Source organism: Heterodontus francisci, chromosome 17 (assembly GCF_036365525.1).
Source record: "Heterodontus francisci isolate sHetFra1 chromosome 17, sHetFra1.hap1, whole genome shotgun sequence".
Lineage (NCBI taxonomy): Eukaryota > Metazoa > Chordata > Chondrichthyes > Heterodontiformes > Heterodontidae > Heterodontus > Heterodontus francisci.
Window position 1 is genome coordinate 75063583 of NC_090387.1, and position 60948 is coordinate 75124530.

Sequence of the window (60948 nt, forward strand, 5' to 3'; positions counted from 1 at the left end):
AAAGAACCACTAACTAAAGTTATTGTAAAAGTATGAGTGCAATTAGATTCTCCTTATCCAGAACTCTATTTTAACTTTCAGTATAAACTTCCAAATTGTCACGTAGTTGGAGTAAGAGAAATAAATAAAATGTGGCAAACTGCAATGTGTACTTGATCGGCCTAAAATATCGAGCTCAGAACTGTACCACACTTCAGCCCTCAATCATCAGTAGTGGCTTTAAGTGTTATCTTTTGAGTGCATGTTTAAGTACTATTGCATTTAATGTATGCTTAATAAATCTATGAACACTTGGCCTCAATGTTTCAAGAACTTTATGGATTTTAAGCATGGATTTGAATCATAAATAAAAACCATCCCCGAATACCCTTAGCAACCCTGCCAGCGTGTGAAGGTTCTGTATCATAGCATAGCATAATTACAGCACAGAAAAAGGCCATTGTGTCCGTGCCGGCCAAAAAAACTAGCCACCCAATCTAATCCCACCTTCCAGCACTTGATCCATAGCTTTGCCGGTTATAGCACTTCAGATGCATGTCCAGGTTCCTTTTAAAAGAAATTAGGGATTTTTGCCTCCACCACCATTCCTGGCTATGAATTCCTGACACCCACCGCCTCTGGCTGAAAAGGTTTTTCCTCATGTTCCCTCTAATCCTTCTACCAATCACCTTAAATCTGTGCCCCCTGGTAACTGACCTCTCCGCTAGGGGAAACAGGTCTTTCCTGTCTATTCTATCTAGGCCCCTCATAATTTTGTACACCTCTGTTAAGTCACCCCTCAGCCTCCTCTGTTCTAAGGAAAACAACTTTAGCCTATCTAAATATTCCTCATAGCTACTTTCAAGCCCTGGCAACATTCTTGTAAATCTCCTCTGTACTCTCTCCAGACCAACTGTGTCCTTTCTGTAATGTTGTGACCAGAACTGTACGCAATACTCCAGGTGTGGCCTAACCAGCATTTTATACAGTTCCAGCATTGCATCCCTGCTTTTGTATTCTATACCTCGGCCAATAAAGGAAAGCATTCCATATGCCTTCTTCACTACTCTATCTACACATCCTGCCACCTTCAGGGACCTATGGACATGCACTCCAAAGTGTCTCACTTCTTCCAGCCCTCTCAATATTCTCCCATTTATTTGCCCTCCCCAAATGCATTACCTCACATTTTTCTGGACTGAATTCCATTTGCCACTTTTCCGCTCACTCAACCAAACCATTGATATCATTCTGGAGTCTACAGCTATCCTCTTCACTATCAACTACATGGACAATTTTTGTGTCATCAGCAAATTTCCCAATCAAGCCTCCCGCATTTAAGTCCAATTCATTAATATATACCGCAAACAGCAAGGGATCCAACACTGAGCCCTATGGAACGCTACTGGAAACCGCTTTCCATTCACAAAAACATCCATCGACTACTACCCTTTGTTTCCTGTCATTGAGCCAATTCTGTTGTTACATAATTGCTATTCCTTCAAGTGAAACCTTTAATTCTAAGTATGACTTTGATTATGCACCGTTCAGCATCAACTAATGTCCCATTCTACTGTTATCTTAATTAAAAAAATATTTGCCTAGGTGTTTTCCTTTTGGAGGATTAACCTTTGACTTGTACCCTCTTTCAGAGGTTACAGCTCCATGAAACTTAGGAACCAGTGTGCAATAACACGTCTTTAAGTTCCTTCGTTAAGCATGTTGCAATCTGACACCTCCCTTCCATATGGAAAATAATGAAAAAAACCTGGGTCCGTAACTTGCTTGATTCATCTGTATACAGCAGAGGGGTTGATCTGGCAGGTGTCCCCTGCAATAGCTGGGAAGGATTCAGTGATGTAAAAACCTTCATATGTACAAGAAGAGCCATCCCTGTTCAAGATGCTGTCTGCTGAGTCCATGGTAGGTGTTACAGCTGTTGTGAAGCAATGGTGGTGAAGACCGGTCTTCCTTAATATATGCAGGTAGCACCTTGAGGAGTACTTAGTGTTTCTTCAAACTTCTAACATCCTTTGCATGAAGAAGTGTTTCCTAACTTCACTCCTGAAAGGTCTGGCTCTAATTTTTGGACAATATCTAATAGTCCTAGACTCTCCAGCTGGAGAAATGGCTTCTCCCAATCTAGCCTATTTGTTCCCCTTAATATCTTGTTATGAACACTGAACTTTGTAACATGATTATGCTTTAAAAAACTGTATTTTTTGTGTTTTTTAAAAGTTTAAGATGAAGTCAGTCAGGTGACCTTACATCACTCTGCTTAAAGACAAGACAGAAATCTTGCAAGGACAACAGAGAACACAGATCAAAGACTTTTTTGGGGAGAAACAGAGACTGCAGGGGTATAACACCCTGAAGAACGATGGGCTTCACCCTCTCAGACTTTTGGATCGTAAACAAGGAGTCAGTGATTCTGAGGATGTGCATGACAGCTGCTAACACTTGGAATGAATGGAAGGCCCAGTTGACTCTGCTGAAGCTAGACATCTGGACTTTGCATATAGGAAAAGGACAATGGGCTATTGACTTTTGATTCCAGATAAATTTAACAGATTTTCTGAAGGCAGATATGCTGTAAGATAGGAAACCAGCATTTGCAGCCTCAGAGCAGGCTGTAAGAAAGGAAGACAACCAGTGCTGGCAGTCTCAATGAAGGGAGAGGGAATGCCTGCTCTCAGGAAAAAATTGATACAGCGAAAATGTGCAAAGACTTGAACCTGTTTTGAGAGTTGAAGTTCGCAGAGAAGTGAAAAAACCAACAGGATCACAGGAATAGCCTTATTCACAGACGTATAGGTTGAGAGTGCTTGGAGAAGTGAGCGAAAAGGACATTGCCTTTGAGAAAGATCTGGGAGAAGCAACCCATTGTAATCGGAGGAGTTTGGGACTTTTAACCACGAAGGATTTGCCATCAAAGAGGACTGTGTAAGGTATAAGTGTGGTGTGAGGTTTTCAAGTGTTTTAATAAATAAAGAAAATATCTTTCTTTGTAATTTGGGGTATCAGCTATTTACAACGTACTATTTCATTAATGAGGATTTCTTTTAGTTTAGTTGTTATAATGAAAGTCTTAAAACCTAAAAACATGTCATGTAATGCTTTAAATTGGTCTGGGCGTTCATATCTCGTATTTTAACATTAACGGTCTCACTGAGGTCACAACAATCTTGAAAACTTCAATCAAATCATCCCTTAACCTTCTCAATTCCAGGGAATACAATCCTTGTAGCTTAACCCTTGGGGTCAAGGTATCATTCTAGTAAATCTATGCTGCACTCACTCCAAGGCCAATATATCATTCCAGAACTGCTCACAGTAGTCCAGGTGCAGTCTAACTAGGACTTGTATACCTGAAGCATGATTTCTTCCACCTTTATTCCACTCCGCTAGATATAAAGGCCAGCATTCCATTAGCCTTTTCGATTATTTTCTGTACCTGATCATGATATCCTAATCATTTGGGACCTCTCTTTGGGCCTCCATTGTTTCTAACTTTTCACCATTTAGAAAGTACTCTGTTCTATCTTTTTTAGGTCCAAAGTGGAAGACCTCACATTGAAATCCAATTGCCACAGTTTTACCCATTCATTTAATCAATCAATATCTCTTTGTAATTTTACGCTTCCATTTACACTGCTTACAATACCACTTATCTTTGTGTCATTGGCAATTTTGGATATGTGACTTTCTAGCCCATCATCTAACTTGTTAATAAATACAGTGAATAGTTGAGGTCCCAACTCAAATGTGGAATACCACTAGTCACATCCTGGCATTTAGAATACCTGCCCATTATCCCTAATCTCTGTCTCCTTCCATTTAGCCAATTTCCAAGGCAGATCAATAATTTGCCAACAAGTCCACGAACTTCAATTTTAGTTAACAGTCTCTTATGAGAGACTTGATCAAATGCCTTCTGGAAGGAACGTTGTTCCCATCTGGGTATTGTCTGTGTGGAGTTTGCAAGTTCTCCCTGTGACCTGCGTGGGTTTCCTCCGGGTGCTCTGGTTTCCTCCCACATGCCAAAGACTTGCGGGTTGATAGGTAAATTGGCCATTGTAAATTGCCCCGAGTGTAGGTAGGTGGTAGGAGAATTGAGGGAAGGTAGGGATGTGAGAGGGAAACGGGATTAATGTCGGATTAGTATAAATGGGTGGTTGATGGTCGGCACAGACTCGGTGGGCCGAAGGGCCTGTTTCAGTGCTGTATCTCTCTATGACTCTATAAGTCCACATAAATAACATCCATAGACATTCCCCTGTCCACTAACTTAGTCACCTCTTCAAAGAATTCAATCAGATTTGTCAGGCATGACCAACTCTTTACAAATCCATGCTGGATCTCTCTGATCAGCTGGAAAGTTTCGAGGTGTTCAGTCACCCTAGCCTAAATTGTAGTAATTTCCCAACAACTGATGTTAGGCTAACTGGTCTATAATTCCCTGGTTTCCCTCTGTCATTTTTCTTCCTCCTGTAGTTAGAAACAATAAAATCAGAGCAAATATATTTCCTCTGTAGCCTGTCAGCCTGTCAAACACAGCTGGAATATTGCTCCACACATGAACGATCCATAATTCATGACGAAGACACCACATATACAACTGGTATGCATATTGGAAATGTTGCTGGTGCACTAAGGGGTACCCTTTTGAGATTGAGAATTAAGAGCTGTTGCTGGGGAAAAGTATAAACCTGCACTGTACCTGACCTGCTAGATGGGACAATGCAGAAGGTAAAATACTTGCATCTCCATCTGATCCATTCTACTGCTGATCTGGTAATATTCTGGGAAATGGCTTTGTACCAGTTAGTTGTCACATAATTACTTCAGTTCAGATGAAATACCAGAGGTCTAGTAGTTCCTGCCAAAACTCCAAAAATACACAGTATGAATCCCTTAACAGTGGCCACACGTGCCACAGTAAGAGGAAGTGTAGCTAAAAATATTTTACACAGTCTGCATTGAGGTTACTTGTTTTCATTGACAATTCAGCAAATGCTACAAAAACTGCTGACTTTCAAACTTGTCTTCCGAATTGGTTTACTTGTTATAACCTCCTATTCGGCAATAATTTGTTCCTATGTTTTACATACTAGTCAGCTTTAATGCTGGTCTCCCAATATTAGCATCTTAATCATAATGTCCTTAATTGCATTGTTTAATTAAGTGGCCTGTTATAGAAACTCACAATGGAGCAAAGTAAAAAACTCGTCCCTAATATTTCAATAGTGAAGTTTGAGACCTGTAGAAAGTTCATTTAGGGGCGTACAATAGTGAAAGTGAATTTATACACATTTGGGTATTGTGCAAAGTCAAAGCAACTAATGTTAAAGAAAATATTAACTGCTTTTGAAGAATATAGGACTTGGAAATACACTGTTAATGTTGTACTATATTTATCCAGTGAAACTACCCAGGCAAATAGGGAAAGCTGAGCTTGTAAGGTGCACGGGTCAGAGCTTGGGCCACCAGACTGCAATCCCTATTCTCCAACCAACACCGCTGTAAAGGTACTCCACAAGGGTTTAAGGCAAGGTAATGGTACATAACATCATGTTGAGATATGATAGTGAACAGGGAAGATAAGGTAATCCCATCAATCCTGTATTAACCAATAACTAAGTGAACTTGTGTTAATTGCACATAGGCCCTCATAACGGTCGAGATATGAAGTGTGAAGTTCTGAAAAGGAATAGTTTTGAGATTGGCACAGCTTTAGTCAAGTGAAGAATAGAACATTACTTGTGTCCAATGGGTTTGGGTGGGGGGGGGGGGGTGCAGTACAGGGTAGATGGGGCACTTTAGCCTTGGTTTCAGCCTGGGAGTACTAGGAGAAGGTACTCCAAAGATAAAAATGGTGAGGAAAGCAAATGAAACCATCTTAGTTATTCTTTCCTAGTATCAGGAATCTTATGGGCATTGAGTGACTGCTTCCCACACAGTGTGGGCTTCTGAACCCTGTGGTCAGGTTGAAATGTGGGCCAGAAGCCCACACTGTATAGGAAGCAGTCACTCAATGTGATTTTGCCCAGGGTGGCCGAGGACAGGCTCGCTGTCTAATCAAAGATGGTAAGCAGGGTCTCGAAGCTGGAGGGCTAATCAGAGGGCTTCCAGCTTGAAAGGAGCAGCAGGCTGCATTGGAGGGTAAGTGAGGGAGCAGGCGCTTCAAAATGGAGGCGCCTTCTCTCCATCATTAAAACTTAAATTTGCAGCCAGCCTACCACTTTGGGGGTTGGAGGGGAGGTGGGGGGAGCCCCTCATCGGGTGGCCTGTGACTGCTGCAACACCCAGGCAGGCAGAGAGAGCCCTTCAGCCTCCATAGAGTGCTGGCACCCTTCCCCCCAAGTCTGCCACCAGGAGGCCGCCTCCAAGCAGTTAAACTGGTCCCTGTCACCCGCGGGGACCTGGAGGCTGACTGGGAAAACTCAATCCTTTAATTGGTCTTAATAGGCTCTTAATGACCTTAATCAGCTACCCATTGTGTATGGGCGGGTAGACCTGCTGCCCCCCCCACCCCTCCATCCCGCCTCTGCAAAAATGGCCTCGGGGCGGGATGAGCTGGGGAACCGACATGCAGGCCGGCAGCACTATTTTTAAGCACCCGCTGCCTTTGATCCGGGCCCCGGTGGGGCCTAAAAATCAAGCCCCTTCTGTGTGAGACCTGAGCGAGGATCTGCTCAAGGGCAGAACACATTTGGACATACCAAGTATAAACTAACAGCTGTAGACTTACGGGGAAAGAGGAAATAAGAAAAAATAATGAAGAATATAGTGATATATAGCAAGAGAGGAGAAACCATGGCGACAAAATGCAGCCCTAGTGCAGAGGCACTGGGAGCACTGCTCCTTAAGCGCTGTGCCTGTGTTGCCCAGTAAGATGGCCTTGCACTTTAATGTCAGCTCACTCAAATAAATTTATGGCAATCTTAGCACACAATGTGTCATGCAGAGGGAGCATCTGACAGTTAAGGGGTGTGATCTCCAGGACCAACTACGTTTAAAGGCTCTTAGCATGAAAGAAAATGGGAGAAAATTAGTGGTGGAAAAACTGAACCACAAAAAACCCTGGTAAACTCAGAGATAATCAGTTAAAATATTATTTTGAGCATGATTAAAATTCACGAAAATGAGCAAGTACTTTTAAAAAAAGATAGTCAAGAAAACATTCACTCCCTCCACCACAAGCACACAGTGGCAGCAGTGTGTACCATCTACAAGATGCACAGCAGCAACTTGCCAAGACTCCTTCCAACCTGCGAACTCCACTGCCTAGAAGAACAAGAGCAGCAGACACATGGGAACACCATCACCTGGAAGTTCCCCTCCAAGTCGCACACCATCCCAACTTGGAACTGTATCGCTGTTCCTTCACTGTCACTGGGTCAGAATCCTGGAACTTCCTCCTGTGGGTATTGTGCTTGTGACTGCGGATTGCAGCGGTTCAAGAAGGCAGCTCACCATCACCTTCTCAAGGGCAATTAGGGATGGGCAATAAATGCTGGCCTTGCCAGCGATGCCCACATCCCACGAATGAATGAATAAATAAATGAGAACTCATAATTATTTACATAGTTTATAGACATGCTCAAAATAATTTGTTAACTGATTATCTCTGCGTTTACCAGGGTTTTTTGTGGTTCAGTATATACACAGTTCACCATCAGTCTCAGTTAACCCCTGGATAGTTTTTGTTTATAAAGTTCAAATGAAGAAGAAATAATTATTGTTACAGCTCCAGTCACTTGCCTGCCATTATAATGATGGCATAATAAAAATTGTTGGAGATTAGGAGCAAAGGAACAGTTGTGATCTTACTCTTAGTAATGCAGGCAATCTGAGCCAGTCTTTGATTGATGACGTAAATACTCCTAACACTCAACTAGTAAGAAGAACAGCTAAAGAAAATGGAGGCTGTTATTAGAGTAGCTAAAAGAATAATGGAAAAGATTGTAGACAATTCAGGAAATAATGGGAAAAGTGTTTTCAGTTATGTGAAGAGTGAAAGAATTTTCAAAGGCTGTATTGGGCTATTGAAGGATCCTCAAGGGCAAGATACAACAGACTCACTGGGTATGGCATAGCTATCAAATGATTACTTTGCATTTGTCTTCACTCTTGAAGATGATACTTGATTCCTGGAATTTAATGAGGATGTAAATCAAACTAATAATATTAACATATTGTTTAAGAACCTGAGAATGGATAGAGCAGTCGAGCTGGACGGTATCATCACTGGCAAGGCCAGCATTTGTTGCCCATCCCTAATTGCACTTGAAAAGCTGGTGGTGAGCTACCTTCTTGAACCGCTGCAGTCCGTGTAGTGCAGGTACATCCATAGTGCTGTTAGGGAGTTCCAGGATTTTGACCCGGTGACAGTGAAGGAACGGCGATATAGTTCCAAGAATATTGGTCTTCAGGACAATGGAAGATGTGCTGTGTAAGCTGCTTGCCCATATTTTTAATAGTTCACTGCACTCTGAGACAGTTTCCACAGAGTGAAAGAAGACTATGGTACTCCCCATCTTTAAAAAAGGAGATAAGATGGACCCAAGTAACTATAGGCGCATTAGTTTGATATCAGTAATAGGAAAGACACTTAAGGCAATCATTAGGGATGAAAGATATAATTACTAGGATAAGAGAGGGATGCATTAGGGAGTCCCAGTATGGCTCCAAAAAAAGTTATGTCATACAAAAAAAAGACATATTCATATAGCACCTTTCATGACCTCAGGGCATCCCATCAGACTCCAGTGCCAAAGGAGTACTTTTGAAGTGTGATCACTGTTGTAGTGTAAGAAACAGAGCAGCGGCATGGCAGGTAGCCAATAATTCCAATTAGGAGACTAAAGTGAGTGACATGGAGCACTTTACCTGGATCTTCCTCACGTCGGAGCAGCCTCCCAATGAGTACCGAGCCCGGCAATTCCATAGAGGCAGTCTCCTGGTGATAGGCTGGCAGGCTGTTGGAGCCAGAGGAACCTCATTTGGGGTTACAGGCAGGAAAGGCCCAAATAAATCCTCCGGAGGGGTTTCCCCTCCACTCTGAGGACCATTCGAAATTTATGGACACTTCCAAGGGCCCCTCCATTTTGGGGTGCTCTCATGCTCTCCTTGCTCCCTGAGCAGCGCCCACCTCTACTGGTGGGGGCTGCTGGTCTTCCAAAGTTGTGGGCTCTCTGATTGGGCCAGCAGCTTCAGGAACCCATCCACCTTCCTTAATTGGATGGGGCTCCCGGAGACAGCCTCTCAATTGGCCTCATTCAGGAAGATCATGCAGACAGGCAGGACTCACATACCATCGGGGACGGAATCTGCTCTTGTCCCCGATGGAAGAATATTTTCAAAGGCAGTGAGGATCTGCCCAATACTGACCAGGACACCAGGGAGAACTCACCTGATCTTCTATGAATAGTGCTATGGGATCTTTAACATCCACCTTAGAGAGCAGACGGGGTCTTGCTTTAATGTTTCATCCCAAAGTTGGCACCTCTGGCAGTGCAGAACCTCCTCAGTACTGCACTGAACTGTCTGTCTAGATGTTGTACTGAAATCTCTGGAGTGGGGCTTGAAGCCACAACCTGACTCAGAGGCAAGAATGCTACCACTAAGCCACACCTAACAGAAAACAATATTGTATATGGTGGGAGAAATTGGGAGGCGGCGGGGGGGGCTATCATTTTTTACAGATTGACCACCCAAAAAAAAGGAATTTAATAATAATATAAATCTGTAAAAAAAAATTATTTTAAAGGCCCCTACTAATCCAGCCAGTGTGGCCGGCTGGTCATGGTGCCAAATTTGGTGTGGAGAGATGTGCATATACTCTAATCAGACTCTAATCATAAAACAGGCCAGGATCGGAGCAGACAGACATAAAACAGGCTGGATCGGACAGGAGAAACATAAAGCAGGCCAGGAGTGGAGCAGAGCAGCATAAGAGGAGCAAAACGGAATGTAGCAAGCCAGGAGCATAAGGAGGCTGGAAGCAGATTGGGCTGTGAGCTGTGAGTCTGAAACAAATGGGAGGGACGTCATAGGACAAGGAGTTATGTGGGGTGAGTACACTGGCAAGCTTTTAATTTCATCTAAATTAATCAACTATAAAGTAAGACTTGATTAATTAATTAGTATTAAAACTAAAAACTAAAGACAATTTGATAATTTATCACATAATTAAAATCAGCGCTGAATTATTCAGATCTAGGAGATAAAGTTAAAATTAAATAATAGGCGATAGTAACATCAAAGAAGTCTGAATTCTTCAGTAAATTAAAATCTAAGATTTATAAATCAGAAGAGTTAAGTAAAAATGTCAGTTAACCTTCCTATTCAATAAAGTGATGTCAGCACAGGAGAAGCAGCTGATTGGTGAGTGGCTGGCAAGTCTTTTAGTTAAGTAGTACGTTTAATAGTCTAATAAATAGAGGCATGGCAGGGCATCTCAAACCCTGTGGAGTGCAAATCCTGTTCCATGTGGGAACATGGGGAAGTGAAAAACCAAATCAGAGAAGCAAAGAGAGAGTATGAGAAGAGACTGGCAGCTAACACAAAAGGGAATCCAAAAGTCTTCTATAGACATATTAATCATAAAACAGTGGTTAAAGGAATGGAGCCAATTAGGGACCTAAAAGGGGATTTATGCATGGAGGCAGTGGGCATGACTGAGGTACTAAATGTATACTTTGCATCTGTCTTTACCAAGGAAGTAGATGCTGCCCAAGTCATAGTGAAAGAGGATGTAGTTGAGACGCTAGATGAGCTAAATAGAAAAGAGGAGCTATTAGAAAGGCTAGGTGTACTTGAAGTTGATAAGTCACCAGGACCAGATGAGATGCATCCAAGGACACTGAGGAAAGTGAGGATGGAAATTGCTGAGGCACTGGCCATAATCTTCCAGTCCTCCTTAGATACAGGTGTGGTGCCAGATGACTGGAACATTGCAAATGTTAAACCCTTGTTCAAAAAAGGGTGTAAAGATGAGCCCAGCAACTACAGGCTAGTCAGTTTAACCTCAGTGGTGGGAAAGCTTTTAGAAACAATAGTTTGGCACAAAATTGACACTAATCTAGACAAATATTGATTAATTAAGGAAAGTCAGCACAGATTTGTTAAGGGCAAATCATGCTTAACTAACTTGCATGAGTTTTTTTGATGAGGTAACGGAGAGGATTGATAAGGGTTTTGTGGTTGATACGGTGTAAATGGACTTCCAGAAGGCATTTGATAAAGTGCCACATAACAGGCTTGTCAGCAAATTTAGAGCCCATGGAATAAAAGGGACAGTGTCAGCATGACTAAAATGTTGACTGAGTGACAGGAAACAGACAGCAGTGGTGAATGATTGTTTTTGGACTAGAGGAAGGTATAAGTGGGGTCCCCAGGGGTCAGTATTAAGACCACTTCTTTTCTTGAGATACATTAATTGGGTGCACAGGGCACAATTTGCAGATGACACAAAACCTGGAAGTATTGTGAACTGTGAGGAGGATAGTGATAAACTTCAAGAGGATAGAAACAGGTTGGTGGAATGGGTGGACAAGTGGCAGATTAAATTTAACACAGAGAAATGTGAAGTGATTCATTTTGGTAGGAAGAATGAGGAGAGGCAATATAAAATAAAGGGCACAATTCTAAAGGGGGTGCAAGAGCAAAGCGACCGGGGGTATATTTGCACAAATCATTGAAGGTGGCAGGGCAGGTTGAGAAAGTGGTTAATAAAGGAATTGGGATCCTGGGTTTTATAAATAGGGCCTAGAGTATAAAAGCAAGGCGGTTATGATGAATTTTTTTTTATCAAACTGGAGTATTGTGTCCAATTCTGGGCATCACACCTTAAGAAAAATGTTAAGACATTAGAGAGAGTCTTGTCTTGCAGACAAGACTTACAAGAATGGTACCAGGGATGACGAACTTCAGTTACATAAATAAATTGGAGAAGCTGGGTCTCTTCTCCTTAAAGAGAAGATTAAGAGATTTGATAGAGGTGTTCAAAAATCATGAGGGGTCTGGACAGTGTAGATAGAGAGAAACTGTTCCTGTTGGCAAAAGGGTCGAGAACCAGAGGACACCAATTTAAGGTGATTGGCAAAAGAACCAAAGGTGACATGAGGAAAAGCCTTTTTACATAGCATGTGGTTAGGATCTGGAATGCACTGCCTGAGAGTGTGGTGGAGGTAGATTCAATCAAGGCCTTCAAAAGAGAACTGGATAATTAACTGGAGAAAAAAATTTGCAGGGCTTCGGGAAAGATGGAGGAGTGAACTAGGTGAGACGCTCCTGCAGAGAGTCAGCAGGGACACGATGGCCCAAATGGCCTCCTTCTATGCTGTAACCATCCTATGATTCTATGACTTAGAAGCCTGGATTCCCATGAAACAAATCAGAGTTAATTTCACAAGGAACAGAAAGTAGTGGGGTTCAAGTGACATAAAGCCCAGAGGAAGCCTGCAAACCTTCTGACCAGGTACACTTGTGTGAGTCAGGGTGTGTGTGGAAGGTCACTAAGCTAGCTTCCTTCCCCAGTTGACTTCTTTGCAAACCAACGGTCTGAGGAAGCTGTGTGCTTTGGAAGTGCGGAGGTTGGGCACTGCTGAACTTCAGGCTGAACCAATTCTGAATGGGTGAATTTTTTTGTCCTCGATCACCACTGAAGAGGAACTCATCCAGTGACGGCAGTGTTACTGTTAGGGGAGGTATCCCGGGTCAATCGCACCTCCCCTGGTCCCCGCCCCTCCTCTTTACAGAAATACTGTTGTCTCCAGGATCAGTCACTGAAGTTCCGCAGTTATATCTGGGTCGGAGTTATGGCTCTGCTCACTCTCATGGGGATATTAGGCTTATCTTTATTCCAGAGCCTTGATCCTGTAAGTAGAGTGCGTCCGATCACACATTACCAAATCCAGTAATTATCATCGGGAATATTACTGGGCCAAATTCTCTGGAATGAGGGGCGGGAAAGGACTTACTCCTGATCCCAGTTTGATGCTATGGCTTGACTCACTTGTTGAGATTTGTATTGAATTCTCTTTTGTAATCATTCATTAGGCGGATGCTGATGTGCTGGGAGAGGCTCGGGTCGCGAAGAGATGCTACTGCGATCTTCAGGTGTCCGATGATCCGTTCCCTCACCGACAATTGGAGCAACTGTATTTGACCTCTGAGAACTGCAGCCACAGGCTGAATGTCCAACAGGTGAGTGTGAGGCGACAACCAACTCCGACGGTCCGAGAACTTCAGCCACAAGGCTGTAGCGCCCAGCCCCACTGCGACAAACCCCGTACCCAGTACTGTGTCCCAACTCTTCAGTATCTACTTGGAAACTGTGTAATTCAATATTGTGCAGCGATGGAAGGACCATTCAAAGCCTTTAGCTCACCGCAGCTACTGCCAAGTTATGGGATGCAAACTGGAGACTTCACTGCTTTCTCTCCACACACACACACGAGGAAGGCGATGTCAGGGGACTTTTTTCCTTTAGAAAGAAAGCGCCTTTCATGACCTCAGGACACCCCGAAACGCTTTACAGCTAATGAAGTACTTTTTGAAGTGTAGTCGCTGTTATAATGTAGGAAATTGTGCACAAAAAGGTCCCTCAAACAACAATGAATAAATGACCAGATCATCGGTTTTAGATGTTAGTTAAGGGATAAATGATGGCAGGAGCACCAGGAGAACCATTCCTGTAAATCTTTTCTGCACCCTCTCGAATGCCTTAACATGCTTCCTGAAGTGTGGTGCCCAGAATTGCACACAATACTCCAACTGAAGCTGAACTAGTGTTTTATAAAGGTTCATCTTCTTCCAATTGTAGCATGAATCTTTGTCATTCACCTTAGATTGCAGACGAGCTCCAGTTTCAGGTCTCACCTGAAAGATAGCACTTCGGGCAGTGTTGCACTCCCTCAGTACTGCACTGGAGTGTCAGCCTAGATAATGCTCAAGTATGAGGTTGTTGACTCGATGGACGAACAAACCTTTATGCAATTCCTTTAACCCTATTTTGTACATTGACATGTTGATACCTTGCCTCAATCTCTTTAACAGAGAAACATACTTTCTATTCAATTGACAGTTCAAGGAACCTGTTAAAATTATTGCCAATATGGAGCAGCAACTGAAGAACCTTGTGCAGCGCATTAATGAATTTGAAGAAGAATATGATGGAGAACTATATAGTATCATTTCATTTCGGATAATAGAGATCGAAATCGCCGAACTGAATGATGTGCTTAGCCAACTTCAAGAAGCGTGCTCTAAGAACCAAGATGAGTTAACTGATCTGGTTATGCAGGTAACCAGATTGGGTGTTGGTTGACATAGTTTTGTGTGTATATGTGTGTGTGGTGGTGGGGTGGGGATATACATTGTATTTTGTTTTCACGAGCCAATTGATATAATCACTGTTTAAAAAATTATATTCTGAGTATATAGAGCCATACTCTTAACTCACCCATTAGAATGGCATTCTGGTGACCCCCCGCTTATTGAGATTGTTATTAGCATATTTGGACCATACATCATACATGTTCCAGGCATCTCTCTCTTTTGGGTAAGTGAGCATTATACTGGTTTAAATTCTTACAGAAAATAATTTATATCAGTATCTTTATCCTTCCTTCATCTCCCACTGTAAATCTGATTCAGCTATCTTCTGACAATCTAACCATTTTTTTGTTTACCACCCCTTGCTTGGGTCTGGTTTTATCCTCGCCCTTGAGGACATCAACTATGACTGTCAGAGTGAGTGTTGGTGGAAGATTACTTCACTGCAGGTCAACCAATCGATCTTGACCTCCCCACCTTAGGACGTACTTTCAGCAAGGGACAACAATTATGACTGGGAACACTAGCCTGTTTTTACTTCCCTGAGTGGGGTTGCATGAAGTCACTTGAAACTTCCCTGTCTGAATTTAATTTGACCCAAATTGGGACCTTTCTGGTCTGTGTAGGAAAATTAATCACTGGAGAAACTCAGTGAGGCATCAGGAAATCTGACTACATCATTTATCCAACCAACACCACGAAAACAGATTATCTGGTCACTGACACATTGCTTTTTGTGGGTGTTTACTGTGCCCTGGCTGCCATGTTTCCCATATTCCAACAGTGACTACATTTCAAAAGTGCCTGCAAAGCATCTGGGGACATCCTGAGTTGGTCTAAGGTACTTTATAAATGCAAGTTGTTTCTTTTATATTTTCTTTATCCAACAGGTGCAAAATATTACCAGCAAAGTAGATGAATTAGAGCAATACGACCGACTTAAAGTGGTTCAAGAGCACAGAAGAAATGTCATCCTGAAAAGGAGTCTGACTTCTTGCCAGAATGCACTATTAGTAACTCCAACCCCATATGTCACTCCACAGTCAGGTGAGTTTTTTTATTCTTTCATGGGATGTGGGCGTCGCTGGCGAGGTCAACATTTAATGCCATCCCTAATTGCCCTTGAGAAAGTAGTGGTGAGCTGCCTTCTTGAACCGCTGCACTTCATGTGTGATAGGTACACCCACAGTGCTGTTGGGAAGGGAGATCCAGGATTTTGACCCAATGACAGTGAAGGAACGGCGATATAGTTCCAAGTCAGGATGGTGTGTGGCTTGGAGGGGAATTTGCAGGTGGTTGTGTTCCCATGCATCTGCTGCCCTTATCCTTCTAAGCGGTAGAGGCCGCGGGTTTGGAAGGTACTGTCTAAGGAGCCTTGATGTGAGTACAACTGACAGAGCTAACATCTAATCACAGTCACCACATGGACAAGAGGAAGAACCTGCCTTGATGTTTTCTACTCAAGTGATGAGAAATCTTGTTATGAAAAGTCAGCTGCATTAATTCAGTTTTGTTGCTTTCAAATTTTTATGTCAAAGAAACTCAGTAGTTTAAAGATAAATGGGCTGTAAGAACAAAAAAATGTGGATCAGTCACTAGATAATATGATGCCTAGTAGCGGCCCAAGCTGTCACCAGATGTACTGATACTTTATAGAATCATACAGCATAGAAGGAGGCCATTTGGACCATCATACCTGTGCCAGTTCTTTGAAAGAGTAATCCAATAAGTCCCATTCTCTCTTTTGCTGTAGCCCTGCAATTTTTTCCCCCTAACTTGGCATGTCCAACATCAGTTGTTTCATGGTACTGTCATCTTAGCTGGTTGCAGATCCAGATCAACTGCAAAAGATACTTCTCCCCAAGTAGTGTAATCACCCATTTTATTAACTCCATTTTGGTTCACTTTCTATTCTTACAATCCTGCCTTGACAGTAAAGCGAGTACAATTTCAGTCATTAAACAAATTTTGCCAGGCAAGACGTGTGACCCCACAGGTACAAGTAGCCTAATAGCTGTTTTACTGAACTAACAACCCAGAGGTCATGAGTTCAAATCCCAGCATGCCAGGTTGCGAAATTGAATTTAATAAATTTGTAATAAAAACAGAAACTGCTGGAATAACTCAGTAGATCTGGCAGCATATCTAGAGAGGGAAACAGAGTTAATGTTTCAGATCCATGACATTTCATCAAAACTGGGACAATAAATTTTGGGCTAGCACCAGAGAAAGTGTTCATCAGGGAAGGGAACGAGCCACTGTTGCCCAGTCTGACCTACTTGTGTCCCCAGTCCTTTGTGGTTGAATTGTAATGTACTCAGGGTAACTAGGGATGGGCAGTTTGTGTTGGTGTTGCTCAAATCCCCAAGAACAAAAAAAAAACAAATTGAGTAATATTCACAGTAAAGAAGTCTCTGTAATTCAGGATGACCATAGGGCTGTTAAGAAGGCATATGGTGTGTTAGCTTTTATTAGTAGGGGGATCGAGTTTCGGAGCCACAAGGTCATGATGCAGCTGTACAAAACTCTGGTGAGGCCGCACCTTGAGTATTGCGTGCAGTTCTGGTCACCGCATTATAGGAAGGATGTGGAAGCTTTGGAAAGGGTGCAGAGGAGATTTACTAGGATGTTGCCTGGTATGGAGGGAAGGTCTTACGAGGAAAGGCTGAGGGACTTGGGGTTGTTTTCGTTAGAGAGAAGGAGGAGGAGAGGTGACTTAATAGAGACATACAAGATAATCAGAGGGTTAGATAGGGTGGATAGTGAGAGTCTTTTTCCTCGGATGATGATGGCAAACACGAGGGGACATAGCTTTAAGTTGAGGGGTGAAAGATATAGGACAGATGTCAGAGGTAGTTTCTTTACGCAGAGAGTAGTAGGGGCGTGGAACGCCCTGCCTGCAACAGTAGTAGACTCGCCAACTTTAAGGGCATTTAAGTGGTCATTGGATAGACATATGGATGAGAATGGAATAGTGTAGGTCAGATGGTCGGCGCAACATCAAGGGCCGAAGGGCCTGTACTGCGCTGTAATGTTCTAATTCTAATTCTAATAAGGGACATGGAAGTTCATTGGCAACTCATGAGTTATCTTGGGAACCACTCACTGAAAGAAACGTAAACGCTCCCTCGATGGTTTAGTGGCTAACGGGACACTGTAATGCAGATCACAAGGTGCTAAACTTTGATCTTTTGTCTGTGTTGAATTAGCTGATCTCAGCCAGGGAGTAATTGGCTTCAACACCACTGCTCTAAGGAGGGGGTAAAATCAGCCAATCAGCTCCTAATTCGAAACAGTGATTTGTCTGGAAGTGGCCCATGTATGGATGTAGAGTCAGGACAGGATTTTGTCTAGCTGTAATACTTCTAATGGTTGCAAAGCCTGCTGCTTCCTGCTTGCAGTTACCCTGGAAGGTTCCCCATTTGGGTGACAAATTGCAGCAACAGCCAGCATTCAGCTAAAAAAAGTAAGATATTATGGTAGGGTTTCCAAGCCTTATGTAATTGCTATGAATCATTGGCTGGTTTTGTAAGGCTTCTGCTTTAGAGGAATGCAATCCATTGGATTGCACTGTTATTTGCATTTGTTGTCAGTTTGGGAGAAAGAAGAGCACCATCCCCACACATGTAGCATCCAAATGTGAATGAAAATTATATTGCTACAGAGCACTAACAGTACTGTCTATCATATCATTAGAAAGTAAGATTTAAAAGTATGTGACAGAAACCCCAAATGCCAAATGGAAATATCAATTTCCTCGTATGGAACTTTGCCTGAGACTTTTTACTGAGATTGTTACAAATAACTTTTAAAAAACAGAACAGGGCAGCTAAGATGGCCATGCAAAATTTGCATATGAGAAGCCAAAGGCCAACTGGAGACAGAAATGATTACCCAGTCTAGCCAGAACAATGGGGGTGTTCTCTGATTAAATTACCTAGAATGATTTGGTCAATGTTCTTCGTCAAAAGCCATCGACACCCATTAACTTTGAAAGATCCAACCTCCCACCGCTCCCCTCACCAAATATGTTTGAGCAGCTTGAGGAAAGCCTTGAATCTCAAAGAACATTCTGGAAGACTTTGACTCAAACACAAAGAGGTGGTCACATCACATGACTGCCTGTGCAACTCTGGAAGTTTGTGAATTGTGCCTCAGAAGGCAGACAGTAACTGAAATCCAGAGATGGAATCTCCTATCTCCCTCTCTCCAGCAAAGACCCAGGGAGGCCTCAGCTGCAAGCCTACAGCACAGCCAGCAATTAGGGGACATAGATAAAGCCCCCGTTCTGCCTTCCGGACCCTGAGACCCAAGCCTGAACTGTGCACATGGCCTAACGAGACTTCAAGACAACAATTTCAACTAAGAACTCTGGGACTAAACTTCAGTATTTAAATTCCATTTTTATTAAGGACTCTACTCCAACCTCGCAACCTTGGATTTTCCCTCTGGAACTTGTTTGTGTTTATGTGTGTGTGTGTGCGCGCCTCTTGTGTGAATGTGAGCGTGGATGCATCACATATTGTAATTTTAACTGGTTTAGAGTGATAAGGTTAATAAACTTACATCTTTCTTGTTTAAACTCAAGACAACCTGTCTGATTGGTTCATTTGCAATTAAATTTGAGGAACAGATAGATAGATAGTACTAGAGTAGGGAATAGTAAGTTATTAGGTTGGCTCAGAGTAAGGGAGAAAGTATTAAAGACTGAATCAGGGTTAATGTACATTTATGTGAATGCACGAACTGTGGTTAATAAGACTGGTGAGGTACAGGCGCAGATTTCCATGTGGAAATATGATGTTGTGGCTATAACAGAGACCTGGCTCAAAGAAGGGCAGGACTGGGTGTTAAATATTACTGGATACAAGGTGTTCAGGAAAGATAGGAAAGGGAACAAATGGGGAGGGGTGGCGGTATCGATTAAGGAGAGCATTACAGTGCTGGAGAAAAAGAATGGTCGAGGGCAGAATCAATTTGGCTAGAGCGAAGTAACAAAAAAGATATGGTTACGTTGCTCTGTTGTCTACTGACAACCAACTAGTGGGAAGGATGTGGGGGAATAAATTTGCAAGGAAATTACAGAGAGGTGCAAAAATTATAGGGTAGTTATAATGGGGGACTTTAATTATCCAAACACAGACTGGGATAAATAGTAAATAAGAGAAGCAAAGAGAGAGCATGAAAAGAGACTGGCAGCTAGCATTAAAGGAAATCCCAAAGTTTTCTATAGGCATATAAATAGTAAAAGGGTGGTAAAAGGAGTGGGGCCGATTAGGGACCAGAAAGGGGATTTACACATGGAGGCAGAGGGCAAAGCTGAGGTATTAAATGAATACTTTGCATCTGTCTTTACCAAGGAAGAAGATGCAACCCAGGCAATGTTGAAAGAGGAGGTAAGGCAGACACTGGAGGGGTTTAAAATTGATAAAGAGGAACTATTAGATAGGCTGTACTTAAAATGGATAAAGTCCAGATGAGATGCATCCAAGGATACTGAGGGAAATGAGGTTGGAAATCGCAGAGGCACTGGCCATAATTTTTCAGTCTTCCTTAGACTCGGGGTTTGTGCCAGAAGACTGGAGAATTGCAAACATTACACCCTTGTTCAAAAAAGGGTGCAAAGCTAAGTCCAGCAACTACAGGCCAGTCACTTTAACTTTGGTGGTGGGAAAAATTCTAGAAAAAATCATTTGTGACAAAATCAATAGTCACATGGACAAATGCAAGTCAATTAAGGAAAGCCAGCATGGATTTCTTAAGAGAAAATAATATTTAACGCACTCGCTGGAGTTTTTTGAGGAGGTAACAGAGAGGGTTGATGAGGGCAATGTTGTTGATGTGGTGTACATGGACTTTCAAAAGCCATTTGATACAGTGTCACACAACAGACTTGTGAGCAAACTTGTAGCTAGTGGAATAAAAGGGACAGTCGCAACATGGATACGAAATTGGCTGATTGACAGGAAACAAAGAGCAGTGGTTAATGGATGTTTTTTGGGCTAAAGGAAGGTTTGTAGTGGAGTTCCTCAGGGCTCAGTGTTGGGACCCCTGCTTTTCCTGATATACATTAATAACCTAGACCTTGGTGTACCGGGCACAATTTCAAAGTTTGCAGATGATACGAAACTTGGAAGCATTGTGAACTGTGAGGACAGTGTAGAACTTCAAAAGGACATAGACAAGTTGGTGGACTGGACAGACAGGTGGCAGATGAAGTTCAATGCAGAGAAATGTGAAGTGATTCATTTTGGTAGGAAGAATATGGAGAGACAATATAAAATAAAGGGTACAATTCTAAACGGGGTGTAGGAGCAGAGGGACCTGGGTGTTTATGTGTATAAGTCATTGAAGGTGGCAGGGCAGGTTGAGAGAGCAGTTATTAAAGCATAAAGTATTCTGGGCTTTATTAACAGGGGCATAGAGTACAAGAACAAGGAAGTTATGTTGAACTTGTATGAGACACTAGTTCATCCTCAGCTGGAGTACTGCATCCAGTTCTGGGTGCCGCACTTTGGGAAAGACATGAGGGCATTAGAGAGAGTACAGAAAAGATTCATGAGAATGGTTCCAGGGATGAGAAATTTCAGTTATGAAGATAGATTGGAGAAATTGGGACTGTTTTCCTTGAAGAGAAGGCTGAGAGGTGATTTAATAGAGGTATTCAAAATCATGAGGGGTCTGGACAAAATAGATAGAAACTGTTCCCACTCGTGAAAGGACCGAGAATGAGAGGGCACAGGTTTAAAGTATCTGGTAAGAGAAGCAAAAGTAACATGAGGAAAAATGTTTTCATGCAGCAAGTGGTTAAGATCTGAAATGCACTAACTGAGAATGTGGTGGAGGCAGGTTTAATTGAAGCATTCAAAAGGGAATTAGACAGTTATATGAAAAGGAAGAATGTGCAAGGTTACGGGGAGAAGGCAGGGGAATGGAACTGAGTGAATTGCTCTTTCAGAGAGCCAGTGCGGACACGATGGGCCGAATGGCCTCCTCCTGCACTGTCACAATTCTGTGATTCTGTGAACAGGGGCAAATGCTCACTGCGGTGGTAAACTGCGTTAAAAGAATAAACCCTGTTGCGACCAAACCAGAGAAGGGGGCGAAAGGGGAGCCTGAGACCCCTTCCTCACCTGGTTGTAACAAGTAACATAACTGAAAAGCAGAGGAGTTATGTAAAATTTACAGAGAAACTTGGTGAGACCACACTCGAGTACTGTGCACAGTTCTGCTCCATATTAGAAAAAGGATATAGAAGCACTGGAGAAGATACACAAAAAAGATCTACAAGGATAATACGAGAACTGAGAGAGTTTAACAATCAGGAGAGACTGAACAGGCTGGGGTTCTTTTCTCTAGAAGAGAGATGGCCAAGGGGTGACCTGATGGAGGTCTAAAATTACTTAGGGTTTGATCACTACAAAAGGTGAAAGGACACGGTCAGAGAAGATTAAAAGGATTGAGTCTAATGGTGTGTTTTAAGTATGTTGGGTATTATTATGCTGTACATATTGCTGTTTGCCCACTGTAACAGTAACAGGGTTTGTTGGGATTTCTCACAGGCTCTTGTTCCTTCGGAAGATTAAAAGCAGTCTCCTCTCCTAAGAGTTCAATGCTTAATCATTTTGGGACATCCTACAGATATGGTTCCTGGGGGAAAGACCCACTGCCAGCTCCTGGGAAAGAGGATCAATATTGGCTTGTAATTCTGTCCACTAGTAACAGATATGGAACTAAGATTCGTGTTTTCAGCTCTTATTCTAAATTTCTCACCAAAGGTACTTTCAGTGATATAACCTTTCAAACCTATAATGCCCAAGGCTCTGGTGGGATAATGTATGGAGATGCCTACTATTACAATTGTTTCAACGTGGGAAAACTCTGCAGGTTTAACATGACCACACACGAGGTCGTATCTGCCACCCTGCCATTTGCTGGTTTTAATGACAAGTTTCCGTACTGCACACTTTCTTCCTGTTATGGGTACACAGATATGGACTTGGCAACAGACGAAAATGGGCTCTGGGTCCTCTACTCAACCGAGTTCAATTTTGGAAACCTGGTAATCAGTCGACTCAATGAGACTGATCTGTCGCCATTTGAAAGCTGGAACACCACCCTATTCAAACGATCGGCTACGAATGCCTTTTTGGTGTGCGGGGTTGTGTATGCCAGCAGATATATAAGCTCTGAAATAGAAGAGATCTTTTACATGTTTGACACAACCAGTGGAGTTGAGCGGAATGATTTGAATATTCAGTTCCGAAAAGTCTCGCCTGGTATCCAGTACATGAATTACAACCCACGGGATAGGAAGCTATATGTTTACAGTGATGCTTATGTTGTCAGTTACAGTTTAACCTTTGAATAAACAGAACACAGGTTCCTAATAATCATGCAATAAAAGGGAACTTGTTCTGGTCCAGATAACAGCAGGAAGCCATATGTACTAGTGCCAGTCAACAAAATAAAATGAACTTGGCAATTCTTTGGAACAGATTTGTGGAAAACCAGGTGATTTCACCATTAGTTGATATATTTTCTTTTTACGCTTTTTTAAAAAAGGTTCTTTGTTACTCCTCATGTTAAGTTTATATTTCAAGTTTCATATCTTGTAATGCTTTTAGTTTGGTACTTGTGCTAAAAAAAACCTACAATGTCAGCTCAGACTCTACTTGTTTAGGAAATTAATATTGGATTATGCAAACAATCTAACTATGCTCCCTAGTATGTATTCCCTACAGTGTTTAAGTGATAATGTTATGATAATGTGGGAAAGGACTGGTGTTTACAGCAACAAGCACAAGATAAATGCCTGAACTGAGTTCATAACATGTGCAGCAACTCATATCTGTTTGGACTAGCTATGTAGCCTCTACAGCAACTCACATCTGCCTGAAATAAAAATAGAAATGCTGGAAATGCTCAATCGGTCAGGCAGCATCTGTGGAGGGAGAAATAGCCAATGTTTCGGGGTGATAAGCTTTCAACAGAACACATCTGTCTGGACTGGGTACGTAGCCTTTGCAGCAACTCACGTTTGTCCGGACTGAGTTCACAATAATTGCAGCAACTCACATCAGTTTGGATATTTAACATTTGCAGCATCTCAATTCTGTTCAGACTAGCTGCATAATATTTTACAACTGTGGCCTGAAAGAATCCAATACAAATAATATTTCAATACTGTTCCTTTGAATGCAATATAAAATGCAATATGTAACAGATACTAGGGTTAATGTGATAACAAAGCAAAATGAGATTGATGTAGCTATTGGTATCTTGGTCTCTTTGTATTTTGACATTTAATATTTAGCAGCACCATTGAAACTTTGCTTTCAATTGAGCACCTTCTGGCTCAATCACCATTATTCTATCATATGGAGAATCATAACTTGTTAAATCCTATTTATAAAAAGCATTTAATAATAAAAATCTAATATCAAAGTGGAAAACTATTACTGTGATGAGATAGTTTCAATCTATACGCTTGTGCTGTAGTGAAAGAAACATTACCTTTTCCACAATCTGGAGGCAACATTCTCATAGCAACCTTACCACCCCCAAGTTTTACACTGTTGCTGATTCCTTATTTCTTCTCACTCACCTGCATTGGTAATCACACTGTTATACATATAAACTGGTTTTCCACATCACTCCCCTTCGCTGATTCTCGCTGGAGTGTATTCCATGGATGGCAGCAGCCATGTGATGTCAGTGTGAGCCTCTAAGGATGGAGGTGTCTGCCTGTGCTGGCTCACAGGAGGGCCCTGCCAACTGCAGTCACAACAGCAACAAATGCAGCATTGACCTGGCTCTATATGTTTGGGCTCACCTCTGGAGCTATGGCAGTGTGGTGCCAGGGAGATAATGGCATGATGTCTCCCTATAAAGTATCACTATCACTTGTTGCAGCTCCTTTCTTTCCCCTACTCTGATAGAGAGTGATGTATATTATACTTTGAAGAGTAGCTTGTCGCTGATCCAGATAGCTGGCACTGGTTTTCTTTTTATGCGCAAGAGATGTGAGCATTGCTGGATAGGCCAGCATTTATTGACCATCCCGAATTGCCCCTGAGAAGGTGGTGGTGATCCCAAGTACAGTCCTACAGTCACCCACAGTGTCAATATGTAATGTTCTTTTGGCTTAATTGTCATAACTTTACTTGCTTGGCATGGCTTAGACCAGTGCTGTGCAGCTTTGGGAGCAAACCTTGTGAAATCAACATTAATGATATCACCCACCAACTGTAGCTCAGTTGATAACACTTTTGCCTCTGCATCACAAGGTTCTGGGTTCAAGTCCCATTCCAGGGCTTAAGCACAAAAATCAAGGCTGTCGGAGGTGCTGTCGTCTGGATGAAACGTTAAACCGAGGCCCCTCTCAGGTGGATGTACAAGATCCCACGGCACTATTTTGAAGAGCAAGGGAGTTATCCTCGGTTTCCGGGCCAATATTTATCCCTCAATCAACATCACAAAAACAGATTATCTGGTCATTATTACATTGCTGTTTGTGGGTGTTTGCTGTGCACAAATTGGCTGCTGTGTTTCCCACATTACAACAGTGCCTACACTTCAGAAGTACTTCATTAGTTGTAGAGTACTTCAAGATGTCTGGTGTCATGAAAAGCACTCTAAAATTGCAAGTTGTTTTTAAGGACTTTGGGTGAGAATAGTGCACAGAGGAGCTAGGCACAAACACTTGAACTAATGCGCTAGAAAAGCACAAAGGAATTTCAACCCAAAATTCTTTCCCTTTAATATTACCTCAGTTAAAACCAGAACATTTCACACAGCCAGTGGCAAGGAGAAAAACGGACCTGAAATGTTAACTTTGCTTTTCTTTCCACAGATGCTGACAACCCTGCGAAGCATTTTGTTTTTATATTAGAAAAATAACTTACTTGGTCTGTTAGTTTACCACATGTTGCCAAAGATCCCTAATCTGTGGACTGCTGCATGGCTCTAGACCAAGTTGTCAACTTCTTGGCTATAGTTTATTACAGTTCCCTCATTTCCTTTGCTTTCTTTTTTGGTGGGAGGAAGAGTAGGGGCTCCTGGAAGAGGTGGTGGAGAGAGAAGGAGCAGGGGAAGGAGTGGGGTGGGGGGGAAGGGGTGATGTGGAGAGAGAGGAGCAGTCAGGATGGAAGGAGGTATGTGGTTCCCAATCTCCCCTGCTTTCACACCACCCTGCTGACAAATATAAATCAGCCCCTTGCCTTGGTGTCCAACGGAGGAGGAGCAACTGTCAGATCCCCTTCTCTTTACAAGAGTCACATTGAGCACTAGACATGTTTGAGTTAAATAAAATCAGCTTATTGGGGTATATCAATACATAAGGAAAATATAGCAGGCTTCAATCTGTACACATTTCTTATTCAATTATGGGCTGAGAGTGTCACTGGCAAAGCCAGAATTTACTGCCCATCCCTAATTGCCCTCGAGAAGGTAGTGGTGAGCCCTACTTGAACCACCACAGCAGTCTGTGTGGTGCAGGCACTCCCACAGATCTGTTATGGTGGGAGTTCCAGGATTTTGACCCAGCGACAGTGAATGAACAGTGATATAATTCCAAGTCAGGATATTGTGTGACTTGGAGGGGAACTTGAAGGTGGTGGTGTTCCCATGCAACTGTTGCCCTTGTCCTAGGTGGTCGTAACTTGCAGGTTTGGAAGTTGCTGTCGAAGGAGCCTTGGTGAGTTGCCACACTGTGTCTTGTAGATGGTACACACTGCAGCCATGCTGTGCCGGTGGCAGAGGGAATGACTGATAAAGGTGGTCGATGGGATGCTGATCAAACGGGCCGCTTTGTACTGGATGTTTTCAAGCTTCTTGAGAATTATTGCAGCTACACTCATCCAGGTCAGTGAACCTGACTTGGTCCTTGTAGATAGTGAAAAGGCTTTGGGAAGTCAGGAGGAGAGTCACTCACTGCAGAATACCCAGCCTCTGATCTGCTCTTGTAGCTTTAGTATTTAAACGGCTATTCCAGCTATGTCCTAATCAATGGTGACCCCCAGGATGTTGAAGTGAAATAAGGCTTAAGTCAGTTGAAACAGTTGAAATCAGACAACTTCTACGCTGCACACATATATTTAGATTTATAGTTACATTCAGGCGGGCGGATAGGCTCAGCAGCCAATTGGAGCGCCCAAGGCTCTGGGTAGCCAGCAGCCCCATCGGGAAAGGTGGGTGCTGCTGCTGTATTTGGGCGACTGCAAGGGTGCCTCAAGATGATGATGTCCTCTGAAAACTTGTAAATTGCACAAATTATTCTGTGGCCACAGCTGCCAGGCCATGATTGCAGAGGGGGAACCATGATGTGGCCTGTGGCCCTCACAGCCCAGTGGATCCATGCTGCGCTGCTTTGCAGGATGTGCATCTGGCCGCCCCTCTCTAGCCTGCTGCCACCATGGCATCTACGCTCCTTATTCTTCCTACCAAAATGCACGACAACACACTTTTATTGATTTAATTTGCCAATTACACATCCATTCTGCTAATTTATTAATGTCTTCTTGTATTCTGTCACAGCCATCCTCAGTATTTACTATACCCCCCAATTTGTTATCGTTTGCACATTTTGAAATTATATTTCCAATTCCTGGGTCCAAATAATTTATATAAATCTTGAACAACATTGCTCCCAACACCAATTCTTGGGGAACGCCACATCCCACCTTTTAGCAATCTGAGTAAATAGTCATAGAGTTATATAGCACAGAAACAAGCCCTTCAGCCCATCGTGTCCGTGCTAGCCATCAAGCACCGAACTATTTAATCCCATTTTCCAGCACTTGGCCCGTAGCCTTGTATGTGATGGCATTTCAAGTGTTCATCTAAATACTTCTTAAATGTTGTGAGGATTCCTGCCTCTACCACCCCTTCAAGTAGTGTGTTCCAGATTCCAACCACACTCTGGGGGAAAACTGTCTTCCTCAAATCCCCTCTAAACCTCCTGCCCCTTACCTTAAATCTATGCCCCCAGGTTATTGACACCTCTGCTTACAGAAAAAGTTTCTTCCCATCTAACCTATCTATGCCCCTCATATTTTGTATACCTCAATCAGGTCCCCCCCTCAGCCTTCTCTGCCCCAAGGAAAATAACCCTAGCCTATCCAGTCTCCCTTTATAGCTGAAATGCTCCAGCCCAGGCAACATCCTGGTGAATCCCCTCTGCACTCTCTCCAGTGCAATCACATCCTTCCTATAGTGGGGTGACCAGAATTGTACACAGTACTCCAGCTGTGACCTAACTAGCATTTTATACAGCTCCATCAGAACCTCCCTGGTCTTATATTCTATGCCTTGGCTAATAAAGGCAAGTATCCCATATGCCTTCCTAACCACCTTATCTACCTGTGCTGCTGCTTTCAGTGATCTATGCACAAGTACACCAAGGTCCCTCTGACCTTCTGTACTTCCTAGGGTCCTACCATCCATTGTATATTCCCTTGCTTTGTTAGTCCTCCCAAAATGCATCACCTCACACTTCTCAGGATTAAATTCCAATTTGTCACTGCTCCGCCCATCTTACCAGCGCATCTATATTGTCCTGTAATCTAAGTCTTTCCTCCTCACTATTTTTAACACCACCAATTTTAACTTTTAACCCATATTCCCTGTTTCTTGTTTTGTAGCCAGTTTACTATCTTTGTATCCTCATTGGCTACAGGTGAGTTCCCAAAGGACTGGAGAATAGCCAATGTTGTTCCTTTGTTTAAGAAGGGTAGCAAGGATAATCCAGGAAATTACAGGCCGGTGAGCCTTACGTCAGTGGTAGGGAAATTATTAGAGAGGATTCTTCGGGACAGGATTTACTCCCATTTGGAAACAAACGAACTTATTAGCGAGAGGCAGCATTGTTTTGTGAAGGGGAGGTTGTGTCTCACTAATTTGATTGAGTTTTTTGAGGAAGTGACGAAGATGATTGATGAAGGAAGGGCAGTGAATGTTATCTATATGGACTTCAGTAAAGCCTTTGACAAGGTCCCTCATGGTAGACAGGTACAAAAGGTGAATTCACATGGGATCAGATGTGAGCTGGCAAGATGGATACAGAACTGGCTCGGTCATAAAAGACAGAGGGTAGCAGTGGAAGGGTGCTTTTCTGAATGGAGGGATGTGACTAGTGGTGTTCCGCAGGGATCAGTGCTGGGACCTTTGCTCTTTGTAGTATATATAAATGATTTGGAGGAAAATGTAGCTGGTCTGATTAGTAAGTTTGCGGACAACACAAAGGTTGGTGGAGTTGCGGACAGTGATGAGGATTGTCAGAGGATACAGCAGGATATAGATCGGTTGGAGACTTGGGCGGAGAAATGGCAGATGGAGTTTAATCCGGACAAATGTGAGGTAATGCATTTTGGAAGGTCTAATGCAGGTGGGACGTATACAGTAAATGGCAGAACCCTTAGGAGTATTGACAGGCAGAGAGATCTGGGCGTACAGGTCCACAGGTCACTGAAAGTGGCAACGCAGGTGGATAAGGTAGTCAAGAAGGCATATGGCATGCTTGCTTTCATCGGTCAGGGCATAGAGTATAAAAATTGGCAAGTCATGCTGCAGCTAAACAGAACCTTAGTTAGGCCACACTTAGAATATTGCGTGCAATTCTGGTCGCCACACTACCAGAAGGACGTGGAGGCTTTGGAGAGGGTACAGAAGAGGTTTACCAGGATGTTGCCTGGTCTGGAGGGCATTAACTATGGGGAGAGGTTGGATAAACTCGGATTGTTCTCACTGGAACGACGGAGGTGGAGGGGCGACATGATAGAGGTTTACAAAGTTATGAGCGGCATGGACAGAGTGGATAGTCAGAAGCTTTTTCCCATGGTTGAAGAGTCAGTTACTAGGGGACAGAGGTTTAAGGTGAGAGGGGCAAAGTTTAGAGGGGATGTGTGAGGCAAGTTCTTTACACAGAGGGTGGTGAGTGCCTGGAACTTGCTGCCGGGGGAGGTGGTGGAAGCAGGTACGATAGCGACGTTTAAGAGGCATCTTGACAAATACATGAATAGGATGGGAATAGAGGGATATGGGCCCCGGAAGTGCAGAAGGTTTTAGTTTAGGCAGGCATCAAGATCGGCACAGGCTTGGAGGGCCGAATGGCCTGTTCCTGCGCTGTACTGTTCTTTGTACTATCCATTCTGCTACTTATCCTTACTCCACATGCTCTGTCCTGTGTCATGAGTCTACTATGTGGTACCATATTGAAGGCCTTTTGAAAACCCAAATATATTACAACTATCACCTTATCTTTGGCTGCTATGTAGAGATCAGTTTGAGAGCTATTTTTTTTAGGTGATGATTTTAGGAGATTCTGCTAAAAAAAATTTTAAAAGATGACTTTTGTATCCATCAAATAAATCCAATTGTCTTTCCAATGAGAAATAACTTGTAATTTTGTAAGCCCATTCGAGAGAAAAGTGGATGCGGAGAGTCAATGGGCTGGATTTTCAAAGCTCGCTGGGAGCGGAAATAGGTGCACAATTTGAAGATCACGTTCTCAGAGGTCAGCACTGGCTCCTGAAACTTCCAGCTTTTATTAAAGGAACACCAAGAGGGAGGGAATGGCAAGCCTGCACACCTCCAATTAAGTGCCTGTTAAGCTTATTGTGGAGCTCAATTACAGGCTTGTCTGCAACAGATTCGGATTTTCAATGGAAGAACACAGTGAAAATATTATGTCCGGAAAACGGCAGGGTTTGGAAGATGTGCACAATGTGGAGGGCCATGAGGGCTGTGGGAAGGGCTGATTAACATAATGCAAAGGCTCAAAATAAAACTCAGCTGCTCCAAAAGTGCCACAGAGTAACCATTGCTGGAGCTGTAAGACTTGCATTTGTCAGTGGTGAGTGGGAGGAATCCGGAGAGGGATGTCAGCCTATTGGGATCACTGGGGCCGCTGGGGTTGGCAGGGGAAGGCCTGGTGAATGCACAAAGCCCAACTGAGGGAGTTCTGATGGGAACAGGCTACTCTGACATTGGACAGAGCAACCAGGATGAGCTTCAGCAGATGCAACTCCTGGACAGCAGGAGGCCAGAGAAGCACAGTGGGGGGCTGCGAGGCGAAGAAGGTGTTACCCAAGACAATCGGGTCTACTGTCCAAGAGTCAGCTACGTGCAAATGACAGAGCACCAGTGCTGTAGGAGGCTGCGCCTTTTCCAGGCAGATGGTCTCAAACCTTTGTGCTCTGATCCACAAAGACCTGAGGCCTCACAGGCCTCAGGGCAGTCCCTTACCTGCAGCCATCAAGGTCACCATTGCCCTGAATTTCTATGCAACTGGGTCATTCCAGGGACCTAGCTGGCGTCTTGCAGTCAGCAACTCATCTTGCCATCAGGCAGGTCACGGATGCCATATTCCGGAGGGCGGGGGCCTCCATCCACTTTGACACAGATGGGCTTGCGCAGGCTCAGAGGTTTTACCACCATCACGGGATTCCCCCAGATGCAGGGCATCATCGATTCTGCCCACATCAAGGCACCCAGTAACCTGCCAATGAGATACACCAACAGGAAGGGTTCCACTCCCTCAATGTCCGACTGGTCTGTGACCACAAGTGTTTCCTCCATGTTTGCGCTGGCTTTCCTGGCAGCTGCCATGACTCCTTCATCCTCTGCCAGTCAAGGCTGCCTTGGATTTGCAGTCTATCCCCAAAGTGTGTGGGTGGATCCAAGGAGACAAGGGAAATCCCTTGAAGAGATGGCTACTGACCCCTCTAAGGGAGCCCCAGACCGATGCCCTGCAACCAATGCCACCTGCTTAGTAGGCCAACCACTGAGAAGGCCATTGGGCTTTTGAAGAAGCGATTCAGGTGACTGCACTGGTCGGGTAGGACCCTCCAAAACTGTCCTGCAAGGTCTCTGTCATTCTAGTGGTCTGCTGCGCTCTCCATACCATTGCCCTCCAGAGAGGTATGGACCTTGAGGACAGTGAGGCCCTGGAAGGAGACAACTCATCGGGGGAGAAGCAGGAGGTAAGGGAGGAGGAGGAAGAGGAGGTGGAGGGAGATGACACTGAATAGAGAGGTGTCCCTGCTGCATGACGAGGTGGCATCCTCCTGCCATCCTCCAGGAAGAGGACTTCCCTCCTCCCTTGCCTCTAGCATTAGATTTAGATGGGCATCGATGAAGCGAGGGTCTGCTCAACTCTAGTGTCAGGCCTCCAGCTCACCTGTGACTTATTGCTTCCCTCTGGTGTAATGGAAGGCTTTGGCACAAAATGCAGATCTCTCCCTCAGGACAACCAGCAGCCTCAGTGATGGCTGCCAAGGGGTGTCTACATGAGCCCCGCACTTCATCTGACTCAGCTTCATTCCCGGCCTCACCAATCTTCATATCAATTAAGGGTACACCCATTTGAAAATCCGAACCTGAATCAATTTCCCAACGGAGGCGGGAAATTTATGATCCAAAATCAGACCCGGCTCCTGTTTCACACGTCCATGACAAAATTCCAGCCCAATAGCTGTGTGTCTGGAAATATTCCCAAAAATATAACCACACTGCAGAAAAGCACAGATGCAATTCAGTTAGTAAACTTAATACACAAAGTCCTAGTTGCCAAATAGGACATTTCAGTGCAGTAATCTTAGCTTTAATACAGTAAATAATCCACGTTCCCTATAAATGGAGGTTCGGTGTGCCTGAATTCACTATAACAGGAAATTCACCATACCTGTGTTAACTATAACAAGACATTCAGTGCACTTGCATTAATCATAACACATATACACTGACTATTCTGTTATGATTAATGCAAGTGTACTGAATGCCCTGTTATGGTGAACGAATGTGCACTGAGTATTCTGTTATAGTTAACACATATACACTGACTATTCTGTTAACTATAACAGAACATTCAGTGTAACTGCATTCAGTATAACAGAATATTCAGTTTACCTGCATTCACTGGAACAGGAGATTAAGTGTACCCGTGTTCATTATAACATGTTAAATCTACAAGCAAAGTCTCACTATATCTGTGTGCAGTGTGAACATTATGCCATGTCACATTGCTACAGTAATGTCCTGCACCAAAAGATTGCAACTGTGTTGCAAGAACCACATATAGTACTCTGCTCCATGGACTATTGCACCACTCTACATTATTCCCTGCAGTTGTCTGGCAATAAGGTGCTGTACTGATGTTTTTCACTACTGTAATGGCTGCTGTGCAACACAGTCCAGTATCTATGTGTGATGTAAGGTGTACATTACGTAGCTGTGTGTAAGAGAATTCTAAGGAACACAGTGGAGGTGAATACATGGAACAGATTTTTGGGACTGGCTAGTTAGACCACAATGGTGTCTTTGAATTCGGTACATTTCTGTCATGGGCAGCTAATGATAGGAAAATAGGAAGAGGACTAGGTCATTCAGCCTCTTCAACCCCTCATGTGTGTTCTGACATTCAATGAGACCATGGCTGAACTATATCTTAACTCCATCTGTCCTCCTTGGTTACATAACAATTACTACACTTGCCTAAAAAACTATCCATCTCAGTTTTGAAATGTTAAGTGAATTATCATTAATAATTCATGGCCCTATCTGTGGTGTGATATACTGAAGTGAGGAGTGATTTTCTTCTGCCTTGAGCCTGAAATGCAGAATGTGAGTGAATTTAGGGATGTACCTCTATGAAAATGGCTTACAATCATCTGGTGTATCAGACATCAGCAAGTTACTGGGATGCAAGGAAAAGCACCAGCAGCAGTTCACTTCCATTACACTGTTTACTCAGTGAAAAGTAAAATATGCTCTTAATATTGAATGAGAATTGTTTACTCCTATGAAATTATTTTAGCAGCTCCAGATCCTGCAGCAAATCTGGTCACAGATTCCATGGTGACAACTTCTAGTTCCAAACCCACGATGTGCTCTAGTACCAAGGTCTCTGGAAGGTGGTACGACTATAAAACATAATTTACCATTAAAAGCGATTCTGAGTCTTGGGCAGATCAGGATAGAAATAAAGACACCATTGAATGAGCTATACTAACGACTTGTAAAATTAACATGCAATTGTGGTAACTGGTGTAGATCTTAGCCACACAGACCAAAAGGTCAGAGGATTGATCACTCCTGTGCCACATTAACTGTAGCTCTGATAAGGCTGCTATAAATAACTTCAGCACCAATGGATTCAGAAGGTCAATCCTCCATTCATGATCACTACCGAAAGCCAGTTCTCCTCCTGCCACCCCACACATCAGATGATTATGGGATTCGGCTGTGATGCCACTGCAGGAATTATAAGGTACATTGTTTGGTGCTGGCTCAGGTATTGTACACCTGACGTGGTATAACAGCAGTGGGTTGTGCAGGTTATAGATATCAAGAGCAGGCCACTTCCAGGTGTTGGCACAGCCAGAGGAGGTCTCGGTTTAACGCATCATCCAAAGGATGAATTTTCCAACTGTGCAATGTTCCCTTTGTTCTGTCAACCTAGACTATTGCTCAAGTCTCTGAAGCAGGGTTTGAACCCACAAGCTTGTAACTCAGAGGCAAAAGTGCTACCACTGAGCCACAGCTAACACTTGAAGAAGCAAATCATTACAAGCAAACAGATTACACATTGAAATAGGAAAACTGACAAATTTTTAACAATTACTAGTCAAGGAGAAACATTTTTAAAAACAAGACTTTTTTTTAAAAAAAACAGGAGAGAAAAACCAAGCATTAATTTTGCACACAAATGCAGTACTGGTGTATTGTCTCAACATGGCATTTACAACAGGCACATGGATGGCATAATTGCACATTGGTGTAACCCTACAGGTCCCATTTGACACAGGATGTGACAGAGTGGCGATCCCAGTTGGACACAGGGTGGAACAGGGCAGCAGGTTACATTTGGACACAAGGTAAGACAGTAAGGCCAGACAGAGTGCACAGGTACTATCCCAGCTTTCCGGGAGTAAATCTGTGTGGAGGAGGGTCACTCCTTTTGCACAACTGAGGACCGTTGGTGGTGTCCTTTTAGTATCAGTCCAATCCCTCTCAGTAAGGTTGTGAGAGGACACCTGTGGTATAAGGACCACAGACTGCACCGTATCTTCCCAATTCTACATGGAGGTCATACTTGAGGCCCTCTGACTGGGACCTGGCATGCTTTGACTTGGATTTGAAGTGGGGCTGTGGGGTGGGGATGGGGCTGGTATCAGGCATGGGTAAAGGATGTATGGTTTTTGTCCACACCGGATATGTTGAGTGATGCATTTTCAGTCAGGTGCACACAATGACCTGGAAGAGGGTGTAGAAGGGTGGGTTAATAAATTTGCGGATGACACGAAGGTCGGTGGAGTTGTGGATAGTGCCGAAGGATGTTGTAGGTTACAGAGGGACATAGATAGGCTGCAAAGCTGGGCTGAGAGATGGCAAATGGAGTTTAATGCGGAAAAGTGTGAGGTGATTCACTTTGGAAGGAGTGACAGGAATGCAGAGTACTGGGCTAATGGGAAGATTCTTGGTAGTGTAGATGAACAGAGAGATCTTGGTGTCCAGGTACATAAATCCCTGAAAGTTGCTACCCAGGTTAATAGGGCTGTTAAGAAGGCATATGGTGTGTTAGCTTTTATTAGTAGGGGGATCGAGTTTCGGAGCCACGAGGTCATGCTGCAGCTGTACAAAACTCTGGTGAGACCGCACCTGGAGTATTGCGTGCAGTTCTGGTCACCGCATCATTGGAAGGATGTGGAAGCTATGGAAAGGGTGCAGAGGAGATTTACTAGGATGTTGCCTGGTATGGAGGGAAGGTTTTACGAGGAAAGGCTGAGGGACTTGAGGTTGTTTTCGTTGGAGAGAAGGAGGAGGAGAGGTGACTTAATAGAGACATATAAGATAATCAGAGGGTTAGATAGGGTGGATAGTGAGAGTCTTTTTCCTCGGATGGTGATGGCAAACACGAGGGGACATAGCTTTAAGTTGAGGGGAGATAGATATAGGACAGATGTCAGAGGTAGTTTCTTTACTCAGAGAGTAGTAGGGGCGTGGAACGCCCTGCCTGCAACAGTAGTAGACTCGCCAACTTTAAGGGCATTTAAGTGGTCATTGGATAGACATATGGATGAAAATGGAATAGTGTAGGTCAGATGGTTTCACAGGTCGGCGCAACATCGAGGGCCGAAGGGCCTGTACTGCGCTGTAATGTTCTAAAAATTCCTGCTAAAGGCCTGCTACCCGACCTGACCCGACGACATGTGTCGGGTCGGGTCGTACTTCCGGGTCCGGCATTCGGGCTCGGGTCGGGTTTCCTTTGCAGACCTTTCATTCCTGCCCCCCATAGTGGGAGTCCAAATAGCATCCAAAAAACAGGTGTGTGTGAATAAAGTTCTAAGCTTTTGTGGCTCAGGCAGTCCTCCCACTCCTGGGAATAGGCTAAATCAACAGAGAAGTGGATCTGATGAAACATCAATGTTGGTCATAGCCACAGTGACATCCTGGACTGCTTCTCAAATTGGTCAGATTTCTGGCCAGCACAAAAAATATTCCAATCTGACCACATCCTCTCCAGCCTTCACCCAAATGGCTGGCAGAATCGGTGAAGCTTATGTGGGGAGTAACACATTCGGTATATGAGCCTGGGTTGCACTCTCCTGTTCTTTACTGCAAGTGGTGATTATGAGAATTTATTGACAGTTTGTTGCAAAAAGATAAACTTTAGAGAAGGCTCTTGATTCTGCAGAGACCCAGTGATTCGTGGATATGGCCCGACAGATGTTATCGCTACAAAACACTTGCTGTATTAGAAGCAGAACGATACACATGGTGTGAACTAACACAGACTGTTGCTATGATCCATTGCTGAAGCTGTACTGAATTCCTTGCATCAAAGCAAAACATTTTCCACAACCCAAGTCAGAACTGTAGTATTGAGCTCACATTGATTCGTTATCCTCCTAGTGATGTGGGGACACCATGTAAAGGTACCTCACACTGATTCTAGCCCATAACTTTCACATTAAAGTTTAAAGGTGATCAGATGAAGATCCTTTAACTTCCTAGAGCTAAAGCAGAACAAAACATTGTGCCAGCTATTTGCAAGGGACCCAGAAGGAGAGCACAATGCCTGTATTTAAGTATATCTCCACAGAGATCTACTTTTTAAAATAAAATTTGGATGTGAGCGTCATGGGCAAGTCCAGCATTAATTTCCCACCCCCGGTTGCCCTCGAGAAGATGGTGGTGAGCTGCCTTCTTGAACCGTTGTAGTCCACGTAGTGAAGGTGCTCCCACAGTGCTATTAGGTAGGGAGTCCCAGGATTTGGATGCAGCGATGGTGAAGGAATGGTGACATATTTCCAAGTCAGGATGGTGTGTGACTTGGAGAGGAACCTGGAGATGGTGGGGTTTCCATGCATCTGCTGGACATATTCTTCTAAAGTGCTGCAGGTTATGGGTTTGGGAGGTGCTGTTGAAGGAGTCTTGGTGAGTTGCTGCAGTGCATCTTGCAGACAGGATACACTGCAGCCGTGGTGGCCGGTGGTGGAGGAAGTGCATGTATAAGGTCGTGGATGGGCTGCCGATCAAGCAGAGTGCCTTGTCCTGGCCAGAATCGAGCTTCTTATCTCAACTGAAGAGAGTAGGGAGTGTAACTGAATACACTAATCCAAAAGATGTACCAATATCATACCAGCACAATCCTTATAAATTTGTCAATGATCCAGGCTATTGCTTTAATGCACATGATACACTGGGATATCAAAAGGCACTTTTTTCCTTTCTCTCTCTTTCACCTTCAATTACTCAAGTGGCCACAAATGTCAATGAATTGTTAACAAACTCACAAGTGTTGACAACACTGATACCAATAGTACCATTGAGGTGTATGTCCCTGCAGCACCACAAGATAGTGGGTGTGAAATTGAGCTTGCTATGACTGCCATTCAGGGACCAATCAGGCATCTGATGCACATGCACACTTAGGCCACAGGTTGCGCTGGATGCCACCTTGAATAAGAGTGTTAGCGCACACACAGCTAACATCCGCCGGAAGTATGCAGAGTGGACAGATCATGGCAGCAGTGCCATTTTGGTGCTCAATGCCCTCTCTTAACTTCACACAGCTGAACACACGTTAAGCAGCAGGAAGGTCCCCCACCAGCGCCATTTGAAGGAAGCATCATGTTCTTCGCGTTAGTTGCTGGTTGATTTCTTCTGGCTGTTGCTACAATTCTACATGCGTTTGGTGCTTTCCATAGTTCTTTTAAAGTTGCAAAAGTCTAAGGAGTGTGCTGTAGCAGGTTTCTGACTTCAAGGCTTCTGGTCATATCAGCTGCAGTAGTAGGCATTCCCACTGGAATATAGCATAAGAGAATGAGCAAAGGCCACACAGAGCAGGACAAGCTGCTAGAAGAGGAAGAATAAGGAGGGGAGAAAGGATCTCAGCAGGAAGCCAGATCACCCAGGGTGTTCAGGGAGCAATTCTCTTACCTGAACCTCAGCAAGGAACAATGTGAAAGATGGCTGTGCTTCAATAAAGGACGTCCTCACCAAAATCTGCCACCTGCTGCAGTCACAACTACAACTTCAGAGCAAGACAAGGACTGCATTGTCAGTGGCTGTGAGGATGACCATGGCGATGAGCTTTTATGCAGCTGGATCCTTCTAGGCTGGAGCTGGAGATATTTGCAACATCTCAGTTTGCCATCCACTGTTGTGTAAGGGAGGTCACTGAGGCTCTCTATTCAAAGGAGCTGAATACATTTTGTTCTCGTTTGCCAGAGACCAGCAGGCAGAGCGAGCACACAGCTTTGCTAAGATTGCAGATTTCCTAATGGTGCAGGGTGCCATTGATTGCATGTTCATTGCTTTGCGGGTGCCGCATGTCAACTCTATTCTATACCAGAGCCGAAAGAGATTCCATTCCTTCAACGCCGAGCTGGTGTGTGACCATAGGCAGTGACTTATTCAGATCAATGCCCAGTAACCTGGAATCAGTTATGATGTCTTCATTCTATGCCACTCTGCTGTGCCAGCAGTATTTAAGCCACCATGGCAAACCAGAGGGTGGCTACTGAGCGACAGGGGCTATCCACTGAACTCCTGGCTCATAACCCTGGTGTGCAACCACACGAGATGTGATAGAGCAGACCACTGGTGTGCTTAAACAACGCTTCCAGTGCCTGGACCATTCTGGAGGAGTCCTGCAGAACTCAGTAGAGTGGGTATCAAGATTCATGGTGGTCTGCTGCATGCTGTACAATCTCAGAATGATGAGGGGACAGCCTTTGCCACCTGCTAAATGGTGAGCAGGTAAGGAGCAAGAGCATGAGGAGGAGGAAGAGGAATGGAGCAGGCAACCTAGACAGCCCCCTTCTGCCAGGGCAGTCCGTGAAGAACTAATTTAAATGCAGATACAAGTAAACACAACTCCAATTCCCCATTCACAATCAGTCCCACAGCTAACCTTCCCTCTGTCACTCATCACCAAAACATCAGTTTGACCAGAAAGCAAAAATAACCACCACAAAAGAAGCATTCCAAATTCATTTTATAAGTGAAATCATGCTATGTTGTATATAAATGAAAACTAATCACCCTTTTGCATTCCCTTAGTGTCTGTTTTCCATGTGCCTTTGCCTGTCTTAGTGCTCCTATGTAGTGCTATCCCAGTGACTGCAGCATGGCTGATGGAAGACTGCTGAATTTCACTGGAGGAGACTGCAGATGGCCACAGAGGACAACCTTCAGAACCTCTGGCCCTACAAGGCCTGGCTACAGACTGTACCACCTTGGGCAGCAGCAGTCTGGGCTGACTGGATGACAGGCAGCAGCAAGGACACTGGTGGAGTGGCAATGGTGGGAAGACAAATGCTGTCACTCAGACAGGACGACAGGATTGTGCTCCATGAAGCTGCTGCCACTCACTCGGGCGACAACTCAGCAATCCTAGAAATCTGTTACAGGACAGATTGCTGGACTGCTGCGACAATCTGCAAGCCCCTTTAAACTGTTTAATCTACAGCCATGATGACAGCAGTCTGAGTTTCCATTGCAGCACACGTGTTGGGTATACAAGCGTTTAGTTGCGGATATGAATCAGCAGTGTTCTTTCCAAGCTGTGCGGCCACCCTGCAACCCAGAGGTTCCTGCAAAGGCTGTGCACAAGTTGGCCCCTTTAAGTTACTGCGCGTGCACAGTCGGGCAAAAAAATTTAAAGGGCCTGCACATTTAAACGAATTGGGCGTGTGCTAAAAAATGAGAGGGTATATTGCTCATCAGTATTTTTCTGTAGGCTGCTCCATCCAAAACTTCATGAGTTTTCTGCAGTGGAACCTGTGTGCTACCTCACCATCTAGCAAGCTGGCTTCTGCACTATCCTTGCTCCCTGCCCTGGCTGCAGCACAGTTGTGCCCAGTGTGTTACAGGGCTAGATTTAATGGGCCCCTCAGAGATGGGTTAGGAGGTGAGGGGGGTGGGGGGGGGGGGGGGGGGTGCAGGAAGTGCCACATCTTTCTGTCGAACCGCAATTAAGTCAGCATTATTAGTCACTTAAGGGCCTCTTCCTGCTGCCGCTGGAATTAAGCCAGCAGTTGGGTGGTGGGGGAGGTGGGGGGGGGGGGTGTGGCGGGCCTCCTCCATGGGTAATCTGTGGCCAACAGAGGGATCCCGGCAGAAAACAACCCAGCTCCATTAACAACCCCCACACCCGCGCACTCATCCTGTCTTTACAGGGACGGGGATCCCAGAACCGGGTAGTTAATTGCCTGAGCACTATTAAATAGAGACGGCAGGGGGAGTATGAAAATACTGTTGCCTCTGATGGTTTCATCCCTGCCAATGGCCACAGCCTCAGCAATGACTGTTCCAAAAATGAACAGCACGGTCTCCTACACGGGGGTTAGGACATGCAGGCGCACCCGCCTCCTCTGGCTAACTCCTGCTGCCTCCAATTGTTCTCCACCTTGTCCTGGAAGGGAATGGGAAGTGTGTCAGGGAGAATGGTGGAATCTATTTGGGTTATGCAGCTATCATGGTTGAAAAGCAGGCAGTGTGTGGAATCTGAGACATGGGTTTGAGGCTTGCAGCATTGCTAGGTGAGGTGAAGCTATGAATATTAGGTATAAGCCCTGATTGATAGGGATTGTTGGTAGGTGAGTGATGGGCTTGTGTGATTTGAGCAGTGGCTGAGGCTAGTGGTGCAGCTTGTAGGATATTTGAAGATGCATTCACTGACCTTGACCACTCACGCAAAGTCACTGAATTTGTTGCAGCACTGTATCCAGCTTCTCGGGGCTTAACTCCTGGCATTGACCTTCATGGATATTTTCTCTCACTGCCTCTTGACTGTGTGTCTGGAGGGTCTCCTGCACCACCGCCCCCTCCTGCAGATACAGGACATCTCTCGTCCTCTTCAACTCCTCCATCAATACCTCCAGTGCAGTCTTCGAAAACCTTGGAGGCCACTGTCTCCCATGTTATGCCATTTCTCATTTTTTTCTAGAACAGATTCACTTCCTGCACAACTCCCAGTATCTACTCTAGCCGCAATGCACCTCCCCTTTTAGAGGTGCAGGCTAGCTTTAAGTGGTGCTAGGAAAATACAACTTTGGGCCCCCCTGCTGATGCGTGTAACCAATGCATGCTTGGTTCGTGCTGGCTGCATGCAGAAATCATTCTAATGAGCAGGCAGCATGAAGTGAAATGCATGCAGCATGTCAAATCAAAAGAACATGAGTTAACCATGCAATGTGATAGCCATTCCCATTCTCACTATCCAAAATATCCCCCAGTGAGTACAAAATGAAGAGTGTAAACTAGAGAAAACACTGATATCCTAAGAGTGCTCTGCTACTAAGTCAAACACAAGTACCTGAATGGACTGGACAACATTCTGTATCGGTTACTGTGGAAGAGGAAAAAAAAAATCAAGTAAGTAAGAGGATTACAAGTAAAACTAGGCAGCAATTTGAAGGAACAAGCTTTATCTGGACTTACTAAGTTTCGTAGGGGATGGGCTTCTGATCATATTTCTGCACTGATGGCTCCGAATGAAGGTACCACTGAAAGGGGTCACATATGGTTATTTTTAAGTGCTAATGGGAATTATATAATAAAGCAACACAATGCAGTAGAATATTAGAGGGGAATTAAACTTTGACTCTACCTTCCAGGACTGAGTAATGTTGGGTTTCAAATATCTGACTGCATAACCAGAGTAGTGTACATCTAAAAAGAACAGCAAAAATAAAGGTACAGGTCAGTAGACACACCCAAAATAAAACTTCTGCTGTTTTGTACTGACATAAACTTACCTGTTGCAATGCGTTAATATATAAACCATGGGTTCTTAACCTATTTGCTTCTGAGGTTCCCTCCCGCATTATAAAAATTCCATGGACCCTGTAACAAATATTTTTTCTGTATAAAAGTTATACAATTAAACATATATTTATTATTTTTGTTTTACTCATTTAATGTGAAACTTGTTGCTGCTACTGAGCAACAATTCTGTCAAGATGTGCAGGCACTTTTGACAGCTCACAAACATATCACATTCAATGTTCATCCTGCTTGCTCAGAACTTTGATTTCATTGGTGTCGTTGCTGAAAATCCAGCTTCACGCATGTAGCTTGTATTAAATAGGACCAAAACTTTTAGTGTTTGAAAATACAATGCCACTGTTGTGATATCACTTTAACAGTTTGAGTACTTCACATGATCATCACAGGAAGTGATGTCAAGCAACACGTGATAGAGCAGTTGTAGTCATGTTAGTCACTTACGCACAAGCGTATTATAGAGCACTCTTGTAAACTTGTTACTTCACAATAAGGAACCTAATATTTAACTACCATTCAGCTCAAGATTGTTTGGTACCTTATTGCTGAAGAAAGCAATAATACAATACGGTGGCAGCTGTGGCAGCAATGTGTATTTGCTTACCACAACATGGAGGCAGCAGAATGCATCAAAGTAGCAGTACTGCAGAGAGGCTCAGCAACATTGTTCAACGGGAACAGCAATCTCAAGCGAGACATCGGGAACAGTGATCTTGCCTCTCGGAATCCACTGAAGACAGGACAACGCGATGCATCGTTGAAGATAGTGGTGACTGCACGACACTGTCAGGTTTGATGACCATCCGCTGAATTTGGTGCTCAGGAGAAAGTGAGTACACGAACGGGGTTGCTTTTTTAAGACGGTGGCTGCCAAGAAAAGGCAAAAATTGGGTGGAATCAGGTTCGGGAAAAACAGGCAGAGTCAGTTCATGTCGGGACTGCGGAGTAGCACCACCATTATGCACCGTGTGTTTTCCAGCCATAATCACTTTGTGGGCGGAGCCGCCCCGATTACAGACTGAAAGCCCGTGCTGCAGGCAATGAGCACAGGCTGTGGCTGAAGACCGACAGGTAGACACAGCAGACCTGCAAATTTTTTTCCCTTTAGAGAAAGCCTTAGATAAAAAAAGAGGAAGACATTTAAAGGGGAAAGCTCCAACTAAAGATTCTTGCAGACAAGAAATTTGGTACCATGACTACCAAATACCAGTCAATGAATTGGAAAGCCCAAGATCTCCTCCACAAATTCCAACTCTTCAAACAGCGTATGGAATTGTGCTTTTTGGATCTTGCTGTCAGAGCTTGACTAGCAAACAATCAAAATAAAAATTGCGATCGGCATCTTATCAACACCTCGGGAATATCTTAAGTGGACCAGAAGGACACAGTGAGACTCTGGACTATATTAGAGGACAAGCTGAAGTTCAAGATTAATTTCAGAATCCATCATCTGGAACTGATGGCATACAGACAGCAGTCCAAGGAGACCATCGATCAATTTGTCAGCAGATGCTGCGAGAAAGGAAAAGCCTGTGATTTCTCGGAAGTGGAGTTATCTGAAAGGATTGTGGAATTTGATCATTGCATGTACCCCAATAGGAGCCTTTCAGAAAAAACTATTAGACAAAGAAAAAGGGTATGACACTGAAAGTCTCCTGAAAGCAGGCTGGAAATTCAAGACTATAGCTGCGAGTCAGCAGTGCATACGGGCACTTGGAGCAACAACCACAGGCAAGGTAACCAGATCATCTTAGCAAAGCAAGATATGTGACAAGTGTGGTTTGATACACCAACCAAAAGAATGTCCAGCTTACATGGATAACTGCAAGGTATATGGTAAGAAAGGACACTGGGTGAAGCTGTGCAGGGGGTCTGGTAATGGAAAATTGGCCATAAGTCACAGCAGACCACGACCTGACAAGAAGCATACACCACCTTGTGATAGAAACAGGGATGCATTTAGAGGCCAATCTAAACACAGATATGTCTATGACATAGACAAGCACCTGAGTGATAAACAGGGCACTGAAGGTGAACAAGCCTCTCACACAGTAATAGTTGCACACCTGACGGATGCAGTTATACAGCAGGAAGCATTCACCACTATGGACATCATATGCTCAAAGAGTGGCCAGCATAAACTGCAACTCAAGGTCAATACAATGCAAGTGCAATTTTTTTCCACCGAGTATATTGAAGAATATGTACTTGCAAGATGGAAGCCATGACACAACCTACAAAGGCAAGACTCATTGAGTACAATGGTTCTCTGATCAACTGTATGTGAACGATAATGTTGGAATGCAAGTATGGAAACTCTACATGGTCAAAGCAAACCTTCTACTTTAGGGGAGGCGGTAGCGTACTGGTATTGTCACTGGTCTAGTAACCCAGAGACCTAGGTATTGCTCTGGTGACATGGGTTCGAATCCCACCACAGCAGTGGAATTTGAATTCAATAAATAAAAAAATCTGGAATTTAAAGCTAGTCTAATGATGAAACCATTGTCGATTGTTGTAAAAATCCATCTGGTTCACTAATGTCCTTTAGGGAAGGAAATCTGCTGTCCTTACCTGGTCTGGCCTACATGTGACTCCAGATCCACAGCAATGTGGTTGACTCTTACATGCCCTTGAAATCGCCTGGCAAGCCACTCAGTTCAAGGGCAATAAATGCTGGCCTGGCCTGCGACGCCCACATCCAATGAAAGAATTTTTAAAAACGTTGTCGATAGTAATGGCACTTGCAGGGCTACCAGCATGTAGTGAGCTTCGAAACGTGACGATCCATGCGATCAGCAGTGTGCCAAGGACATACGACCAGATGTGATCCTATTGAATCCATCCAGGAATTGCAACAAATATAACCAGTTCATTTCGATACCATGAAAAATTTCAACGCCATTCCTTCTATGGCTCCATCAGAAAATGTAGCGTCCACATCAAGGGCAAACTGAAAGCCGAGCAGGATTCTACGGAGAGGCAAGGATTATTCGGTGTATGCAGCAGCATACAGATTGGTGCAGCTTGATAATGGCAGTAATAAAAAAAGATGGCACCATCAGGGCATGTTTAGACCCTAGAATGCTAAACCAGCACTGTAAAGCAAGTGCCCATACATGCACAACTGAGTTCTTCTGGCAATGCCTGCACTGTCCAGGGCATTGCTGCCTTGCCCTTGTGACAGAACAAGAGGGGTGGGGGAAGCTCCAGTGTGGCTGTTTAACATATCCCAGGCATCCACACCTAGCAGGTGCTCGACTGCTCGCAGTATGCCTCTGCGCCACGTCACAGAAGCGCACCCTGACTGGGCAAAATTACTGTCTATCAAAGGAAAGGTCGGATCTTTAAACGCCTCCTCCTTTTCCATTTTGGTTTGGGCTCTTTTTTCTCCCTCCAGGCCCATTTATACTTAAAATTAAATATAAAAAACTGTCATTTTAATTTCAAAGTAAGTTTAATTTCACTAAAAGCCCATTCTCAGTGTGTTACTTTTAATCCTCTCCGCCACCAGACACAGCAGGACAGACTCTTTTGGTGATGTCCCAGCTGCACTGCTTCCCCTCCCAACACCTGACAACAGCTGGGGAGGGTGCAGGTGGACAACAGTGAGAGAGTTGGGGGGATGCGTATAGCAGGCTGGCCCCCACTGTGTAACTCGGTTTCAGTGGCGCATTGTGGATAGAAGCCCAGGCTAAAGCAGCGTTGCTGTTGCGAGGATCTATCCCTACCCTCCAACCCTATTGCGGAACCCTTGAAACCTCCTCACTGACCCCTAGGGGCCCATGGACTGCTGGTTGTGAACCCCTGATATGAAGTACACTAACTTTGTTATTATATAACATTGATGAATCATTGTAATCCAGAACATGGTCCGCATTAAAGTACATAGAGTTTAGTATTATACCAGATATATTAACAGTTATAATGTAATACAAGTTTGTCAGTGCCATTAGGTACAGACTTCATTATTATATCAGAAAATGGTGCAAAGATACTGCAGGTCACTTCACATCTGTAAAGGGAAATCAGAGGTTATGACATTCAGTTGCATACCCCTGTCATAAACCAATTCTGAGAAAGAGCACGTAACAGAACTGTCATAACCTGTCTTTTTGGTTTACATATACCAACTGACCTGCTGTGTATAACCATCATTTTCTGTTTTTATTTACGATTTCCAGCAATTACAGTTTTCCCAGTTTAATTTAATTTGATAATGCACACCGACTGATTGCTTGTCACAATTTTAGCCTTCCACTGCTCAAGGTCATAAAGTCATAGAGTTATACAGCACAGAAACAGGCCCTTCAGCCCATCGTGTCCACCCTGGCCATCAAACTATTCTAATCCCATTTTCCAGCACTTGGCCTGTAGCCTTGTATGCTATGGCGTTTCAAGTGCTCATCTAAATAATTCTTAAATGTTGTGAGGGCTCCTGCCTCTACCACCTCTTCAGGCAGTCGTTCCAGATTCCAACCACCCCCTGGGTGAAAGTTTTTTTTCTCAAATCCCCTCTAAACCTCCTGCCCCTTACCTTAAATCTATGCCCCCTGGTTATTGACCCCTCCGCTAAAGGAAAAAGTTTCTTCCTATCTAACTTATCAATGCCCCTCACAATTTTGCATACCTCAATCAGGTCCCCCCTCAGCCTTCTCTGCTCCAAGGAAAACAACCCTAGCCTTTTCAGTCTCTCTTCATAGCTGAAATGCTCCAGCAGCCCAGGAAACATCCTGGTGAATCTCCTCTGCACCCTCTCCAGTGCAATCACATCCTTCCTATAGTGTGGTGACCAGAACTGTACACAGTACTCCAGCTGTGGCCTAACTAGCGTTTATACAGCTCATGATAACCTCCCTGCTCTTATATTCTATGCCTCGGCTAATAAAGGCAAGTATCCCATATGCCTTTCGAACCACCTTATTTACCTGTGCTGCTGCCTTCAGTGATCTATGGACAAGTACACCAAGGTCCCTCTGACCCTCTGTACTTCCTAGGGTCCTACCATCCATTGTATATTCGCCTGCCTTGTTAGTCCTCCCAAAATGCATCACCTCACACTTCTCAGGATTAAATTTAATTTGCCACTGCTCTGCCCATTTTACCAGCCCATCTATATCGTCCTGTAATCTAAGGCTTACTTCCTCACCACTTGCGACACCAACAATTTTTGTGTCATCTGCAAACCTACTGATCATACCTCCTATATTCACGTCTAAATCATTAATGCACACTACAGACAGCAAGGGTCCCAGCACTGATCCCTGTGGTACACCACAGGCTTCCACTTGCAAAAACAAGCCTCAACCATCACCCTCTGCCTCCTGCCTCTAAGCTAATTTTGGATCCAATTTGTAAAATTGCCCTGGATCCCATGGGCTCTTACCTTCTTAACCAATCTCCCATGCAGGACCTTATCAAAAGTCTTACTGAAGTCCATGTAGACTACATCAACTGCTTTACCCTCATCTACACATCTAGTCACCTCCTCGAAAAATTCAATCAAGTTAGTTAGACATGATCTTCCCCTGACAAAGCCATGCTGACTATCCCTGATTAATCCCTGCCTCTCCAAGTGGAGATTAATCCTGTCCCTCAGAAGTTTTTCCAATTGTTTCCCAACCACTGATGTTAGACTCACTGGCCTGTAATTACCTGGTTTATCCCTGCTACCCTTCTTGAATAATGGTACCACATTCGCTGTACTCCAATCCTCTAGCACCTCTCCTGTGGCCAGAGAGGATTAGAAAATTTGTGTCAGAGCCCCTGTTATCTCCTCCCTTGCCTCACGTAACAGCCTGGGATACATCTCATCTGGGCCTGGGGATTTATCCACTTTTAAGCCCGCTAAAATAGCCAATACTTCTTCCCTTTCAATGCTAATATGTTCAGGTATATGACAATCCCCCTCCCTGATCTCCACATCGTCCTTCTCCATAGTGAACACAGATGAAAAGTAATAATTAAAAACCTCACCTTTGTCCTCTGGCTCCACACACTTCGGTCCCTAATGGGCCGTACTCTTTCCCTGCTTACCCTCTTGCCCTTAATATACTTATAAAATGCCTTAGGATTTTCCTTTATCTTGCCTGCCAGTGTTTTTTCATGCTCCCTCTTCGCTCTCCTAATTACTTTTTTAAGTACCCCCCCCCTACCCTTTCTATACTCCTCTAGGACCTCTGTTGTTTTCAAAGCTCTGAATCTGCCATAAGCCTCCTTTTTTCCCTTTTCCAATCCTCTATATCCCTTGATATCCAGGGTTCCCTGGACTTGTTGGTCCTACCCTTCACCTTAATAAACATGTTGGCTCTGAATGCTCACTATTTCCTCTTTGAATGACTCCACTGGTCTGATGTAGACTTTCCTATAAATAGCTGCTCCCAGTCCACTTCGGCCAGATCCTGTTTTATCATATTGAAATCAGCCTTCCCCCAATTCAGTACCTTTATTTCCAGTCCATCTTTGTCCTTTTCCATAACTACCTTAAATCTTACAGAGTTATGGTCACTATCCCCGAAATGCTCCCCCACTGACACTTCTACCACTTATCCAGCTTCATTCCCTAGGATTAGGTTCAGTACTGCCCCTTTTCTTGTAGGACTTTCTACATACTGGCTCAAAAAGCTTTTTTTAAGTACCCTCCTACACTTTCTATACTCCTCTAGGACCTCTGTTGTTTTCAACGCTCTGAATCTGCCATAAGCCTCCTTTTTTTTCCTGATCCAATCCTCTATATCCCTTGACATCCAGGGTTCCCTGGCCTTGTTGGTCTTACCCTTCACCTTAATAAACATGTTGGCCCTGAACTCTCACTATTTCCTCTTTGAATGACTCCCACTGGTCTGATGTAGACTTTCCTACAAGTAGTAGGCACTTTTAGAATTCCGCCCCCTTTAAGCCTTTTGCACTAAGACTATCCCAGTTGACATTGAGGAAGTTGAAATCCCCTACTATTATTATTACCCTATTATTTTTACATCTGAGATTTGCCTACATATCTGCTCCTCTATCTCTCCCTGACTGTTTGGAGGTCTGTAGTACACTCCCAGCCAAGTGATTGCCCCCTTTTTGTTTTTAGGTTCTACCCACATAGCCTCATTTGAGGAACTTCTAAGATGTCATCCCTCCTTACTGCAGTAGTTGATTCCTTAGTCAACAGTGCAATGCCACCTCCTCTTTTACCCCCTCCCCTGTCACGCCTGGAATATTGAGTTGCCAGTCCTGCCCTTCTCTCAACCATGTCTCTGATAGCAATAATATCATATTCCCATGTGTTAATCCACGCCCTCAATTCATCTGCCTTACTAGTAAGACTCCTTGCAGTAAAATAGATAAAATCCAGCCTTGCATTTTTTCCCTGTGCCTTAACAGGTCTATATTTGCTCTGCCTTCCAGACTGACTCAGTTCTCTTCTATATTTGACTGTGCATCACCCCCTATTGTACCTCCACTCTGTATCCCGTCCCCCTGCCAAATTAGTTTAACCCCCCCCCCCCCGAACAAAGAATAAAAGAAAGAATTTTTTTAAAACGTTGTCGATAGTAATGGCACTTGCAGGGCTACTAGCATGTAGTGAGCTTCGAAACGTGACGATCCATGCGATCAGCAGTGTGCCAAGGACATACGACCAGATCCCATTGAATCCATCCAGGAATTGCAACAAATGTATGGGCAGCACAGTGGCGCAGTGGTTAGCACCGCAGCCTCACAGCTCCAAGGACCCGGGTTCAATTCTGGGTACTGCCTGTGCGGAGTTTGCAAGTTCTCCCTGTGACCGCGTGGGTTTTCGCCAGGTACTCCGGTTTCCTCCCACAGCCAAAGACTTGCAGGTGAAATTGGCCATTGTAAATTGCCCCTAGTGTAGGTAGGTGGTAAGGAATATGGGATTACTGTAGGGTTAATATAAACGGGTGGTTGTTGGTCGGCACAGACTCGGTGGGCCGAAGGGCCGGTTTCAGTGCTGTATCTCGAAATAAAATAATTAAATAAAACAGCACTAGCAAACCTCCCAGGAAGGATGTTGGTCCCATTCCGGTTCAGGTGCAAGCTGTCCAACTTGTACAGGTCCCACCTTTGCCAGAAACAGACCCAGTAATCCAGGAAACTGAAGCCCCCCCTCCTGCACCAACTCCTCAGCCACGTATTCATCTGCTCTATCCTCCTATCCCTATACTCACTAGTACGTACCACCTGCAGTAATCCAGAGTTTACAACCTTTGAGGTCCTGCTTTTTAATCTGCTACCTAGCAGGACCTCATCCCTCTTTCTACCTATGTTGCTGGTACCAATGTGTACCATAACCTCTGACTGTTCACCCTCCCTCTTCAAAATGTCCTGCAGCCACTCCGTGACATCCTTGACCCTAGCACCGGGAGGCAACATACCATCCTGGAGTCACGTTTGCAGCCACAGAAACGTCTATCTGTACTCCTTACGATAGCATCCCCCATCTCTACAGCTCTCCCACTCCTTTTCCTCCCCTCCTGTGCAGCTCAGCCACCCGTGGTGCCACAGACTTGGCTCTTACTGCATTCCCCCAACAATATCCAAAGTGGAAAATCTGTTAGATAGGGAGATGGACCCAGGGGACTCCTGCATTACCTGCCTAGTTCTTCTACTCTGCCTGGCGGTCACCCATTCCCTTTCTGCCTGAGTAGTCTTTACCTGTGATGTGACCACCTCCCTGTACGTGCTATCCACGATGATCCGAGCCTCGCAGATGCTCCGCAGTGTCTCCAGCCGCCGCTCCAGATCCAAAATGTGGATTTAGAGTAGCTGCAGCTGGAGACACTTCCTGCACACGTGTTCGCCCTGGACACTGAAAGTGTCCCTAACTTCCCACAGTGGTTAGGAGGAGCACTCCACATTGCCGAGCTGACCTGCCATGGCTTACCCTTAATTTATCCCCTTAAATTACCCAAAAATTAGATTATTTACACTAGGGACCTTGATTCCCTAAAAAAAAAACACCTACTATATTGAAAAAAATGTAGACCTTTCCCTTTACTTTTAGTTACTTACCCAGCTATTTAGAGTCATTCCCTAGCAGCAGTTACCCATCAACCAACTAAATGGTGCTGACTCACAATGAGGTGTGATTGTACAGGTACAGAAGACCACCACACCCAAGTGCCTATGTTCATGTGCAAGCAGGTTAGTCAACATTAAGAGCACTGCTGGCAAGCCTGAGCTCGTCATCATTCAACATCCATGTGCAGTGCATTTTCCAGCAGGATCCTTTGGACAGGGATCAGGAATGGGAACTCTGGCTGTTTTTTTCACCCTCACCCTAGCCCAAGGGCATTGAAGTCAACTGCAACTGAGATCAGCTAATGCAGCACATGCCCAGGATGTACCCAGGCTTATTATAGATGTGTGAAAATGACAGCGGTTGATTCATATTCAACTTGCACTTATATAGCGCCTTTGAAATAGAAAAACACCCCAAGATATAATCTAAAAGAAAATGAACACATCAAAAAAAGATTAGGAGGGGTCAACTAAAAGCTTGTCATAGAGGTGGGTTTTAAGGAGTGTCTTAAAAGAGGAGGAGAGGGAGAAGAGAATGGGAAGAGAAGAGGTTTGGGAGAGGTTAGGGCATGGGGCAAGAGCAGCTAAAAGTGCAGTCACCAATGATGAGACAAAATGAGGGTTAATGTACACTAGAAGAAAAGAATGTTTGTGGGCTGCAGTTGTAAGGCTGGAAGGGTTTTAGTATAAGATGTAGTAGGGGTGGACCAATGTTCCATAGATGGAGTAGGGAGATATGGAATTGGAAATCAGATTCAGAACACCAAGGTTGCAAACAGTGGCCAAGCAGGGAGATGGAATCAGTGTTGAGTTGTTATGTGGTCAAGCTTTTTGGCCTTAGTATTTGCAATGTTTAGCTGGAGGAAAGTACAATTCATAGGTAGGACTGGATGACAGACAAGCAGTTCTGACAATACAGAGGCAGTGGAGTGGCAGGGAGGTAGAGCTGGGTGTTGTCACCATAAACATGGAAGCTAACCCCCATTTTTATGGATGATGTCAAAGGGTGAAATGTAGATAAGAAAGAGGAGGGACCAAGCACAGATTCTTGGGGCACTCAAGAGGGAATGGTGTGGAGATGGGAAGAGAGATTGTTGCTAGAAAAGCTCTGGCTACGACAACTCCTTCCCTCCACTTGACATTGGCTAGAATGGGCTTGCTTAAGCCAGGAACTCAGTGTGTGAGGGGAGAATTTTGGGCACCAACATCTGAATCTCTGAACCTGCTTAAAATCAGCCTTTCTAAATTAATACATTGCCAAAACATATTGTGCAAACAGAGTTCTACAAAATAAATTTGTGAAAGGATCCAAGAGATTTTGTTCCTTTTGTGGGTGTTACAAATTTCAGATCTGCTCTAGTTTATCTCTGAGGTTCAGTGCCTATACTCTGTTCCATGAGAGGATCCCATCTCCCTACAGTCAGAAGTTTACCTTTACTGTCAATATCTAGTCATACAATAGTATGAACCAGGACTGAAACTATGAAATCCCTAATTATGTGAACTGGATACTGTAATCTCACAAGTCGTCTCCCCTTGCACTATTCCAATCTTCTGAAAGGCAGGCTTATGTAACATGTTAGAGAGACTAAGATGAATGCAAATCAACAAACTGGTTTATTTTACAATTATTAAGTGAGCAGAGTAACATCTGTGGTGAATCACGCCTCACTCTGACTTAATTCAGTAAATGCCCTACATTGTATAGAAAATAACCATGCAAACCTCAGTATCCCTGTCAGCGGGCTAAATTAACTTTTCAAAACAAATTTTACTCTGGACCTTAACTGGCTTTGTCTTAATGAATCTTTGGCCACTTTTTGTCCATCTTATCAGACATTCTAGAATTTACTGAGTGGAACGTGCATGTCTGTCTTCTGTTTTTCTAGTTGGACAGGAAACCAGCAGTTTGACCTCTGACTTTCCCTATTGGGGAGTTGCCAATAAATCAGCAATTCTACCTCTTGGACAAAGCGGCCTGCTAGGAATTATGTCCTGATGGGACCAAATGAATCATGATGTTTTAACACTGATTGGTATGGATGGTCACTGGAAGACCTAATGAGCTTCTGTTATGGTATGTGAGGAGAACATGACTTGTTTGCTGTGCTGTTGTGATAACCAGAGCTACCTTTAAGACCCTGCGTGTGACTTGATGTGAGTTTATTTATATTGGTTCCCTCTAGTGGCTAGGGTCACACCACCCAAACAGACACATGAGAATGAAGACGGATGTTTACACAGTGAAGCATATGTTAGAATGCTGAAACTTGTGCTCTCTTTTGTGTCAACCAACCAATCCAAACAGCTTCCATTGCTCTTGTGGGGTGGGGGGGTGGGGGGAGAAGGGGGTACAGCTCACCGCCACTTCTCGGGGGCAATTGGGGATGGGTGGTAGGTGCTGGCCTTGCCAGCGATGCTCACATCCCAAGAACAAATAAAAGCACACAGTTGCAGTATGTGTCGATATATAGGAGCACAAGTGAATCCCCAGTGAGTGGTTGTTTTGTGGACTGGAGGAAGTATATAGTGGGGTTTCCCCCGAGCCACTGCTTTTCTTCATCTATATTAATGACTTAGACTTGGGTGTGCAGGGCACAATTTCAAAATTTGCAGATGACACAAAACTTGGCAGTAGTGTGAATTGTGAAGATAGTGATAGACTTCAAGAAGACATAGACAGGCTGGTGGAATGGGTGGGCACATGGCAGATGAAATTTAATGCAGAGAAGTGTGAAGTGATATATTTTGGTGGGAAGAATTAGGAGAGGCAATATAAAATAAAGGATACAATTCTAAAGGGGGTGCAGGAGCAGAGGGACCTGGGGGTATATGTGCACAAATCACTGAAGGTGGCAGGGCAGGTTGAGAAAGCGGTTAATGAGGCATACAAGAGCCTGGGCTTTATAAATAGAGGCATAGAGTACAAAAGCAGCAAGTTACGATAAACCTTTATAAAACACTGGTTCAGTCTCTACTGGAGTATTATCTCCAATTCTAGGCATCACACTTTTGGAAGGATGTGAAGGCATAAGAGTGTGCAGAAAAGACCTACAAGAATGGTTCTGGGAGTGAGAGACCTCAGTTATGTGGATATATTAGAGAAGCTGGCGACTGTTCTCCTTAGAGGAGAGAAGGTTAAAGATGAAATTTGATAGAGATATTCAAACTCATGGGGGCGTTTAGACAGAGAAACTGTTTCCATTGGTGGAAGGGTTGAGAACCAGGGGACACTGATTTAATGTGTGATTGGCAAAAGAAGCAATAGCGATATGAGGAGAAACCTTTTACGCAGCAAATAGTTAGGATCTGTAATACATTGCCCAAGAATGGAGGCAGATTCAAACGTGGCTTTCACAAGGGAATTGGATAATTATCTGAAGAGAAAAAAAATTGCAGGACTACGGGGAAAAGGCAGGGGAGTAGGACTAGCTGAGTTGCTCTTAGAGAGAGCTGGCACAGACATGATGGGCTGAATAGCCTCCTTCTGTGCTGTAAACATTCAATGTTCTATATGTGAAGCAATCTGGATCAGATGCTTAGTCTGAACTCTAATCCAACTTCCCACCATTGCATTCTGTGAAACCAACCCCTTTAGAGCTAAATTTGACTTACGATCTTCCTTTTAATACAAATAACATTTAAGTCTTTCAGTAGACAAACAGTCAAAAAAAATTAAAATATGATAGTGGGTTTAACATGATTACAATTGTGTTGTAATACATTGTGCTAATAAGCTGGCATAAATAAATTAACGAGAAAGAAATCTGAGCTTCTCAGGGGTCCCCTTATGATGGCGACACTAAGATGTAAACAGACGGCCAGTTTTAAAAATTTGCAAAACAAAAAGTGTCATTGCAACAACTGTATTCTCTAAAGCTCACCCCTGTGGTCCTTTCTGGGAAGCACAAATTCCCCACATTCTGATACAAAACGAGACCAGTCCCGTGAGGCCTCAGTGATCAAAGGCTTGTAGTGGCTCCAGGGTTTCTCAATGTGAATGCTGGGAATCACATATCGCTTTCCATCAGGAGAAAACTTGTCGCTTGCACTCAGCGATCCTCCGGCATGGCTAAATAACTGGACAGACGAGGAATAACAATTATAAACGTTACCCTATAGAAAGGAACAGTTTTCCACATTGCTCTTTGTTTTTTTTAAAATTATTGTTATAACCGAGGTGGTAAAGGCCTGCTACCCGACCCTTACGGGACCAGACGACACATTTCGGGTTTGGGTCGGGTCGCTTTTCCGGGCACACACAGCAAGTACTACATTTTGCTCTGCTGGGAAGTTGAATTTAATTAGCGTCAAAAGTTGTAAAGCCTGACTGAGCTGGGAGTCCGGAACGTCAAGGAGAAAAACTCAGAGTCTGCGCAGTGAGCGTCTCTATGACGTCATCACACTCATGCTGCAGCTTCGGAATCGGAAGGTAGGTCAAGTGAACATTCCAGTGGTCGGGTTGGGTCGGGTCGGGTCGGGCGCGGGAAAAATTGGAGGGACTCAGGCCAGGTCGGGCTCAGGTCCGATGTGGTTCTGTTGGGTTCGGGTCAGGTTGTTTTTCCAACCTAAGCAGGCCTTTACAAGGTGGGAGGAGTGCACTGTCCTTCTCTCATTCCACTTTTCCACAGGTCACAACATATTTAAATGTCTACCCAGTTACCAATGCAGCCAATTATCTATCTATTTTAGTTTCAGAATAAAATCCACCAACCAGGTTTCTTTAATAAAACAACAAAAGTATTAATTTATTATCAAACAAGACATAGTCAATAAAGATGCAAAGCTTTAACATACAGTTTGAAATATGACAGTAAATATATATATTCCCTTCTAAATACCCAACACACACATACACGCACACTGCTTAAAGGAAAATAAAAGATGCTTCGGACAAAGTACTGGTTAGTTCTTGAAGAAAAAGGATAAGATATGATATGTTCCAGATGGCATACAGTCTGGCGTCCAAGTACACATAGATGGGTCACTGGGATCTTTTCAGAAGCAGTTCGTTCAGGAGATGTCGAGAGGAAGTCTTCAAAAATATTCTCAGGAGAAATGCGACATCAGGTGTTATAACTATCACACATTGGATTTTTTTTTTCGGGGTTTCTCAGAGAGGTGGAGAAAAGATGAGCTGGGTGCTTCTTTCAGCAGGCTACAAACCCAACTGACTCAAAACAGTATTCAAAAATGAAACCCACTCTTGAGCACCATAAATCTTGACATGTTATTTCTCTTATAAACAACTCCCATAGTCAGAAGGCATCTGTTGTTTACTTAGCTGAAGACATGTACCATCCACTAAATGTTGTTTTTAAACAGAGTTCTCTCAGTGCGCCTTTAAAAAAGTCCAGCATCTATGGAATCACTTCAGTCCTCCAATGAATCTATCTCCACAATTTTAAAATACGAGTGCTCAAAAAATATTTAAAAATGGAAGCACTTTCCTAACATTACTTACTTCCTTTGCAGCTACTCCAGCCTTATAGCTTCCCTCAATAAAAGGGTGGGTGGATGAACAACTCTCTCCCAGACCTCGATCAATGCACTCCTATAATGGATGCCATGAGTGAAGCCCATGGCACCTCTCACTCATTAATTATGAGTCATGGCTCAGTGGAAGTGCTCTTAGCTCAGAGTCAGAAGTTGAGGGTTCAAGTCCCACTACAACACGACGCATAATCTCGGCTGACAATTCAGTGCAAGGCTGATATACAAGATCCCATGGCACGATTCTGAAGAAGAGCAGGGGTGTTCTCTCCAGTGTCTGGCCAAAATTTATCCCTCAACCAACATCACTAAAAGATATTTAGTCTTATCACATTGTTGTTTGTGGGACCTTGCTGTGCACAAATTGACTGCTGATTTTCCTAAATTAAAATAGTGACTATGCTTCAAAAGTACTTCGCTGGCTGTAAAACACTTTGGAACATTCTGACCGAAAGGCACTTTAAAAATGCAAGTCTGTTTCTTGTTTTCTATCTTCTTTCCATCTGTGACTGTCTGCCCAGGCTCAGATGGTTGGGAACTACGGACAAAAAAGTGGATCCTGCAATTCCACAGAAGGAGGTAATTTTCAGCCTCTGTGCTCCTATTAAAGAGCTTCATCTGCCACGCAGCAGCACATTGTGAATCCAGTTGCACGCGATTTTCCACAAATAATAGTCAGAAAATGGTGCAGAGTGCACATCTGAATCTCTGATAGGTATTGCTGATGAGTGAGGATCCGTGCCAGAAGCACGATAATGAAAATTAACCCCTACAGCACTCTGGAGCACCAGCACCACATTAACCCTTACATGTATAAATAACTGCAATTGAACTATTAATATGAATGAGTACACTAGTGTACTGTATACCGGTCAGGATCAAATCATGACATCTAGTGGTAGCTCTGCTAGAGGGCAAACATTGTACTGGTAAAGGAATGAGGCACTAGCACAACCAGAATGACCCTGTGGGAATGGGTGGTTGGGGAAGGATCAGAGTTAATAGGGCATTCAGGGGAACAGTCACAGATTCAGGTGAAACTGGGCAATGACAAGGAACCAAGCGCAAAACATACTGGTCACAAATGGACTATAGTGGGGAGGGGATACAGATTCAAGGACTGAATAGACTTCCCTTCATCGTTTTTTCCTCTTCCCAGAGAATCTCCAATCCCAGTCAATTTCCCATCACAGAATATTAACAGATTATGATGGGAGATCCTCTTGAAAGATGAGTGGATTACAATAAGTGAATCTCTGGGAATATTAAAGGATTGCAATGTGAATAATTCGGTGGTGGTCATCCTACTTTTATTTAACAATCTACAAGTTGCTGCTGTCCAATAACTGCAGCTCATTTGATGGTTTAGTCATTGTATGCTTGTAGATTTGAATCATGTAAAAATGTAAATGACAATCTGTTTGCACCAAAACTTTCAACTGTTTTCTGCAGCGCTCAATATTATGTGTCTCGTATGGGTCTCTGTGTCCAACCTGTAGACTGAGCTTGCTCCTGCCACTGATCTGTACAGCTTGAACGCAGTCTGCGATTAATCTGTACAGAGTCCTCACTTCATGATTAATTGCCACTACATTACTTCTACTCAACGTGGACTCAAATGAAAGTGACTCACCAGCGCTGCATGGGTTTCTTTGGGATGGTCAAATAGGGTAAAGGAAGAATTTGTGAAATCATCTAAAAAAAAATAGAAAAATTAGTCAATGCAGTGCAGAAATCTAAATTAAGAATGCCTGGTCCCAGCCAATCTTCAACAAGCACAAACAAAGCATAATAGGATGGATACAGGAGCCACTAGCGGTTGGGCTAATCCTGCGGCTTCCCTTTCAGTGAGAGCTGCTTGCACTGAAACAGACATGGTGAAGGGAGTGAATTAAGCTGCAGTTAGACTCCACCCTGTGCCAATTTAAACCAGTGTGAGATGGTGTCATACTTTGGGGCTTCAATATTCTTGGCAGTTTCGTGAGTTATACTTCCCACTCTGCATCAACACACATGCAAAACCACCCATCAACATTATACTGATAGTATATGTATCATCTTGAGTGGTCATTTTACTAGTGGGGGAGGCCAGTATGTTGCTTCTGTTTTCTATATTTTGAATAATATTTTAAAATGCACAGTTTACACTGTGCTCACATGGTATTTTGTACATTGTGTGTAGCTAACCTCTAAAACTCTCAACAGCTGAGGACTCACCTTGACCTACCCATGGGCAAGGCTGTGCCCAGGAGGGTGGACTCGTAAGATTGCCCTTTAAATTTCTGCCGATCTTCATATTTGGTCACATTACTTTCAAAAGACTGTTTTGTGTCTTCTAGACCTTTGCACAGCAGAACAGTATTTCTGGCCAATTTTTGTGCCCACTTTGTGAAGGATGTTAATTTTTTTCCACTTCTGGTACCTGTTGCCGGTACTGAACATTCCTGAACAAAGTACAGCACAGAATGGGCGCAAGTTTACTGTTTTCTACACGAGCTGTCCTTGAGGCTGACTGCAATTGCAGCCACGATTAGGACCCATCGCAGTGACAACAGGTTTGAGACACATCTCACATACAGCACCGTTCAAAGCAGCACTGAGAGCTGATGTTAATCCTGTCTGGGCTGTACATGTGTATAAATTTGAGTTAACAGATTATGGCCCAACCCATTGCATCACTAAGGGATAGATATTCCCCCAACAGTTTCAGGTTTGTGAGTGCACTCAGATGTTAAAATATCTCACTGTCAATTGTTGTCTGATTACACTTCTATAAAGCGCCTTGGGATGTTTCTCCATGTTCAAGGCACAATAGAACTGCAAGTTGCTGTTATAACCAGAGCGTTACTACAATATGGTACCACATACAATATTTGATAGCTCACAATGTAGCCCTGATAATCACTTATGTTGACAAAGCCCTTCAGCCTTGGCTAAGATATCAAAAAATTTCTATAAGTGCTGGGGTTCTCTGTTTTCCATTTCCTCCTGGATCTCTTCCATAAATGCTCCTTGTTTCCCTCTGTCTTTATCTCAGAGATCTTTGTCCGTCCTCCCACCCCTCTCTCAAACCGTCTCACCCTCTATTTCCTGGTCCTCTCTGGGGATCCTTCCCTCTCCTACTCACCCCTTTGTCCCCCTCCTTCCTGAGATCTCTCCCTCTCACAAACCTCCTCTTTTGCAATCTCTCCTTTTCCCTCCTAAGGATCTCATCCTCTTTTTCACCAGCCCCTACCTCTCCTCAGGTTTCCTCCTCCCTGCTTCTCCATCCCACTTTTCCATCTTCCTCCCTCTCCTCCTCTTATATCCTCCCTCTGCCCTTTCCCTCTCCCCTTCCACCCGCACCCCTACCCTTCCCTGTCCCCTATAGATCCCGCCGCCCTGTCCTCTCTGTCCCCCGTCCCAGGCTGTTACCTGCGCTGCATGTGGTGCTGCTGCGGGAGTTCTCGTCGGGCAGTTTGCCGGATTCATCGTCCATATTCATGCGGCGCAGGGTGGGCAGGTCCGGCCGGTACAGGGAGCTTTTCCGTGCGGCCAGGCTCACCCGCCAGGGAGGGTGCGGCACCCATGGCCCCTCGCACTCGTATCCCGTTCTCTTTTGCATGTGGCTGCACGGCCGTGTCCGGGCGCTTAGGCCAGCCACCTCACACCGACTCCCTCCTGACCACCAAGACAACCTGTCTCCAAGCAGCTACACCGTTACTTAGCAACCGAGTAACTCTCACTGTTACCTAGTTAGTGACCCTGTTTTCTTATCATTCAACAGGCAATCTGAATTTGTCCCAAGTATCCACGTTTTTCAATTAATGGCTTGTCCAATTTACTTTTCAAATTTTATTTTAATTTCACCAGTCAATTATCATTTCTTAGACAGCACCTTCCAAACCCGCGACCTCTACCAACTCGAAGGACAAGAGCAGCAGACACATGGGAACACCACCACCTGCAAGTTCCCCTCCAAGTCACACACCATCCTGACTTGGAACTATATCACCATTCTTTCACTGTCGCTGGGTCAAAATCCTGGAACTCCCTTCCTAACAGCACTGTGGGTATACCTACCCCAAATGGACTGCAGCAGTTCAAGAAGGCAGCTCACCACCACCTTCTCAAGGGCAATTAGGAATGGGCAATAAATGCTGGCCTGGCCAGCGACGCCCACATCCCATGAATGTCTAAAAATGTCTAATTATCAAACAGTCACAGAGGAGACAGACACAGAAAGACACACAGACACATACACGCAGTGATAGAGGGGCGCACATACAAAGACAAACATTTATTTTATTCATTCATGTACACATGTACACAGACAAACATAACAAGATACTGTAGATGCTGGAAATCTGAAATAAAAGAAATAAAAGCAGAAAATGCTGGAAATTGGCTACTCATAAAGTCATAGATTTATACAGCACAGAAACAGGCCCTTTGGCAAACCATGTCCATGCCAGCCATCAAGCCTGTCTATTCTAATCTCATTTTTCAGCACTTTGGCGTTTCAGGTGCTCATCTACATACTTCTTAAATGTTGTGAGGGTTCCTGCCTCTACCACCTCTTCAGGCAGTGTGTTCCAAATTCCAACCGCCCTCTGGGTGAAAAAAATGTCCTCAAATCCCCTCTAAACCTCCTGCCCCTTACCTTAGAGGCTTCAGGGTGATTTAGACAAGTTGCGTGAGTGGGTTAATGCATGGCAGATGCAGTATGATGTGGATAAATGTGAGGTTATCCACTTTGGTAGTAAAAACAGGAAGGCAGATTATTATCTGAAGGGCTATAAACTGAGAGAGGAGAATATGCAGTGAGAC

At 44.0% G+C, this 60948-nt stretch overlaps 2 protein-coding genes across 2 annotated transcripts; one reads left to right on the top strand and one right to left on the bottom strand.

The window, feature by feature from the left end:
• The first annotated feature begins 12750 nt into the window (after nt 1–12750).
• On the top strand, nt 12751–23780 carry LOC137379069 (olfactomedin-4-like). The gene is made up of 5 exons (XM_068049698.1): nt 12751–12863; nt 13045–13191; nt 14072–14290; nt 15213–15369; nt 21885–23780. Exons 1-5 carry the CDS (start codon nt 12804–12806, stop codon nt 22691–22693), a joined length of 1392 nt encoding a protein of 463 aa, XP_067905799.1. The 5' UTR covers nt 12751–12803; the 3' UTR covers nt 22694–23780.
• Nucleotides 23781–33172: 9392 nt separating this feature from the next.
• On the bottom strand, nt 33173–59795 carry LOC137379231 (sperm microtubule inner protein 8-like). Its single transcript, XM_068049939.1, has 7 exons — nt 59554–59795; nt 57773–57834; nt 54531–54726; nt 41441–41502; nt 41272–41336; nt 41147–41179; nt 33173–33242 (listed from the first exon to the last, which is right to left on the bottom strand). The coding sequence occupies exons 1-7, from the start codon at nt 59741–59743 to the stop codon at nt 33212–33214; spliced, it is 639 nt and encodes a 212-aa protein (XP_067906040.1). The 5' UTR covers nt 59744–59795; the 3' UTR covers nt 33173–33211.
• Nucleotides 59796–60948: the final 1153 nt, after the last annotated feature.

What these genes read in the sequence shown, in the direction of transcription:
- LOC137379069 (XM_068049698.1), top strand. Translation starts at nt 12,804, where the DNA reads ATGGCTCTGCTCACTCTCATGGGGATATTAGGCTTATCTTTATTCCAG. An exon ending in TATTCCAGAGCCTTGATCCT is followed by an intron (nt 12,864 to 13,044) that starts GTAAGTAGAGTG and finishes ATCATTCATTAG; the next exon opens with GCGGATGCTGATGTGCTGGG. An exon ending in ACAGGCTGAATGTCCAACAG is followed by an intron (nt 13,192 to 14,071) that starts GTGAGTGTGAGG and finishes TTCAATTGACAG; the next exon opens with TTCAAGGAACCTGTTAAAAT.
- LOC137379231 (XM_068049939.1), bottom strand. Translation starts at nt 59,743, where the DNA reads ATGCAAAAGAGAACGGGATACGAGTGCGAGGGGCCATGGGTGCCGCAC. An exon ending in CAGCACCACATGCAGCGCAG is followed by an intron (nt 57,835 to 59,553) that starts GTAACAGCCTGG and finishes ATTTTTTTTTAG; the next exon opens with ATGATTTCACAAATTCTTCC. An exon ending in ACATTACTCAGTCCTGGAAG is followed by an intron (nt 41,337 to 41,440) that starts GTAGAGTCAAAG and finishes GACCCCTTTCAG; the next exon opens with TGGTACCTTCATTCGGAGCC.